The sequence below is a fragment of the Argentina anserina genome, chromosome 1 (assembly GCF_933775445.1).
Source record: "Argentina anserina chromosome 1, drPotAnse1.1, whole genome shotgun sequence".
Taxonomy (NCBI): Eukaryota; Viridiplantae; Streptophyta; class Magnoliopsida; order Rosales; family Rosaceae; genus Argentina; species Argentina anserina.
Window position 1 is genome coordinate 11893616 of NC_065872.1, and position 62930 is coordinate 11956545.

A 62930-nucleotide genomic window follows, 5' to 3' on the forward strand; every position below is an offset into this window, starting at 1 on the left:
CATTTTGACATATTGAAACCCCATTGACTGGGACTTTGCTAAATGGGTTTCCTCAGTGCGACTGTGCATGATAGGTAACAAAAATTAGGTGATTTCATATATGCAACGGCTTTCGGCGTTCACATCTTTATTATGGGTCCTCCCTTAGAGCATATTAGTGGTGTTTTCGGGTTACCGGAAATTCCAACGGTCAAACGAGGTCCAAATTGGATGAAATGTTTATAAGGTCACTAAATATATATACCGATCACATCGGCAAGTGTCGATCAATCCCGAGAAATTTTCTTCATATTGTCGCTTCATAATGCGATAGTTTTATTGTAAACCTAATATAAAGGTTATGATACATTAGTTGACACTTCGGCGATTGATAACTTCACTTCGAAATATGATCGATCAATATCAGCAGATGTGATAAATATATATATATTTAGGGAACTTGTAAAAATTCCGTCCCTTCTGGACATTGTTTGACCGTTCGTACCTACGGTCAACCAAAAACGAGGCGTTTTGACATATTAAAATCCCTATTAGCCGGGGCTTTGCCGAATGGATTTTCTTGTGTGACCTCACACAATCAGTGACAAACATTAGGTGATTTCAGATATACAAACGGTTTTTGGTGTTCGCATCTTGGTAATTGGTCTTCATTTATGGAATATTAGTGTTGCTTTCGGTTTATCAGAAATTTCGACGGTCAGACGAGATCTGAATTGGATGAAATTTTTACAGGGTCACTAAATATATATACCGATCATATTGGATAGTGTTGATCAATCTCGAGAATTTTTCTTCATATAGTTGCTTCATAATGCGATAGTTTTATTCTAAATTTAATAAAATATGTATGTATAATATTTTATTATTTAGCGGGCTTTTACGGGCCGGGTTTAACCTCTCTAATTTAAGTCCAACCATCTATCCACGAAAGCGGGCCGAATAAAAACCTATCAGGATTGCGGGCCTTCGCGGACTTTTCAGATCCGCGGGCTAAATGATGGATCATTCTCATACCTTTATAAGATCGAGCCTATGAGAAAGCAAGTGGAAATTAAATGAGGAAGAGAGGAGACGTGTCAAACTTGCTCTTATTATTACATAGTATGTGACCATGTGTTACTTTCCTAATGTTAGTGGAGCTGTTTGTTAGTTGTGGAAGCTAGTTCACAGTCCGACTGGCACTTCTTCACATATTTCCTACCTATTAAGGATGGGAGATGGGTTACTGTTTTATGTGAACAGTACCGTATTTTTTTACAAATTTGTCATTGGGTCGGGTATTTTTTTGGGCTTTTCGGGTTAGATTGTGTGGTTGCATGTCAATTTTTGTTGTGTCGTTGCCATATGTTCCTTTTGTATGGAGAGAAAGGGAGAACTGTTGTCGCCATTGTTTTCAGTTTCTTTCCCCCACTCTTCTCTTCTCTCGCTCTTCTTTTCCCAATTGGTTGTTCGATTACCTCTAAGGTCCTTATAGGGTGGTCTAAAAAAAATTTCTTCTTCATCTTCTAATGTAATAACCCGATTTTTCGAGTTCAATTTGTATGAAGTCTTAGAAATTTATAAACTTGGTAAATTTAATAAATTGCATTTCCTCGCTTCACGACGATGTCGAATCCCAAACGGAACCGTCTTCGGAAAGCTAAATTGGAAAATCGTTACGTTTCGTGACGCGGGAGTCAACATTTACTCTCTCGCTCGTTTTCGAAAACTTCCTTCACGAAAGTTGTAGAGCTCGTCGATACGATTTTTTTAACACGTCACGCGTTCTAATCGGATGTCATATGTGGAAGTTATTAGCGATGAAAGTTAGTTTCCGATTTTAGAAGAAGTATAAAAGGGAATTTTTAGAAACTAGGGTTTTCAAAAACTGAAACCCTATATTCTCTCTCTCCCCCCTGGCATCTGCTTCTCTCTCTCTCTCCCTTCCCCTCACCTTCGCCAGCGATCTCCACGACCTCCGTAGCTCTCACCGCCACATCCACGACTGCCGCAAGCTCGACCGCATCAAACCCCGACCTCCCTCGCTGCCGTGATGCTCGTGTGACAACCCGAGGCCCATGCGACTTCCTCTGCCTTCCAAGCTTGTCATCGGTGAGACCAGAGCACGGGGGAGAGCTTGTCACTCCGATTCTCACCCCTGCTGCCACCTGCAAAGAGATTAGAGCTCGAATCGCGCCGCTCCTCGATTTCGACCGCAGCCTAGGTTCTAACATCTCCGACGACTTTCCGGTGGTTCCAAGGTCCAATCTAGGTAAGGGTTTGTTTAAATGATTGTTGAGATTGTTTGTGGTTAAAAATTGTGGCGATTTGGAGGAATTTCATAGGAGGAGGAGGAGGAGGAGAGGGTCGTACCGCCGCCTAGGGCGGCGCGTGAGGGAATGTGAAGGGGGCAGGAGGTAGCCTTAGGCCGTGGGAGGGTAGAGGGAAAGAAAAAGAAGGTTTTGGGGTGCGGTGGGCGAGCTACGCGCCGGTTTTGGAATCGGCGCGTGGGCCCCACGCGCTGTCATTGTGGGCCGTGCGTGAGCGCCACGCGTAGCTCTTGGAGCTGACGTGTGCTACGCGTGAGCAGTAATTTTTTGTAAAAATGTGATTTCTGTACGGTAAATGTAAAAAGTAGTTCTGTACAGTAAACATATAAAAGTAATTTACGTACAGTAAATATAAAAGTAATTTACGTACAGTAATTGTAAAAGTAATTTACGTACAGTAAATATAAAAGTAATTTACGTACAGTAAATATAAAAGTAATTTACGTACAGTAATTGTAAAAGTATTTTCTGAAAGGTAAATCAGTGATTAGTTTTTTGGAACAGTAATACGTATACAATACGTACATGAAAAGTAATACGTAAACACCGCAAATTACTGATCAGTAACAGTAGAACTGATTCGGTATTTGAGGTTTTACATAACATTTCTAATCACTTCTTATCCAACCTAGGTGATCGACTAAATAAGTGAAAGAATTGCTTTCGGTATTGTGAAAATTACGCTCAGGAAATAAGGTGAGTAAATCTCACTATGACGAATCTACCCTTGGCGGTGATTCATAATTACGCTTTGTTTTAAAAGATCGAAATATGATATGTATATGATATAATGGGTTGTGTATGTGTATAAATGGTAAAATCGATACACATATATGAGTTACTATATTATATACTGTCATATTCCTATTCAAATGAGTTTATTTATAACCATGATATTTGTTTTATTTAAGCATGAATCGCTTGTCTGTTTGTGCAATAACATGTGAGAAATGTATTGCACGTGGTTTTAACTTGAGTTATGTTAAAATGTGTTTCTGTCTTCGGACGTGTTGGCATGTCGGAACCTCGCCTTCGCCAGGCGACAGTTACGATTCAGTTAGAGCTCTAGTCTGTCTACCGGTGTACTGGTATGAGGGATAACAGATGGGTTACCGGCTTATGAGTACCCATATTTTTGGATATTAGGTAACAGATGGGTTGCCCAATGTCTGGCGGCGTACTACATGAGGAGTAACATATGAGTACTTAGCGCTCATGAGTACCCGTATTATAAATGTAATTGGGTAAACAGATGGGTTGCCCGATTTCTCATGAGCATTTATATTTTCAGATATTATTGGACAACCAGATGGGTCATCCTGTGACTCATAAGTACATTTATGATTAAATGTTTTCAGTATTTTTTTTCTTTTGTATTTATATGCGAGTTATATTGTTGTTTACTCATACGAGCTGCAAAGTTTACCGGGTTTGTGTTTACAATCCCGGTGCACCTATTCGATGGTGTAGTGGATAGTTCTGTAGGTGTGGATTAGCAGAATTAGAGGGCTTTCGCTGAAGATTGTCGGAGATTTCTTTTTGCTGTTTGTGGTGAGGATTGAGAGGATTTTACATTTCCATTTGATATAATGCTTGAATTATATATTGGTTTTGGAATAATGAATTCGACTGAGATGTTTTATGAACTCAGTAACGATACGCTGTGACGATAAGATGATTTTGATTTATTGAGATTTTTTTTAGAGTTCTATGGCTTCGATTTCAAGATTCATACTTGAAATTTCGGGGCCGTGACATCTAATCTCTCTCCATTTCGTTTTCCATGCCAATAAGGAGTCTATATACCTATATAGAGAGAGAGAGAGAGAGAGAGAGAGAGAGAGAGAGAGAGAGAGAGAGGATTTCCATGAAACGAATTCTAGGTTGCTCATCTTGATCAAACTTTGAAGGTATGGTATTTTATTTCATCAAATCTTTGAGTTATCTTATTTTGATCAAATTATGAAGATATGGGCTTTACTTTTTCTGTGATCGATTGCTAGTCCAATTGTTCTCAGTTACAAACAAACAAACCATGTTTGTATATGATCAAATGGTCGGGCGATGACTTATTTTAGTATGTATGTCAATCGATTGTGGGTTCATTGTCTTTCGTATTATAGGTGTAGATTTCTTAGTGATAGTTTTAAAATTTACTGATCAAGTTAATCAGTTTTGTTAATCATTATCTTTCAGATTTCTACACAAGCTTGCTATTGGATTGATGTGAAGCCAAGCCAGGAGGGTAATGGGAACGAGCTCCGGGTAATTGGGTATATATTCATATGATTTTCTTTGCTTTTTCGTGGTTTTTATTTTGTGTTCTTTTATTCAGTTTATTTATTTATTTTTCCATGCTTTAGTTTAGTTGATGATAAAGAAATTTAATTTAGCCCTTGGGTAATCTTTTGAGTTGTTTCTGATCTCTCATTATGTATTATATATGCTTTCCTTTTACTAGATCAGACTATGATATACAAAGGTTGGCTTCAAAATTGGTTATGATATTTTTTGGGGAAGTTCTTCCATTACATTTATTTAATCAATTTGTGAGTATTCTAACTGTTTCTTCTATAATGCTATAAAAGCTTTTGAGGGTCTTCATCTTTGCATTAATCAGAGATCCTAATTTTCAGCCGCATGTTTATTTGTTTGACATGAAATGTGTTTCAATTTCTTACAGGTTTTGAAAGGTAGCTGATCGATATATGCTGAATTTGTTGCCAATATAAGCTTTACCACCAGTAATTCTTTCCATATTATGCGAGTGTCATAAATGACTGTTTTTTATCAAGCACATAAAAGCAGGGCGTACCAAGTAAACTGTTTTAATTGTGGATTTTTTTTGTGTTAGTAGGATCAGAATTTTCAGAGTTTTAACATGTTTGGTGATTGAGATTTTTGGTTTGATTAGGATTTAGATGAGGCATTCAAGTGAACATGTCCTAATCCACCTCTAAAATTTACTAGCTCCTCAAATTCTATCCAACTCCCTCTCTTTTCTCTGTCAAGGAGCTTATGGTATCTCCCTTGACGGCATGTTCATTTGCAGAACTGATCCTAAGCATGCGCAATTGTGAAGAATTCTTACCAAGTTTCCTGACAATGTAGGTGGACTACATTGGATGTTATTGTATCAACTGTAAAGGTACCAAATATACTTATCGAATCTTTCTTGAGGATTAAATGATAAGCTTACACGATTGCCTTTCAATATTAATCATTAACTACTCTTTTCCCGCCTGTAAAAGTTCAGTTTAATGACTACTTTATTGCAAAATATATGTCTACAAGATGAGAATCAACTTGAGCCATGTCTTACAGAGGTCAAAACAATGGTTAGTCTTCTAATAGCCCTTTTTTTTATTACTGACTAAATATCTATTTTCAACGTAATTTGATAGTTTGTTTATTATTATCTTTTTGTTTTTGCATAGTCTTGTTAAATTGTTTGTAATGAATTTAGTTTGATCATTCCAGTTGCTGTTTTAATTTGTATTTAACATATTCTTTGGTCTGACTGGTAAGTAGTATCATTTTCTTGCGCTGAAGGTAGTCACATCTTTTTTTTTCTATAATTTTTTTTAACTCATATAGAATTTTATGTTGTGCAGGTTCTGTGTCTTCTGTATTTTGGAATCTGAGTTGTTAATCACAAAAAATTAAAGGTACAATGCACTTATTAAATATGGGGCTATGTGTATATTTGATATATTTTCGCTTTCTGTTAATCTTGGATTAATAAGTTCATATTGATAGGTGTTTTTCCGATGCTTTACACAATTATTCTGGACTCACTACTATTTTCTATTTAAAATTAGAAGTGGATTAGGTTTATTTTCAGCAAGTTGAATTTTGGGGTATGTGTTTATATGAATACGAACTGATCCAGATAAAGGGGTTTAGAGCTATATGAAAGTTCCAATGTTTTAGGTACACTGCAGAACACAACATGATGACCGCAACTTTCAATATTTCTCCTATATACTACTGCCTGCACAATTTGTGCTACCAATGAAGCCTCTGTATCATTAAAACACAAGTCTTTTGAATGATTGATTGATTGATTCTGATGAGGTTTAGGTCATGGTTGCATTTAGAACCGTATAGAAAGGTAGGGGCTGGCTTATTTGGCGACAAATAGTTCATGTGCATGTCTTCGTTTTCTCCTAAATAGCACATACGTTGTACAAATTGAAGAGCGTTTTTGGGAGCTTAGTGATCAGTGAACCTTATGGTGTATATTATTAAGATGCACTTTAATGCAAATCAAATTAGTAGCAAGATTATCCAGATGCACTTTAATGCAAAAAAAAACTGATCGATGTATATTATTGTGCTATTTTATATAGTTAAGGGCTTAAGATTGTACCTAGGCATCTCATCTGAGATCATAACAATAAATTGGTGATGACTGTATAATAGAGTTATGCTCATAAAGTTTTTAAAATCAGGATGAGGATAACTAAATCAGGATTTTGTTTGGTATCAATTTTAATCTTGGGTTTTTTTTATGTTGCATTTCTTCATTGTTACAGAGTTAAGAGAGGGTAATAGATTTAGAGACACAAGAAATAACATAAATTTCATGAGGAAGGAAGTTCCCTAATCGGTGAGTCCTGAAGAATTTCTCTTTATTAAAGTATGTTGCCAGAGTCTGTTTCGTCTCAATTTTGATGTGTGTTATGGTATTCCTCTGTATGGCGATCACTACAGGATCAACGATTCACAACGTGGGTGGACAGGCGAAAGGACAGGCGAAAGTTTTTGTCTGGGTAAGTTTCCTAAATGTTGATTCACTTGACAAGGCAGGACAATAGGATCGAAATAAGATAGTTATCCTTATTTTTTGTTTTTGATTCTTATCAGTTTTATCTGGCTTTAGGTACATTGTTAGTCGAGGAATGAATCTTGTAGGCCTATGTTGTTCCTTTTTTTAATCACCCACCGTTCTTTGGCCTACTATTTTTGCAGACCTATGTCTATACTGTGTTTAGGATTGATTTTGCTAACTTCTTTGATGATGGAGATTTTGTATTTGATTAGTTCATCAATATTACTAATTTGGAAACCCAACACACAGTTCATTTATTCCTTTATTGGCAGCCTTAATTGTAGAATCAATGAAGCAAGCTCTTACTTTCGTCATTGTGCTTATGTTTTAAGTAGTGTTGTGTATTTGATGTCATGATGATTGATTTCATATAAATGATTATTGGTTTTCATTATTTTTAATGTTGTATGTTGATGATTACTGGGTTTTCTTTTCTAGATCGAAAAATTACTATAGGTAAATTAATTGTGCTTTTTTGAATGAACAGCTTTGTTTTGGATTTCTGTTTGTGGGTTTTTAAGAAAGCAGGGATGTAAAAGAAGCACTCTCCTCCCTCTCACTCTTAGCCAAAATGGGTTGGTTTTTCCTAGAGTCTAATAACTTTGTTTTTAGCGTTTCTGTAATCAAGACATTAAATTTCGATTAGTAGTAAGGTGGGACAAAGATTTCAGTAGTTTGAACTACGATTTAGAGGGTGTTAATGTCTTCACAGGCTGTGTGTGCAGGTTGTAGTTGTCAGGGTTAGTTGGGTCTGGTCAAAGAGTACATGTATGTAAGTGTACCTTTTCTTTCTTTGTACATGGTGCGGAGACAATAGAGGCTACATGAAAATCCCTAAATGAACAATGATTCCTAATTAACAAAAGAAGGAGCAAGAAGGAGAGTGAGAGGGAAAGAGAGGGAGAGGGAGAGGGAGACAAACAGGAGGAGGAAAAGGTCGAGGAAGAGGAAGAAATGGAAGAGGAAGGAGGAAGAAATAGAAGAGAAAGCAGGAGGAGACGGAAACGAAGAGGGGGACATGAGGGAAAGAGTTCGGATCATATCACGTTTGTATATTCATTTCTGTTTTTAGATATATATTTGATTTTTCGTTTTGGTGCTTAATGTTGTTTCCCCCAAGTGTTTATAGGTTTAGTTTGGCTGGACTTGGCCTGTTCTTCATTGTTTTGAAAAAATTGATTTAAATGTTGCTTATCTATGATATTGTGTCATTTAACCAGGAATAGATGCGAGTTGGACAAGCTAATAAGGGAGACTATAAGAGCTGGCAGTACAGAGGATATAAGGTAATGATACAAATCTACATTGATTGACAGTCTGATTTACATTAGAAGATTAAATACGTATTATTGTCCGATTCAATTTGATTAATCTTTTTTCTTTCGCTCAGGTTTGAAACAAAAGAAAATTCAGCAGTAATTGGAGATGTGAGAACTCCGTAGGGTTAAACTTCATATTAAGATGTAATCTGCCAATGGTATGGAGTAGGGCTGTAAACGGTTCCAAAACCGCCAAAAATAATTGAAACCGTAAACCGAACCGTGTTATTTAAACGGTTCGATTTTTGTATTTTTTAGAGTAAGAACCGTTAGGAACCGAACCAAACGGTTCTATTACGGTTCCAGTTCCAAAACGGTTCCAAACGGTTCCTGTAACTAAAACTTTGTATAAATAATTAAACATCAATGCTTCTTGATGATATTGGCAATATACAAACCATAGTACTAAACTCATCAATAGTCAAGAAAGCATAGCAAATTACAAAACAACAAAACAAAGTTGCAAAAGATAACATAAAAATTAAAAATAAGCTTGTAAATTGAAATCAAGTTATGTGGACCACTGTGACACTCTCCGGCCTCTATGAATACAAGTTATGCAGCCACCAAGTCAACTTCTTTACTGCATAGCAATTTAGCAACAAAGCATTATGTTTACAATTTTACTTATATAATCATTAATATGTAATACTGTAATCAAATATTGGAACACACCTCCCTGTAACCTTCTCGCAGCTTGTCTATTGATAATGCAACATCGTTCAGAAGAGGTACTGCATACCCTGCCTTACCTAAAAAAAAGTATGAGAACAAATGTTACTCCAACTAGCAGTTTTTGAAGTGTCTTATGAAGACTAGAGTTGATCACAGGAAACGGTTTGAAAACCAAATGATCAAAGATGCAGTTACTACACTTATGTTGCAGTTACTACAAATGATCAAACGGTTTGAAAATAATTAATACATCCATTAGGAAAAAAATGTTGCATATACCTATGAAATCCATGACAAGTACATGAAGTTTTATGTCATGTACAATAGGGCATCTGATTCTTGCATCGTTTATCCTGCAATTTATAAACCATCTCAAATTTAATCATTCATCTCAACTACAATGAAGCCCCTCTAAAGCTTCACTTGTGGATAGCCAATAATAACCCTATTAACTTGATCAAAATAGATATATACAAGATTTATTACAGTAAAAAAAATAACATAAGAAATAAACAAAAATAATTGTTTTTTTTTTTACCTCTTCAGATTCCTCATTTCTTTCTCAGCCAATGTCTTCATTAGTTTCCTGGCATTCTTCATGCTTAATACGCGTCTGAATCGAAAGTCCCCTTGTATGTATTTAGCTCTGTCCCTAAAGTTTATTGGACAAAAGAACAAGAGTTAGATCCAAACTTTAAAGTCTACCTATGTAACATATATAAGAAAATACAGGAGGAAAACATTGGGATCCTAGAAACCGTGAGCTTATGTATTATACTCACCATAATCAAAACCTGCTTCATAGCTAGAGTTCTAGACATTAAGAACCTTTGGATTTTGGAGCTAAAACCCAAAAAAATATCTCTCTGCAATAAGCCAATAACTACTCACACCTTCCCCTTGTGTTCTATTAGAAAACAGAAACAAACCTCTTTCTCTCTCACATGCCCAAAACCTCTAATTCATTTCTCATTCTCATTCTTGTTGTCTACACAATCAAGCCATGGAAGAGACAGAAGAGTCAAATGGTAACAAGAAATGCAACACCAAAACCATAAGAGGCATAACCAATAACTCATCCCAGAAACACCATCACCCGCATCACCACCATCAGCTTATACAATACTCGAATGAGTTTGTGTTTTTCAACCAGAACCAGCACTATCAGAGATACTACTACCCAACTCTACTTCCTCTCTAAATTGATTCGAACTCCAAATGTATTAAAAACTTAAATTGATTCATTTAGAAACCCCAAATTAATCGAATTAGTAAAGTAAATCATGTTGTTATAACCTCAAATTGATTCGAACCCCAAGTGAACTAGAAACTCAAATAGATTCATTCAAAACCCGGTAGCAATGAGTTTGAATTAGAAACAATAACAATTCCAGTTGTGCTTGAATTGGAAACAACACAAATAAATTCGAATTACAGTGAAGAAGCTTAACTCAATTGAATGGGTCTCATGATTATGGGGATGAATTGATTATGGGTTCCATCGATTATGGATGCTTGAATTGGGGGTCGAGGTCGAGGTCGACTTCCATCGATTATGGGTGCTTGCTTATGGAGACGAAAACAGATAATTATGGGTCTCGAACTCTCAATCGAGCTTGGGTCTCTTCATCATGGGAAGTTGGATTTGGGAACGGAGGAGATGAAGAGAAGACGAGGTCTGGAACTATCATACAACAATAATGCTATAAAGATGTTTCCCGTAGTAACCCTAAAACCTAGAAATCTAACGGTGAAGATAATAACTTATAGAGCCAACGGTTCCTGAAGATTTTCCACAAGCAGAACCGAACTGAACCGTTTAAATTTCAAACTGTTCGGTTCTAGTTATATATACATTTTTTTCTAACAAGAACCGGACTGAACCGGTCTGAATCGGTTCGGTTCTAACGGTTCCTTCAGGAACCGGGACCGATTAACAGTCCTAGTATGGAGATCAAGAGAGAGGATACCTAAGAAGCATGGACACGGTAAGATTATAACGTATCTAGTGTCGGACACGAACACGGATACGCTTGGGCACATCAAAATACATTCAGACACGCGTATTATATTTAGATGAGTATCGGACACGCCAGTATCCTAGACAGACACGCAAAGAAGTGAAATATGACACTCATACTCTTTGATTGGGTTGGCGTAACTCCAAAGATTGCATCGATCGGTTCTCTCTGTTATTCTTCTTCTCTGTTCTTCAATTGCAAATAGATCTGGGGGAGTAAGAGGTTGGGAAACATGGGTACTTAAATGGGTAAATTCCTCTTATGGTACATGTGTTTGGCTACTTGGACAATTTGGTACCTGATGTATGAAAGCGGACAATTTGGTACCTAAAGTTCTCAAATTTAAGCCATTTTAGTACCTCTATCAATTTTGACCATATTTTCAGGGTTATTTCCGTCATTCTAGTCATAAATTCATTAAATTCACATTTTTCTTCATTTCTTCCTATAATTGCCTCTCCAAAAGAGATAATTAAATTGATATATCTACTTCACTTAGCATCTACTTCGCATATATCGAAAATAAATTTTTTTCTTAATATACTTATTGTATCCTAATTATTTTCTACAAAGGAAATAAATTGCCTTTATGCAATTGTAATTTTTTTCAAAACTTTTTTAATTACTTATAATTAAAATTAATTTAGATTGATAGCTACATTATGAAAACTTATATACGTAAATCATCACAGATACTAAGTGGATGAGTTATCAAATTTTTAGTGATAACTTAGAGGCAATTTGGAGGTATTATAAAAAAAATGAAGTAAAGTTTAGATAAGATAACGGAAATAACCCTGAAAATATGGTCAAAATTGACATAAGTACCAAAATGGCCTAAATTTTAGAACTTTGGGTACCAAATTGTCCGTTTTCATACATCAGGTATCAAATTGTCCAAGTAGCCAAACATCAAGTACCATAGGAGGAATTTACCCGTGCTTAAATTGCAACTGATTAGAATTATCCAGAAACTTTGTATATCAAGTTCCAAGCGCAAAATGATAAGACAATAGCGAGGATTGTGGAGAGCCTCGACAAGGAAAGGGTCGACGATGGAGTCATCTTGGGGGCTCCTGAAATTGACCACATCACAGGAGGATTCTATCGAGAGCTTAGGTGATCCTCTTGTTTCTCCATTCTCCTAAATTTGGGTCAAAGAGAAATAAGAGGATTCCGAGTTTTATTGGTCTGAAAGCATTTGTAGAGAGATAAGAGAGGAGAGAAGAGAGGATTGTGGATAGATTTGGGGGAGTAGTTCACGGGTTTGAGGGATAAGTAAATTTCAAATACCAATAGTTTTGACTTTATCCGGATGTATCACTATGTATGTACTGTGTATTTTATCCTTTAGAAGAAAATTTCACTTATCTTAATTATTTACTTATATAGTAATGTACTTTTTAATTAAATGTATATATGTAAATATAATATATATATATATATATATTAAAATTAATAATTAATTAACGTGTCAATCATGTGTCCGTGTCCAGAATATTTTTCATCTCATGTGTTCACGTATCATACTTTGTCTAATACAGACACGAGTGTCCGTATATGTGCTTCTTAGGAGGAGTAGACTGAAAGAAAGCTAGGTAGTGAAACAATATTAGATGATATTATAGTTCGTCCTCATATTATTGAAGAAATACAGTTCATGTTCATATTGCATAGATCTAATTAGAGATGTTACTCCATTATTTACAAATTACAATACATACATTTCAAAATGGTGGTCTCATCTTTTACTTTTATCATATATTGCATTGATAGAACATCTAATTAGGAATGTATTTCATAAATTATCATTTACTCATCATGTATTAAAATCTGACGCATTTGATGAAAAGAACAAATGACATGAATTTTCCATACCAGTTGAAATGTTATTCACATAAGCAAAAGCCAGCGCATCGCACGGCCGCCCTATTAATTTATAATCTTATATTTACTGAGTTTGGGAATTCGTGCAATTACTGTTCATTAATGATAGGGCGATGTCAATTTTACCCTCAGTCCTGCATTGAGTAATGTCACATGTACCCCTGATTGCACCAGAAGAGGATGTGAGTATCTTTGATCCATTTACATTAAGCCAACTGAATTTTATTTAATACTTTTACTTTGTTTGGATACTGAAAAAATGGGTGGTACTTAGAGAATGATTAAAGCACATAATTCATTTGCTATGAGCTCGAGAACTAAGAATCAACAATGACACATCAATTTAAGTACTCTTTCCCATTTTAGGCATTGAAAGTTCTCTTCAAACAAATTAACAAAGAACGTATCATGTAAAAGTAAAAGACTAAATCCTTCATTTAACTGTTTTTCCAATGCTGTGTTAGAGAGCTAAAAGACTGTTTGTATATACAATATATACCTTTTGTTTTATTGTTTGTTGGCTTTGGTACATTTGGTATAAAATTGACCTATACATTTTCCTGTAAGCTTAGGATTAATATGTGTGTCTCATACCGAAAAGGTCAAGCCAATAATCCACTCTTTTTACTTACTTTTTCTTTTCCTAATGCAGTTTTACAGTTTTAAGAGCAACAATGACTTTGCTTCAGGATCTTGATCATTACATAGCAAGCTATTGATTTGTTAGTTCAGTTCGTCTACTGGATTTTAAGAACGAAATGTTCAATTCATAGATGGCACAAAGCTGAAAAGCACATCATGTAAATACTTTCTTTGAACTGCTTTGTCTTTGTTATAAATATATGATTAGAGTTACATTTACATTTTACAGTTGGACATGTATTTGTAGTAAGGTAACTAAGGTTGTTATGTAGTTTGTTGTAGTTTTTTTTTTCTGATTCGCATAGGTTTTTCATCCCATGTGTTTATTTGACGTTTTTATTTTCTCTGAATTGCGCATTGATACTTTCGTATACTCCTACATTCTATTGGTCTATTCTCTTTTTTTTATATATATAATTTTACTAACAAATTTAACGACAATTTTTAATTCTTTCCTTTTGCTCATAGTTAATCTGACAGTCAGCTAAGGCAGGTCAACAAAACTAGATATATCAGATATTTGGAATGAACAAATATATAGAATACATTAAACTTATTTCAAGAACATTATTATATGAAGTTGTGCACGAATGATTTCAACAATTCGTACATAAAATTAAACTTATTCCTGAAGGTGTTCCTATCATTTGCTGGCCCTTTTTAAGGTGATCATGGATAGGGGTCACTACGCATGCACTGATTGGGAAATCGGATTGGAGGTGAACGGTGATGTTAAGCGTGATGAGATTGAAATATTTGTTAAGGAAATGCTGGAAGGTGAAAAAAAGGCATGCGTCTGAGAAAAAAGGCAAAAGAGTGGAAGAAAATAGCAACAGAAGGTACTGATGTGGGAGGGGTATCATATAATAATTTCGATAGACTGATCAAGGACATGCTCAAATATGGTGGGTAGTAGACTACTACTAGAAGGAGGCACACGTTTGCCATATAACTAAATAGTGTTAAGTATGTGGGCGTTGTATCTTTCTTGTTATTGTGAGAAAGTCTTAGTTACTGTCTTCCTTTTTCATCTTGTATTTTCGTCTTTGTATTTTCATTTATATAATTTGATGATGCCGTTTGCTACTGTCTTTGGTCCTTTTGGTCTATTTTGGTATATATATGCTCAAGAACTTTCTTCATCTTCTTTCTTCCCCAATCAGACACATAATCCATAAGAAGGATGCCTATTATCCCACCTTTCCTATTCTCATTGGCCTGAAGATTGTTCCAGCAGTGGTTTTATCTCTCACACAAAAATAAAATATAAACAAGATAGAGACGTGATCACTAGGCTATCAGAAGAAAAATGATGAGATCACAAAGGAGAAAGCATACTCAGAAGTCAGAACAACAATGATTAGGCACTTATTCATTATAATTATTGAACCCAAGCTATGCCATACAGAATCCATAAAGCTTTCATAAGAACTAGGAGATAAACATTCCATTCCATCAGCTTTCTTCTTTTACGTCTTGGCTTGTTTCACTTCAGACATGAATGAAACTGAAACCAAAACACAACCTCATGTGGTTTGTATTCCATACCCCATCACAAGGCCATTTTAGTCCTATGATGCAACTAGCCAATCTCCTATACTCCAGAGGCTTCCACATAACCTTTGTCAACACTGAGTTTAACCACAGGCGCTTAGTCCAGAGGGCACACATCATCCCTCCTGCCGGATTTTCGTTCGGAACCATACCAGATGGATTGTCACCATGTGACAAAGATGCAACCCAAGATGTTCCAGCACTGAGTGATTCTGTCACAACCCAGAATTTCGAATGATAAAAATTCGAATTCGAAACCATGAAAACTCTAAAACAATCTCAAGTATATTGAAAATCATCTTATCATAACAGTGTATCGAAACTTTGTCCACATCATGACTCAGTCGACTTGAATAATACACAACCAATGAAAATGTATAATTCACTCAATCCTTACCACAAACAGCAGAAAGAAATCTCCGACAATCTTCAGCGAAAACCCTCTAATTCTGCTAATCCACACCTGCAGAACTATCACATACACCATCGAATAGGTGCACCGAGATTGTAAACACAAACCCGGTAAGTTTTGCAACTCGTATGAGTAACAACAATATAACTCGCATATAAATACAAAAGAAAATTACTAAAAATATTTAATTAAAAATTTACTCATGAGTCATTAGACGGCCCATCTGGTTGTCCAATAATATCTGAAAATATAAATGCTCATGAGAAATCGGGTAACTCATCTGTTTACCCAAATACATTTATAATACGGGTACTCATGAGCGCTAAGTACTCATCTGTTACCCCTCATGCAGTACGCCGCCAAACATTGGCAACCACTTGCTACCTAATATCCAAAAATATGGGTACTCATAAGCCGGTAACACATCTATTACCTCTCATGCCAGTACACCGGCAAACAGACTAGAGCTCTAACTATATCGTAACTGTCGCTCAGGCAAGGCTAGGTTCCGACATGCCAACACGTCCGAAGACTGGTCCGAAGACATAACACACGTCCGAAGAAAGAAAACGTTTTAACAAAACTCAATGTTAAAACCACGTACAATAACAATCCACTCATGTTATTGTACTATAACAAGTGACTCTTGCTCAAATAAAATAAATATAATTGGCACAATATAATTCATTTGGAAATAAGAACGTAACAGTATATAATATAACAACTCATATATATGTATCGTATTTACCATTTTATACACATACACCACCCACTATATTATATACATGTCATAGTTTGATCCTTTTAAGAAAACGTAAATATGAGTCACCACCAAGGGTAGACTCGTCATAGTGAGATTTACTCACATTCACCATAGTCCATAATCACAAAACTTTTTCAAAATCATTTATTAAAATAGCGTTTCACTTACTCATTAACCATAGACGATCAAGTTCATGTAATTTAAACCAAAATATATTTTTAAAATAATTTTTATAAACTAGTGATGCAACGACTATGGTGACAACTCAAACTAAATTCATAATTATAATACTACTTCGATCATGATGATTATTGTGAGGTTTACTCACCTTATTTCCTGCGTGCAACTTCCACGATACTGAAAATAATTTCCTCACTCGTTTCGTCGGTCACCTAATAGCATGATAAAATGCTTAGAAAATGATACGTAAAATATCAGGTGACGATTTCAGTACAGCTAAATGTTGTTCATAAAACATTGTTCATGTTTACTAAACATTGTTCCAATACTGTTTTACTATAAACACTGTTCATCAACACTGTTCATCAACACTGTTCATAAAACATTGTTCATGTTTACTAAACATTGTTCCAATACTGTTTTTACTAACATTGTTCATATTTACTGTTTTCCAGAACACTGTTTACATAGTAGTGTTCACGGTAACTGTTCATCAACACTGTTCACATTACTATGTATGCGTCGTCACTGTTCACCGACCGTCATCACTGACCGCCAAATTTCACCATCACAATCTAAATGACATTCCTAACAACTTCTTAGTTCAGCACAAAGTCTAATTCTGAGCATAAACACTTCAATTTAAAAAGAATCGAAAAACCCCAATTTAAAAACCTAGGATTTCTTTTCTTCGATTCTCCTAGCACACAATGATTGGGGTTAAATCTTTTGGAGGGTTTGTAGTATGGAATGAAACCTTCAAAATTGGACAAGAATCGTACAGATTGGTTGCCGAAGGAGGGAGATCTGACGAGTTGAAGTTCGGCGAAATATGCTTTTTCGGGAGAACTTCCGGGCTTCGCCGCTGCTAAACGGCAGCGAGATGGCGGGTGGCGCTGTCACCAATCGACAGGGGACGCAGCAACCTTTAAAACGTGTCTGGTGCGCTGCTCTATGGTGGCTAGACGGCGGAGATCCAGCGGCCCAAAGTCGGCTGCTCGGAGAGAAGAATTTTGGATTTTTTTCGGGTGAACAGTACCCGTGAACAGTACAGATCCGAATTTCTGATTTTTCTCCCCCTTTTTCTCTTTAATTCCCCTATTTATACTATTTTCCAAAAATGTCCAAATATCTTTTGATTTGTAACTTCTTCATACGAACTCCGATTTAGGCGTGTCACGTGTCCACGAATTCGTATTGACGAGCGCTACGACGTTCATGTAAGAAGTTTTCTATGAAACCCAATGATTCAAAAGTCAACTCTTAGACTCATCAAATTGAACGTTTCCAAATAATTAATATTTCGAACCCTTTCGTTTTCATCCTCGGCTTATAAAATTGGATAATGACCAACTTAATAATAACCGGGAACTCATTAGAAATTAGATATGAATTTTTCGGGGTATTACAAATTCCACTATAACAAACTGTCTTGGTCCATTCAAAGAGCTACTAATCAAGCTTAAGAACTTGTCCGATGTGCCCCAGGTTAGTGCGTAATCTCAGATGGGGTTATGGGTTTTGGGAGGGAAGCTGCTGTGGAATTGGTTATACCAGAGGTTCAGTTTTGGACTACCTCTGCTTGTGGCTTCGTGGGTTACTTGCAGTATTTTGAACTACTTAAAAGAGGCATGTCTCCATTCAAAGGTACCTATCTTGGACACCTTTACTTCTTCCTTTCTATCCTTATTATTCATTTGAAAATTTTCCCAGTCTAATGTGTACAATATTCTTCTATGGTAAGTGATCATCATTCATCAGGACTGGTGATCATGTGACTAGCTAGAACGTAACTTACAGATGCAGTATGTTATGTGTTATATACGCCAATGAATTACTCAATTTTTCTTTTATTTGATACAAATGTTACTCAAGTTTGTAGAGGTTCAAGCAGAGTTTAACTTATGATTTTACCTTCATCATCTTGATAGATTGTAAAGGGATCCACATAACTAAGCAGTAAAATGTACTAGGGTAGCATATTGAGTGTTATTTAATGAACTTTTAATGAATACTTATGTATGAAGCAATATATCCTCTCATCATGTAGTTGAAATTTTGCAGTAAGTACTCCCGGAGCTAACTATTGAATTTCCTAATCAATTTGTTTCAGAAGAAATTAATTGTGATAATCCAATACTTGATACTCCAATTGATTGGATCCCGGGCATGAAAAATGCCAGACTGAGGGACATTCCCTACCATACTAATGAGATAATGTTCGATTTTATGGGATCAGAAGCAGAGAACTGCTTGAAATCTTCTGCAATTATCTTCAACACCTTTGACGAATTCGAACATGAAGTACTAGAAGCAATTTCAAATAGTTTCCCCAACATTTACACAATAGGTCCACTTCCTTTGTTATGCAGACATATACCAAACGAAACCCCAATCAACTCACTCAACCCAAGCTTATGGAAAGAAGACTCAAAATTACTTGAATGGCTTGATAGATGGGAACCAAACTCAGTTCTGTATGTGAACTATGGCAGTGTGACTGTGATGACAGACCAACATTTACAAGAATTTGCATGGGGCTTAGCAAATAGCAAGCACCCATTTTTGTGGGTAGTTAGGCCTGATGTGGAAAAGAGTGAATCTGTAAATTTACCAGATGAATTTCTTGAGGAGGTCAAGGATAGGGGATACATAGCAAGCTGGGCACCACAAGAACAAGTGTTGGGTCATAATGCAGTTGGGGCTTTCTTGACTCACTATGGTTGGAATTCTATGTTGGAAAGTGTGAGTGAGGGTGTGCCTGTGATTTGCTGGCCTTTCTTTGCTGATCAACAAACCAATTGTGGATTTGCTTGTGGAAGTTGGGACATTGGATTGGAGGTGAAGCATGATGTCAAGAGATGTGATATTGAAGGGGTTGTTAGGGACATGATGGAAGGGGAGAAGGGGAAGGAGTTGAGACAGAGGGCATCGCTATGGAAGAAGAAGACAATTGAAGCAACTAATATTGGTGGATCATCTTATGGTAATTTTAAAAGGTTGATAGAGTATCTTAATGTATAAAACGTAACACTCTACGTATTTTAACTTGATGTTGATGGTTTTATTTAATAAGGGCTAATGCGGCTACCTTAAGTCTTGATTAATGAAACCATAGAATACAATAGGGGGATGTATAGCCTAAACCTCATTTTACAGAAAGTAACATATTCTAATATGCACCAGTTGGCAAATAGTGCAACATTTGGCTACTGTATTTGTTTTGACAAAGCGGTGATACAACGTGAAGATACTGTACTAAAAGTACTAAGAGATATTAACGACAAACATCATAACAAATATTAGTGCAACTTTCCTACTGCATTGCCACACAAAATCATATCTAGCAACTTTATGCTTCATCATGTTAGTGGGAAGGTCGCGACCATTTGACGAAGCAAAGAACTCGCCACCTAACTAGAACAGACCAAGTACTGAAGGTGCCAACACCGGGACAACGCACACATCTTCTTATTGAAAGCTATAAATAATTAAAATCTAGAAGAATAAGATACCTAGAAAATAAAAAAAACATAATTGGGCTAATTTCCCTAGCTCATGCCAAGCTCAAAAAAGAGCCCAAACCCAAGCCCAATGTAGAGGAACACCACAGCAAACCAAGCAAACCCAGCCCAATTCCATCATGGTCACCGCCGACGAATCCTCAACCTTGCACCTTCACCGGACCGCCAACACAACTTTGGGAATCACCATCGCACCAAGGAGAAACGCCTTCATAGGTTGGATGCAAGCCAAGGGGAGTCGTGATTTAGTCGTAGACATCAGGGACCTAAGATAGATTTTCGAGATCCAACCAAGATTGGCTCAGATCGGAGACCTGAGATCCAATCCGGATAAGCTTGAGTTTAGCAACTCCCAGCCACGCCGCCATGAACGGTCTCTTAACTAGCCGCTTCCCAACCCACCGTTGATACCTCCATTCAGAACATTGGGGAATGAACCAAAACCACCCGGCTGCCATGGTCTCCTCCTTCATCAGCTTACATTCAGCCACACCAGACTCACAAGGAGTCGACAAAATTATTGATTGTTATCTATTTATATTTGTATGACCAGAACATGACTTACTTCTTAAAAAAAACATGACTTACTAGTCAAAATGATTTTTTTTACCGAAATGATCCTTATATATTAAAATATTTTACACACTACTTTGTAACTTCCCTTCTACTAGTTATGTCTTTAAGCTGCTAGCAGTGATTAAGGCTGGCAAAAATGAGCCAAACAAAACCGAACCAACCATTACCAGCCGAACCAACTAAGTTGGTTAGCAAGTATGTCGGTAACTGATACTTCGGTACAATAGTACCGAACCAACTTCCATAAGTTGGTACGGTAACGGTAATGATTTTGGTGAAAATTGTAATACCGTACCAACCGAATTTTTTATATTTAATTATTTATTTTTTAATTTATTATTACATATATTGATCTTAGCCATTGATATATCCAAACACAATCTCAACCCTTGAACATTTCAGCCCTACTCCTAAGTCCCAAGTCCAAACTCGTATTCTTGTCTGCCGCATCTATCATTCTATCCTCATTTTGAAACTTCACCTCTCTTCTCTCCTGTTTCAGTGATTTCACACCTTCACAAATCTCTCTCACACAGACACAGTCACACTCACCCACCTTATCTTAATACCACATAGCCACACTTACCGACTTGCGTGCCTCATTCTCGTCGAAGACTCGAATACCCAGCTTCATGAAGACGTAAACTCTTGAACTAAATCAGAGAGACAAAGACTCATTCTCCATTTCTCCATATCAGGGCCTAGGTAAACTGAATCAATCTCTCATTCTCTTTCAATTTGTGAATCTGAAACTTGACCAACCTCTTCTCTTGATTCAAGCAAGTTTGATTGTGTATCTGTAGTTGCATCAATAATCCAATTATATTCATTGATTTCATTCAAGCAAGTTGTTTTGATTGCATTTATGTTTCTGTTGTTGCATCCATGATCCATTTATCTTCATTATAATCAATTTGAAATTCAATGAGTGGTATGATGCGTTGTGTGTATGAATATATGCATTTATCTTGCATCAATATCTTTGCAGGTCCTCCTGGCCAGGAGATCATAACCTTTTCGCCTTTCCCAAATCTATTGGTCAGTTGTTGTTGGCCGTATTCTTGTGCTTGTCAGAAGAGGAGGTTAATATGCTTGAAGCAAATTTTAGGTAACATTGCTAAACTGCAGCCAAATATATATACTCTGGTAGATTATATATGTTATAATTGTTATTGATCAATATCTGCAGTGAGTTGGTGTAACATTGGATTAATAAGTTATCATACTTTCTTCTACCAATAGTTTTATTTAGAGATTTAGATATGACCTTATTTAATGGGGCGATGACAATACAGTCCTACATACGAAATTTTAGCATACAAGAAAAGCTATAGAGAACTGATACTTAAATTTAGTAGAAGTTGGATCATTCACAGTGAGTAACCAGGGCACATCCTCCTCCCTGACCCAAATGTCAACAGCTCAAAGTCTTGGCCTTTGACATCAATATCCTTACCGATGAACCATTCAGGGCAAAACTCATTAGGATTGTCCCACAGTTGTAATAATATCTGATGCTTCTTTGTTAGATGTTTAAACTGGTGCGTTGGATGCACTATTTAGGCATTTAGGCATATATACAACATTGTTTGATGTTCTTATTTTTACAACTTAACAGGCAGAGACAGAGATATCCTTATTGAAACAAGAAAAATTACGATTGCAATCACAAGCAAGTTTTTTGTTTTTGTTTTAGGTGTTCTTTTTGTTCACTTTGCTCTACTGCATCACATATTTATTTATGGTGGACCATTGATATATGATCTAACAGCCAGTGATTGTAAATGTTAACGGATGGAGTTCTATTAGTGATTATCATGAGCACATAAGTTCTACAAGCATAGAGTAAATGTATTCACATTGCTGAAAATAAATAAGGATCCAAACCATATAACTTTAGCATTCCCTGGAATTATCAAAAATCGAGCAACACAATGATCAACATATCCCAATGGAGAAACCATCCTAAAATGGTTGCATTAACATAGAACTTTATATGTGCTAGCTCCCTTTTTATACATTTCTCTAGAGAAACTTATTATGTGCTTTAAAGGATGCCTCCCTTGAATACATATGTCGCTGGAGAAGCTTATTATGCTTTTTAAAGGATGCCTCACATAACATCAAGATTTGAATGGTTGAAACTAGAGGTAATTTGTTATCAAAGTTTGGTTCTTGTTCCAAAAATAAGAATATCAGAACTTTGATATCTCCGGGACTAATAGGGTACTCCTGTGGAAAATCGTAGCATAGTCTTTGCTTCTCTATAGGGTATTACTTTATTGAAAACACTTTGTACGACGTTCTTAACATATTTTTACCTCCAATTGTACTTTGCTTAGCTCTTATTGTTGTAGTATTGAGTCATTTAGTCGAGTTAGGAGTCTATAGTGGCGTTGGTTGCATTTTGGTGTTAAAACATATTGAAAACACAAAAATTATCAAAAGTTCTATTTAGAGTAGGATTCCTTATGTAACTAGGAAACCTAGTTAAATTATGAGCCTTTATTAATCGGCATTTCTATTACATTTGTGATATATTGAGAATCCTACTTGCATTATGAATCCTTTTAAGATCAAGAAACGTACCATTTGGGAAAATCCTACTTGAACTGAAACTCTTATTCCGTAACTTTAATACTCCGTAACTTACTTGTCTTTATTCTTGTCTTTTATGATTTTCAGATTTTAAAGATGAGATTATGTAGCTAAAATGAAGAAAAAATAGAGAAAAAGAAGCAAAGGAGGAAAATAAAGAAAGAAAGAGACACCTAAAAAGGAGAAAAATAATGAATTTATCAAAGGAGATTGCACCCACCAATCACAAAAATAAGTGAAAGAAAAAGAGAGAAAGAAAAAAGAAGATAAAAAGAGATAATGCAAGAGAAAAAGAATGAGACACCTAAAAAGGAGAAAAGTAAGGAATTTATCAAAGGAGATTGCACCCACCAATGACAAATATAAGTGAAAGAAATTGAGGAGAAAGAAAAAAGAAGAGAGAATAAAAAAAGATAATGCAAGAGAGAAAGAATGAAACATCTAAAAATGAGAAAAAAGAAGGAATTTATCAAATGAGATTGCACCCACCAATGACAAAAATAAGTGAAAAAAATTGAGGAGAAAAAGTCCAAGCTATAATATTCAAGAAGTCAAAAAAATCTTCTATTAATAGCACATCATTCATAAAGAAAAATCATCACTTCTCCTTAGCATTCAAGAGCCAAAACTCTACCAAAACACCACCATAAACTTCTCTCACAAATCAGCCAAGCCGTCTACCCCAAAACCATCATCATCTCCACCGAGTTTCCCCTATTGTAGTCGTACCTCTAAGGTTCCTACAACGTGTGGTTCTCGCAACTAATCTCCATGACTTCGTTCATTTGTGTAAATCTACAATTATTTGTCTATGAAGATTGTAAGTTGTTGTTTATGTGCAAATATTGGTTTTGTATTTGTTTCAGAATTTTCAGATTGTATTTAATATGTTTTTGAGACTATGCCGAATCTATGTTGTTATAATTATAAAGTTTGTATTTCTATTGTTGTGTTCTACTCTTCTTTTACTTGCTCTTGGATAATTTTCAGATATGTGCATACGAATTTAGTGCTTGAATGTAATCCCTAAGATTGTATTTGAGTGCTATCTTCATCATCTATATTGACACAAATAGAATCATGCCCTAAGTAGGTTTGGTTTGTGTTAATTAAAGTGGGAAATTCTAGAAATTTACATGTACCCCATGGTAAGTGACGTCACCGTGAAGCATGTCTCCAACAAAGATTTGGTGCTTAAATATAATCTTGTTTGATTTTTACCCTAAGTGTTGTTAAACTTGATTACATGCAATTTAGGTGAGGCCCTAAGTCAACCTAAACGTAAATAGAAATCTTGCATGATTAGATATTCCCCTAAGGCTCTAATTGTATTGGTGTCTAAAAGTATGTCATCAGATGAATTAGAATGCATGATAGAACCAAACTTGTAATTATGTGGTACATTGGTGAATTTGGTTTAGTTTGGTAAAGAGAAGTCAATCATGTAAATAGTAATTTGGGTTTTATTTTAGTAATTAATAATCAATCTTAAACCCACCATTATTTGTTAACACTAAAAGTTTAGAGTTCTCTTCAATTCCCTAAATTGAATGATCCCTGCTTATTCTATACTAACGATGACATTTTACAGGGTTTATTATAGACGTCTTAGAACGCTCTATCATTTATCCTATACATGTGACAAGGGTATTAGTTTCTGTTCATTGTGGTGAGTTGATGAATTGATTATTGTTACGAGGTTTTGAATGATATATCCAAATGTTTCAGGTACAAGGATATGGAGTGGTCACAGAGTGGTATTCAAGCAAGCAATTCGACCCCATCAAGTCGATCTGTTGCAAATGCAAAGACAATTGCACCCCTGTCAGGGCAGCATCTACCACCAGCTGCACATCCACCACCTCCAATTGATGCTCCATCAACTTCTACACAAGTCTGTGGCAAGAAAAAGAAGGAACCTGCCAACAAAAGCCCTCTTTGGAATCATTTTACGAGGTGCAAGCTCCTAGGAACAGAGACCTTGGATCCAAAATGGTGCATCTGTAACCATTGTAATGATAAAGTGTTGTGCGAGTTATCAAAAAATGGGACTAGCTCGATGTGGAACCATGCCAAGAAGTGCACTTCTCACCCGATGTATGAAAACATGGATCCGAAGCAATCAAAGTTGAATGGGAGTAATGTTAGTGGAGGCAGTGGATACCACAAGTATAATAAGAAGAGATTTGCATATCTAACATTATATACATGATCTGTTGAACTAAATACATTGTATATCTAGCATTATATAAGGTTATGAGGCATTCTTCTGGAGTTCTAGTGTCTTTACCTGTTGGTTGAATATTTTCACACGTTGGTTCTAATAATTTTGGTTCATGTCAGAAAATGCTTTCAATCAAGGTTATAAGGCAGGAAGGAATGCCACAAGCTCCAAACCAATGCCTATCACAAGAGGAGAGTGAAGTCATCGATGTTGCTATTCCGCATCAATCCTTGAATTTGTTAGCAAAATTCGATTTCCTTTTGTTGGATATGTAATCGTATTATTGTATGAATTATGAAGTTTGTTTAAATTTCTTTTGTCAGCAAAGAAATTAAGTTGGGCCTTAGACTTAATTGGGCCGATATTATATCTTAGTAAATGATCATTACTAACCGAACCAATCGAAAATATCGGTATACCGAAAACTTGGTACATAGGCTTAAATAGTCGGTAATTGTACAAATTTTCTCATTACTAATTACAATTAGTTGGTAGATGTTAATGAAAAAAATAAATTGGTAATGTGCCAAACCCAACCCTAGCAGTGATTCTCAATAAGCAATGATCAAAATTGTGTTAGCAAGACGGAAACGCAAGTATGCAACCTGGTATAATATTAAATTTTACATTTAACAAACAGGCATCCGACCTTAGCTCAGTTGGTAGAGCGGAGAACTGTAGTGGGTAACCGTCAGATATCCTTAGGTCGCTCGTTCGAATCCGGCAGGTCGGAATTTTGGTTTTTGTTTTTTGTCAAATTACTTTATTATAAATTTTCATACTTATTTGATTATAGAAGGTCACGTTGATTATATGATGCATGTCACTTCTTACCCCAAAATCCCCATAGATCAGCTTTTACGATAAGCTCATAAAACTCACACCACCAAAACAGAGAGAGAGAAAAAGCCAATGGAACCACAGCTACCAACATTTGCTCTCTCATTCCTCATCTTCAACCTCCTCCTCACCACCACTACCCAAAGCCCTTCCTGCCAACCCACCTGCGGCTCCCTTCACCTGAGCTACCCTTTCGGCTCCGGCCCCGGTTGCGGCTCCCCAACTTTCCAACCATACACAACCTGCACAACCACCGCCAACCAGCTCCTTCTGACCACCCACACCGGATCATACCCGATCACCTCCATCTCCTACTCCACCAACACCATAACCCTAACGCCACCCTCCATGTCCACCTGCACCTCCATGCAACCCACCTCCACCAACCTGGGCTTTGACTGGGCCAGCCCGTTCCAGCTCGGCCCATCAACTTTCATCCTCCTCTCCTGCCAACCTCCGACCTCCTCTCTCACCCTCAAAGATTCCTCCACCCCACTCTGCGACCCTTCCTACTCTCATCTCTGCGCTGCCATCTATACGTGTCCCTCCGTCACCGGAATCAACCTCCCTCTCTTCCCTCCCACGAACACTTGCTGCGTCTACTCCCCCGGAAACCTAGACGCCACGGGTGAGCTAGACCTCCGGGGGCTCAAGTGTAAGGGATACACCTCCGTCGTGTCGCTCGGGGATTATCCGACGGACCCGAGCAAGTGGGAGTATGGAGTGGCGCTGAATTACAACCACGGAGGCGGTTTGGATGGTGGCATTGTGGAGACGAAGTGCAAGAGTTGTGAAATGAGTGGTGGTGTTTGTGGTTATGCTACTTCTGATAATACGTTTCTTTGTGTTTGTAACGATGGCCGCTACAACACCACTTCGGATTGTTCTTACAATAATTACAGTGGTGTTCAACAAGGTGACATTTGGAGTTCGGAATCTGGCTCTGATTTACCAGCTTCTCCGGCTTGTAAGTTCTTCTTCTTCTTCCTCCTCTCCAATTATTAATTAATTAGTTTAAAAATAAATAAAATAGTAAAGCAAAAAAGCTATTGTTCTATACTTCTATAGGAACCCGATGCCTTAACTTTATTTCAGGGCAATCCAGTACTTTTGCAGAACTATTAGAACGTGGCTTAGAATTACATTCGATTTTCGTTTTTGGAGAATAAAGCCAACTTATATGACGTAGTTGTGAAAATGCACGTTACTTGAGCCTTACAGTCGAAGTTGCGAGACGAACGTACTCACTACCTTAGCTACTTTCATGCATGTGATGAATTCTTAAGTTTAAACATGGTAGTAAATTAAACACAAGTACTTATCACGTACGTTTCAGATTCTGCACCAAAAGGAGATCACCTATATGAGGTTAGTCTACGATTGCATATTAAGCTAGTCTTATGTGACCCACAAGATTAACCTAGTTTTGCCGAAACATTTTGAACTGGCATTAGTTTTTATGTACAAGTTTAGGACATTTTCCGTTGGTAAAGGCATTATTATTCTTGCAGAATAATTAAGAGCTACATTTTATTAGTATGCTAAAATATCAGTCTATTCAATTTTGTAGGGAAAATTTGGTTGGGGCTCATGGTGCTGGCTGAACTGGCCATTTTAACAGCTTGACGAAGATGGCTTTTGTTGAGAATCGGATAAGAATTGCGCTTGTTTTGACGTTTGTAAGCTGTACTGTAGTAGGACTTTGAAGGACTTCAAAGTAGTGAACTTGTTTTCGTAGGAAACAGCAGGGCAAGTGATGAGTAATGATAAAATAGTCAAATGGAAATATAGAGAAGAGGAATAAAGATGAGCAAGAGCACCAGCCACCAGCATTTTATGCACAAATAGATGTGACGGCCTCCACTTGAAGATTGCACCAAGTTGGGTGGTTTAAGTTCATTGAATTTGCTTTGTACCAAATTTTAGGAATCACCCCAATTCAATTTTAGCTTGGAATTTCCAGAGAGCAATATTGGTTTTTCACTGTTATCAGTTGCAACTGCTCAGTTGTGATGATCAATCGGATCAGAACTCAAATCTTCTGCGTTCTATACAGCAACTCGTCTTATAAATATACAAAACGACTACTGATTCAAAACCACTCAACTTGGCCATACATATATTGTACAAGGCAAACTCGCAAATCCACATGTCTCCGAGATAATACTATACGTAAGGTTTAAATGATCGAAAATCAACAACTCGTCTCTAATTTACCAACTTTTCCCACAATTTAATCCACCTTGTGGCCATTGCTCTGCTTTTCTTGTTTAGGCTGAGGGAGTGGATCAAGGAGAAACGACTTCATGTACTTCTGCATCTCTTTCGGTTTCTCTACATTTATAGCATGCCCTGCATTCTTAATGGTCACAAGCTCTGCACTCTCGCCTATTTGCCTGTACAAGATGATCAGGTCAAGAACAGTAAGATCGACAAGTCTATGAGCCGGAAATAGAATAACACATCAGTGATGTTATTGAACTAAATCCTTCTGGATACCTTTTCAATCGATGTGCCAATTCCATTGGGAATACCAGGTCATGCTCCCCCCAGATTATTAGTGTAGGCTGCAAAAACAAGAAACATTGCCTTTTAAGTCCTCCGAAAAAACCAGAAGCTTAAACAAAACGACTCTAAAATGCAGTTATGAGTTATGACAAGATAGACTAGAAAATTACATGAGTAATCTTCGGAAGATTAGACATTTTTCTGTCCTTATGTAATGCTTCAATAAGCTCCCTCCTCTCTTGAACGTGATCTGTGCACATTACCTGCCAATGAAACCAAACTCAACAATGAGACCAGCATAGAGCAACTTCCATCAAATTTTCAGAAAGTGAAATACTGAGCATAAACATAGAAGTGATAGAACTCATATGTCCAAACACGATCGCGAGGAGAACTGCATTACATGACTATAAAATAGCACTGCAGTTCACCTGCTACCTTCCACCCCTAGGTGAAATGGTAAACAAAAATAAATCAAAGATATTATCGTTCTGCATCCCCTAGCCCCTCAACAAATTTCATGGACAACTATGCATGATTGACATATACCCTTAATAACCGGGGGAAGATCTGTGTCGGAAATAATATATAGTCTGATGCCAAACAAACTATATTCTAACACAAATGGAAATTATAACAAAAGATGCTACTGGGGATGGTCATACAGCACTAGACAGATAATTACAAAAGATGAGAATGACTTCTGTGGAGGGATCAATCGAGATCTGTATCTATTATGCCGTTTCAACCTAGAAAATAGAAATTGGCTCAAGAAGACAAAAAGTAGAACCCTTTAAGCCCCATCAACAACTCATAATGCTTGTTTAATACGTAAAACAAAAAAGGTAGCATCTTTAATTTGACTCAGCATCCACCAACTACCCTGAAATTTTCTCAATGGTGTTCTAGGCGTTGTAGTACTTCACTTTCTCATGAATCATGATGGCATACTAGCTAAGCCTTCTTAGCCTGCCTAGTACAATTGCACTATTGTTTTAGTTCCAAACGCATAGTTGTGGCTTAATTTTATTTCTATAATCAGCCAGCATAGTGATCATACTAGAACAGATTTGGATTTGTGAAGATTTAAAGCGACCCTAATCCGTTTCGTTTCATTGTTCTTTTGACATCACATTTTCTTAATTTCTGCAACAAACAAAGAACACTACTTTGAAAAGTTCTCTTCGTGCCAAATTAACTTCTTTAAATATTCAAATCAGAAACATGGTGCATAACAAAAGTGCATTTTCTATTTGTTTTAGTCAAAACAAGAAACAATGTCACCAACAAACTAAATCAATCTGAAGGAAGGAGTTATGAATAGTACCTCAATAAAATCGTTGAGAAAACATGAGGGCACATTGGTCGCCGGCTTGTAAAACGAAATCTTCATCAACTGCCTCACCTGCGCAGCCCTCTGCGGCAGCAATATACTCACCGCCTCCTCCACACTCTTCACCTGAAACATCCCCTTCTCCATATCCTTCTCCTCCGCGCAAACTCCGGCGCAACATAACACCAGCCTCTCAATCCTCTCCCCATACTGCGCAGCCATGCTGTAAGCCACGAACCCGCCGTAACTGATTCCGGCTACGTGCAGTTTACCCCTGACGCCATGCGCCTCCATGAGGCCCATGACGCACTGGGCCTGGAACGTCTCGGAGCGCTCGCTGCGGGACGAGTATGAGTCCCCGAAGAAAACTAGGTCAGGGACGTAGAGGTTGAAGCGGGAAGTGAGAGGGGTGATGAACTCGTGCCACTGCCACATTGCGTTGGCTCCGATGCCGTGGATGAGGAGGAGAGTAGGTTTGGATGGGGAGGGGTGTTTTGGGACCCAGCTGTGGATGATGGTGCCTTCGCCGAGATCGGTGGTGGTGGACTTAAGGCCGGCGGAGGAGAAGGAGGAGCGGAAGCAGGAGTCCCGCGAGGCGATCAAGCTGAAGCACATCGGCATTTTGTTTAGGCTGAGGGAGAATGAGAGAACGGAGAAGGAAGAAGGAGAAAGGGAGTGAGTTTGAGGTTTGAGATTGGAGTCAGGAATAAGGAACTGGCGGAGCTGCCAATTACATAGCAACAAAGAAGGGTTTTTTATCCTTCAAAAAAAAAGGGTTTTTAAGTTTTTTATTTATGGTTGGTAAACGGCGCGATATTAAGAAATTGGAAGAATAAAAACAAAAACGGAATTTCTCACTCTTTGAATTTGAGTACATGAATTTCTCATTGTTTTGTCCTATAATAAAGTGAGAGCCATAATGATCTAATATTTAGACCAGCCTCCTCTCTGAGAATGGATGATATTTTTGCAGTGATTCTTAATTGTGCGTTGTTGAAGTTGGAACTAAGAGTTGGTTAAGGTGCGTATTAACGTATGTGTCTAGTATATATATGGTAAAATGTTCATGATCTACTAAAATGTGTCCAGCAACCCCAAAAAACTATCAATTGGCTCACCATCTTGAGTTTTCATAGGCCGGTGATGATGTTTTCACTCTATTTTTCTATATGAGAAATAGAAAAAAATCACCCAACTTCCTCATTCAGTTTGTCAAATTTAATGCGTAAGTTTTGCACGGCATCTATAATAAAAACAAAATCATGAGGAAACTTCAACAGTATATGATCCAGTTCGGTATCGACTGGCCGGCCATTTGAGAAAACTTGCCATTGGAATGACTGAAGCAACGGTCTCATATGGTCACAAACTCCCAATATATTGTATTTGTTCTTCAATTCTAGTCTGAATTTTGAATTGTCATAGCGTCACAGATCCTAATTGTTTATCAATGGCAGGCTACGATCAAGATGTGCTTTGAAATTGACCAAATACCTTTATGGACCACCAAACAACGTTCATTTTGATGTACATTTAAAAAAAATTAATTTATTAATTTAAACCTCTAGGGCAACTAAAATTTACAATATCAAATAATAACGCTCTAGAAGCTTCACGAGGAACTCTCTCAAACCAACAAGCCAGTGAGGAATGTCCTAGATCAACTAAAAAATCATCAACAAAGTTTGCCTACCTAAAAACATGTCGGAAGCTAATACAACTAAACTGAGATGCAAGGGCCTTAATATTCCTAAAAATCAAAAGTAATCTCCAAGGAGGTTGGGTTAAACCCCCTTAACTGCATCAATGGCAACTTTCAGACTATTCCTAAGCGCCAAAGCTTCAACAATAGGAACCAAAGTATGTCCAAACAGAAAAGCATAGATCGGCTGACCATCTTCACCTCTCAAGATGAAACCTCCAGTAGCGAAATCGTTCCTAATGGATCCATCAAAGTTAATCTTTGACCTTATCTCTAGGAGGATTCTGCCATCTAATTAATAATGGTAAAGGATGTTTGAGAATTAATCCCCCCTCCCCCGAGCTAGAGTTCTCAGTCAAACTTGTAGCTAAGAGATTTGCTGCACACAAGCTTACAACAGTAGCATTTGGCCTGGTTCTTCTAAAAACCAAATCATTTCTAGTTTTCCAAATGAACCAAGACATTGTTAAAACCTTTGCAAAAAGGTCCTGATCATAAATTTGGGCAGAAACAGGTTCTCAAAAACCTTGATTATTCCTTCGGACCAATAAATAGATTGGTTGAGGCCAACCATGTTCCAAATTTGTTGAGCAAAACTATATTCACCAAAGAGGTGGTCAGCATATTCATTATCCTCATTACAGATGGGGCAAGAATTATAATTGATTAGACCAAATTTAGAGTCTATCTCTAGTTTTAAGGCGTTCCCTAATCAAAGCTAGCTAGAAAGATTGATTTTCGGTTGAACATCAATCTTCCACATTTTATTTAGAAGCTTAATATTTTGATGTTTGTTAAGATTATCATGTTGAATCTAAGTAGCAAATTTAATGAAGTACTTACCATTAGCAGGAGGTCCCCAAATGATTCATCATTTTGCTCACTCAAGGGCAAAAAGATGCTCATAACACTTTTCACAAGATCACTCTCAAGAAACAAATCTAATTTATTTTGGGAGCTTCTATTCATACCTTTAAAAACAGTATTTAGACATCATTACTCAATAGACCTCTATTTTGTTTTTATAAATACCTAAAATACTATTTAGACCTCAAAAGTTTTCCTAAAATGTCCATTATCTAATTTGATATATCAAATAATACCACTATCTATTAATTTATTTTCTACTCAATTTCATATTCATTTATTATACACAATTCGAAAATACATAATAATCACACAAATTATCTTCTCGAATTAATTCGATAACTCTTCCACTCGTTTTCTAAATTCATAATAAATTGGTAAACTATATTTTTCATTCATTGATAGTAACATCAATGTATATGAAATATTTTAACCTCTAATTAACAAGTTTTGTTCATCAACGTATATGAAATATTCTAACCTCTAATGAACGAGTTTTATTTTTTTTGGCTCAAATCGAATTTATGAGAAATTCTATATAGTTATATAGTTTATACATTAAATCGTCCACATTCAATTTGATGTTTATCAACTACATAAATTTTTTATTAATGATATTTATAAAAAAAAAGGTAATCAATTAAATCATTTAATGCAATTTGATATCCCATTTTAGATTGTCTAACAATAAATATAAAGGATAATTATCTACATTTGTATTTTATAATAGATAAATAAAGAATTATTTCCCTTCTTGTATTTTTATTGTTATATGTTTTTTGGTAATTTCATATGCATTGATTAAGTCAAAACTATGTAGGAAAAAAAATAGAGGTCCAAGTGCCATTTTGGGAGGTATGAATAAAAGCTCCCTTTATTTTTGCACCACTTACTATTATCAATACTAGCACAATACACATCCTATGTGTGTGAAGGGAAATTACAAAGTGGTGGGTTAAGTTTTCAGATGACTACCACTTTTTTTATTATAGTAATTAAATTACTATTTTAGTCATGTTGATCAGAATTATTATAAATATTTTAATATATAAGGGTCATTTCGGTAAAAAAATGTATGTTTTGATTAGCAAATCCTCTTCTGATTATAAGAGAATAGATAGTTAGCAACTTTATTATCCAAATTTAGGTTTGTTCTCAGATGATGTGGAATAAAATTGATAAGAGGTGTATCAAAAACCTAGTTGAAGCTCGGATCCTTCTGTTCTACTCCAGATGTTATGCATACCAAATGAAGTCTTTAGATGACGATAGAGGTTTAATTGAATGCTCAGTCTATAATTCGTTGTTTAGTTTTTTTTATGTGCTTATTTTATAATGAAAGTACCGATCATATGTTGATACTTATACCGGGTGACTTTTCCACCTTTGAATCTAGATTCATGTCAGCTTACAAAGTAACGCGGCTTGATTAATGAAACCATTATTTCTCCAAAAACAAAACTAGTTGAAGTTTGAATTAATACTCTTACCATTGTCAACAATCCAACGCATATCTTTCATGATCAGTGGCCTAGTGTCAAGTTCGAATGCCATTCCAAGCAACAGTGTCATGATAAGTGGTACGTTTCCTCTTAGCGTGGAAAAAAAATATTTTCTCTTAACAATCATAGATCACCAGTTATCATTATCAGTAACGACTCTCCAGTCTAATTTGCCTAGAGCTGCATTATTAAAGAAAACAATCTTTCTAATACCAAGTCTCCCAGCAGCTTTGGGCATACAAACTTGATACCAAGCGACCGGTGAGTATTTGTCTTCAGAACCCCAAAAGAAATTCCGGGCTGATTTGTCAATTTCATTGGTCACTTTCTTTGGACATTTGAAACATGTCATGATATGATTTGGCATTAAATAGAGATTAGCCTTGACAAGGTTCCTTTCTTCCAACCTGCAAGCTTAGATTTTTAAAAGTAGTTCATTTGCATTAGTTTCATCCTTCCAAAATATAATGTTGTGAATACCAAGATATTTGCCAATCATTTTGATGTACATTGCTTTTGGTTGAACAGAGAAGTGAGAGAACAGTGATTTGGATTACAGAAACAGTACTTGGAGAATGGAGAATCGCGAAATTAAAAATTAAGCAAAAATAAAGCGTATCAAAGCACTTTCCAATACAACCTTTTTCCTCCGATGAGAGCTGAATAAAAATTATGGCCGATTGATCTATTTGCAAATGAGATTTTCAATGAAACTTCTAATAAAGCGCTTCTACACTAATTCTAATTCCCAATCAAATACGCTTCATGAAAAATATTTTAGCGTATCTGAGATAAGCATGCTTATATTTTACTCCAGGCCAAAGTGAAGAATATACAATATTAGTACATAGAATCAAATTTTAGTTTATCGATCTGTTTTTAACAAAATTCGGAAAAACGCCTAATAAGCACAAATATGCTTCAATTCGAGGGAGTACTTCTTATTAGTTTTAATTAAAAGACAAGTTGATTGTCTGCTCCATCATTAGCTTGATCTTCAGATATAATATTGAGTTAGAGACATGATTAGCAGCATTAAGAAATAACACATTAAACAAGACGAAGACCTATAAGCACATATCAAGACCTAGCCTATGACCGAAAACATGGTCAGAGTTAAACAGCTAATTAAACTTGCCAGGTAAGGTTACCGGTGAGTATGTGTGTCCCTATCCAAAGACGCACATATTCTTCATAGTCTACGTGTTTCGACTACAGGTTGGTAAGTTGGTTACCTGTTAATGATGATTAGTTTGTCAACCAAACTACGATTTATACAAAGGTCCATCACTTTCAGTTTCTGATGGTGCTAGTGAACCAAGTATCATCAACCATTCAAAATAATTCATTCAATTTGGTACTTAGCCGGCCCTAACATCGGAGATGACTCCGTTACAATAAAATCAAGCCAAAAAAAAGTCAAACAGATAAATAAATAAAAGAGAGAGGTTTCTCTCTTTCTAAACCTCCATGGACGACCAAAAAAAAACCCAGCAAATTAGTTTCTCTCTTCATCAGCCTCAACCACAGTCGAAGCCCGGAGCCCCACTGACTCCTACGACGACTCCGGCTCCCTACTCCCTTGGATACCTACATGCTCAGCTTCCTCATGAACAATATCAAGGTTGGATTGGATAATTGCAGACCCATCGAGCATGTCGAGGAGGAGGATCTCTTAATCGTCGGAGTCGTTTGGTATCTACTTGCAGACTCGTCAACCCGAAACCATGACCCGCTTCATCTCTTTGGAGATGGCGGCCAAACACCGTCAGTGACTTGATGACGACTGTGGCGGCGGATACCACGGATGGGACGACGTCACAATGAAAACCTCAGCCTTACCAGAACCTCGGCGGCTTTCTCGGGAGAGAAAGAAATTCTGGCGTCAGGCATGCCTCTGGTGACGCGAACATGAATGGGGAGAGACTATTTGGGAAGATGGAGAGAGGTGACCGATGGTTTTTACGTTTTCTCTGATTTTTACTGCAGTTGAATTATTTAATAACGAAAACTAATGTTAATAGATCTCTTTTAAGGCACGTGACTTGCACATGAGGTGGTGGAAGTGGACATGACTTGCATGTGCCTTGAATAAGCTCTCAGTTAAGTCACCTAATTAACCTGAGCTTGTTCCTGTATACCAGAGGGCTCTTCTGGCTACGATTGTCAACTTCTGCCACTTGTATTCTCAAATCTCAAGACTTCATTAAGTGAAATCAGGTGCATGGTCTGTGTTCTCGGTTAAATTTGAAGAAATATATACAAGTGTGTGATTGTTGAAACTTGAAAGTGTCCTAAATTTTTGAGGTACATGCTTTGCGAACAAAGGATGATAAACTTCTTCAGCTCCTGGTTTTCCCCAAGTAACTTATCGAGTCCATGGGTTAATCACCAAAGTTACACACTTACACCACTAGCTCCATGCATTTGTCTTTTCCACACCCTTCTCCGGCCGCCATCATTTTTTTTTTTGAGAAATGATTCATTAGTCGATAAAATTCTGCAATTGTTGTGCTGAAATTTAACGAACTAAGCAAGAGGGAACTGCAATTCATGAAAGAAAGTATCCACACATCAAAACGGACCAAGGATTTTCCAAAGACAAGTGAAGTGAAGTGAAGTGAAGTGAAGTGAGTGAATTACATAATGTATGTCCTTAATTAGACGTCAACTAAAATGAAGCAACAGTGCTCAACCCAATTAGAATTCCAAAATATTAACTAAGATTGGATGCGTAGTTTTTGTTGAGTTTCCTATTGATTACAATCAATAACTATTTTAATTTAGCTTGGTAATTCGGCATTAATTCCTATGATTAAAAAAATTAAAACGTGAAGGTAAGAAACCATCTAGCTATTAACTTCAACACTAAACCGTTACTTTATGTATGTAGATTCAATTTTATCATGAAGCACGACATGATGCCATTAATGATAGGAAGTGAAGCCGCACAAATTAGTAGAAAGACCAATCTCTTGTAACAACATAAGAACATCTCCAACAGTTTTGCTATAATTTCTTTATTATAGAGAAATAAATTACAAAATATTTTAAAAAAATCATTGTCAAACTTCAACAGTTTCTCTAATTTGCAGATTCACTATTTATTATTATAATATAAAATTAACATCTTAATCTATTATCATAATAAAATAATCTCAATTTAATAGAAATTTAATTGAAGAGAGAAAAAAATGGTAGGAGATCAATAATGTCTTCATATTTCAAACCGTTGAGATTGAGAGAAAAGTGGAGAGAGACATAGAGATTGATAAAACATTTATGATTGTCATTCTGCAAATGTTTTTAGAGAATTTGTAAATTTGGAGGAGGAAACACATTCTCTCATCACTTTCTTTATTTTGGAGAATGTGATGGAGAAACTGTTGGAGTGAAAAAATGTCAAAATTTTGCAAAATCCTCATTTTTCTGTAAAATGCAAAAGCTGTTGGAGATGCTCTAAGAACCAATAAGTTTCCTCCAAAATCTTAATTTAGATCACAAGTAAGAATATATTGTAAGTATCCTCCAAGCAGAAACACATATCGTTATCATATGTTAGTGTATTAGAAGTTTAGAACTTCTATACGTAGTCTTTGTTTAACTGGTTCATAATTAACATAATTATGCCTTTGCCCTTTGGCATGGTCAGTGAAAAAAGTGTGTTGATGGCTTGCTTTAAAACATAATAATGCCCTTGGTTATAGGCATGACACTGATGAAAATTCATAATTTCATTGGTACCGGACAGCGGCGGATGCAAGGCAAGAGTTGGGGGAGGGGGGACTTAGTTATATATAGTTTTTGGTACCACACTAAATAACTAATATTCTCACTTTCTATATTCTTTCCGATATAACTCTAAGTTCTTTCAGTCCCTCACTCTTTATCAACTGCTTGGTACTACACTAAATCAATAATACTCTCACTCATCTCTATCATTCTCGATATAACTCTCAATTTTCTCAATTATCTCAGTCTCACACTCTCTATCAACTGCTCATTTCAGTGCATTTTCTAAATCTCGTTCATTCCATCAAAGATTCAAAGTCTCACCTCCCTTTTAGTCTCTCCATCACTACTGTGCATTCAATTCTACACCTCACTCTCTCAGATTTCATCAACAATTTGTAAGCTTATATAAGATTATTTTCAATTGGGTTTTCTTATTTGACTTGATTATGTTTTAATTTGTTTCTAATCTTACTGGGTACTTGAGTTTTTACTTAGAGTCTCTGGAGGCTGGACAAAGGCAGGCATGGAGTGACAAATCAAACAATGGTGTATTGATTTCAAATACTAAATTGAGAATTTGATTATGCTTTTTTTTTTGTATGAACTCTAAGTTTTGTCAAATGATTATTGCTAAAATTTATACTTCTTATTGATTTACAGTAATTTAATTTTAGTTTTAGGTTATATTACTTATATTGCAAATTCACAATTAATATGGAGTTTTGTATTTGCCTTGCTACTGTGTTTGCCCTGCTGTTGTGTTTGCCTTGCTATTGTGTTTGTATGTTTGCTACATTTTGTCTAATATAAGCATTGTTTCTTAATCTGTAGGTAGTCTCTAATAAATTGTCTGATTCAATGCCGAAGTCAAAGCAATGTAAAAATCTTACTAGATGGTATCCAATAACTAATGCCTCATCTTCAAGTTCAAATCTAATTTCTACTCTTTCTGTAGCTTCTCCAAACTTTGATGATGCACCGTTGCCTTTAGATTCTATAGTCAATCCAATGGATGATTCTAAAAAAGAGTATGCTGATTTTGTTGATAATGAGATGGTGATCCATGACTTTGAAAATTTATCGAAATGTAGGATTAGATTTACTTAGTTTATTCTTATATTGTATTGATGAGTAAGGATCCCTCAAAGTGCACTTTTTTCTCACTTAATATAAGTCTCTCACACCGCCGAGATTTTTCATATTTTTTTTTTCATTTTATAAAAAACTCAAGCTCACCCGAACTCTAATTCCTGGATCCACCACTGGTACCAGATGTATTTAGTACCAAGTAAGCGCAACTGATATGTACATTGTCTCATACAAGCTAGTCAGTATCATTTCTTTCACAGCTAGCAGTATCAATATTTCTGGTATGATACTCCTCCTCCAATTATAGTGGAGTCTATGCACATAAGGAAATGCAAATGATAAGGCAAAAACTTCTAAGTTAATAAAGGGACGTCATTTTCATCTGGTCCCAACGAGAAGGATTTTATTTGCATGCCAAAATGAATTCATGACAAATGATATTGGATGACTTTTAATTAGGAGAATACATCAATGTGGTGAGTGTTGTCAAAGAATGAAGAAATGCATTTGTAGCTAACAAAGTACAATTGATTTCACGTAATTTAACCTTCATTGATTCATGGTCTTACATTTTGCTGATTTTGGATAATTATGTGAAAAAAAAAAGCACTTAATATAGGGGTTCGTCAACAGGCTGGGCCGGATCTTAATAAATTTAAATAAGTGACGGGCCGGGTATTTTCAAAAATACGAAGATCTAAGCCCGCCCACCTAAGGCGGGCTTTTATGGGCCGGGCCTTACGGGCTTGTATTAGAAAAACAATATAATACTCTAATTTAAGGGTTTGAAATAATAAAAGAATTATTAGAAAACATTCTAAAACAAAAGTCACAAATAAATTCTAGTTTCGAAATATTGTCGATCGACACCAATAGATGTGATCGATATATATATATATTTAGGGACCGTGTAAAAATTTCATCCAATTCGGACCTCGTTTAACCATCGGAATTTTCGGTCAACAAAAAAAGAAGCGTTTTCACATAATAAAACCTCATTGACCGGGGCTTTGCCAAATGATTTTCTCGTTGCGACCACGCACGATCGGTCACAATAATTAGGTGATTTCAAATATGTAAACAAATTTCCGCATTCACATCTTGGCAATTGGTCCCCCCTTATGGCATATTAGTGTTGTTTTTGATTTACTGGAAATTCCGACGGTTAAACAAGGTCCGAATTGGATGAAATTTTAAAATGATCATTAAATATACATATTGATCACATCGGATGGTGTCGATCGATTCCGAGAATTTTCCTTCATATAGTCGCTTCATAATATGATAGTTTTATTATAAACCTAATATAAATGTTATAATATATTAGTGGACATTTCGGCGATCGACAACTCTAATTCAAAATATGGTCGATCGACACCAGTAGATGTGATTGATATATATATTTAGGAAACCCGTAAAAATTTTGTCCGTTTTGGACATGATTTGACCGTTCATACCAACGGTCAACTAAAAAAGAAGCGTTTTCACCTAAGTTGCACGGATACGGACACGAGTGTCCGTATTGGACACAATTCGATACGTGGACACGCTAAATGAAATTTTTATTAGACACGGACACGTTTTGGACACGTTAATTAAATATTATTTTAAATATATATACCTAATAATAAAAAGTACCCACAAACATAGTTTCTTAAATTAGAACAAAATCAACACAAATGACAAATACAAATACAAGTCCAACAAAGTTTCAAACTTTTAATAAAATACATAATAAAATTCAAATACAAATAATTAATAACTTCATTCAACTCCAATGTCATCCTCCACAATGTTCTCCATTCCTATAGCATCATCATCATCAACATCATCAAATAAGTATCCCTCCAATTGTGGTTCATCAAGTGTAAGGTTAGCCATCTCAAGTGTTCCAACATTAATGTCTTCTAAGGATTCAAATTGATCACCTCCTACATCTCACATAAGAGTTGCACTACTATTGTAAATTGGGCTTTTCCTAGATAAGAGGCGAAGATTGGTATGCACAAATACCAAATCTTCCGCTCTTTGTGGAAGTAGTTTGTTCCTCTTTAAAGAATAAATGAAACTGTATGTGCTCCAATTTCTTTCACAACAAGATGAAGAACTAGGTTGACCTAGAAGCTTGAAGGCTATACCTTGAAGAGTGGGTGCCGAAGCTCCATGGATTGCCCACCATGTAATTGGCTCTAATAAGTATCTATCCTTCATAGCATCTCCACTTCCAAACTCTTGCATACACATAGAAAAATTGGCAAATTCTATGTTAACCTTTCTCTTCTCATCTTCATCGGCAAAGTACCGCATGAGACATGTTTTCCTTTCTCTTGTAATCTCTAAATCTTTGTGAGGAGCAACACGATGAGTAGCTTCACTAAGCCATTCCGAACTATAATACCTAAACATTGAAATATAAATATGTATACGTTTTTATAACTAATTAATATATTTTATAAAATTACCAAACAAGATTATAAAGTGTACTAATTAAGATAGATAACAATTAAGACTTACTTGGGATTCAAAGAATGAGCCAAGCAATGAAGTGGCGTGTTGCTCTTAGTCCAACGAGCCATCAACACTTTATGAACCGCATTCCAAAAGAGAGATTCTTCTTGAAGTTCTTTTCTTTCTTTCCTATAGATAACTTTCTTCACTTGAACAATCATATTATCCCACCATTCATACATCAAATGAAGACAAGGCTTGTCGGTATCCGCCTTCCTAATTATCTCATACATAGGCTCGGTAAAATCAAGAATGTAATCAATATCATCCCACATTAAATCATCCAACAACATCTCCTTTACCCTAGCCGCCTTAGGTTTATCATCTAATCTATAATCATCCCACTTTGTACTAATCACCATTTGTTGCAAACCATTCTTGATTTCCTTAAACCTCTTAAACATAATAACCGTAGATGCAAACCTTGTGGGAGCAACCGAAAGCAACTTCAAAGGGCACTGATCATTGAACATAACTAATCTCATTCCATGATTCATTATGAAGTTTTTAATATACATAACATGCTCTGCAATAGGTTGTATCCAAGAACATGGCTCATATACATCTAGATTGCTCAAGCAATTAGAAGGTGTGCAAATATTCTTCAAAGCAAGATTTAATGTGTGAACTACACATGGTGTCCAAAAAATAGTAGGATACTTACTTGCTATCATTGCACCGGCTTTTGAACAAATGGGAGCATTGTCGGTAATCACTTGCAGTACATTTTCATATCCAACTTCTTTGATTGATTCAATAATCAAGTTTGCAATTAAATCCGAGTCCTTGTATTCTCCTTGACAATTTATAGCTCTCAACATCGTCGGACCACTCTCAGAAATAGCAATCACATTAATCAATGGTCTTCTTTATGCATCGGACCAACCATCACTACATATACTCACACCCTTGTCCTTCCATGAAAGTTTAAGTGGTTGCAAATGCTTCTCAATATTCTTCTTTTCCTTTGCAAGAAGTGTGGTCCTGATGGCATTGTAACCTGGTAGAACATAGCCCGGAAGAGTTGAAGCACGAATATAAGAGTTTCGGTAATGTAGATTTATTGCCAAATTGAATGGTAGACCACCGGTGTAGAACATCCTTGCAACCTCCGCATCACATTCTTCCCTAACCGAGTTTTGAAAGGCTTTCTCAATGGAACTAGAACCAACGACTGTTTTCCTCTTCTTTCCTGTATCGACTATTGTTGATTCGTGTGCATATGCATGATAAGTGTTTAGCCCAACGCTACTAGTGGCAGCACTCCCTCCTTGATGTCTTGTTGATGGTAGAGGAACTTGTTTAGGAGCTGCATTCGTCAATCTCTCCTTGCATTCTTTCATCAACTTGAACAATTTAGATTTGACTTCGGGATTAACACTAACCTTAGGGCACCCAACAATTCCCCCTCCTTCGCTTAACAAATGTGCCCGAACTCTAGTATACGACCCATTGTAGTACATATTGCTTGCAGAAACTACATTGCCACCTCCAATTACCTCCACTTGGAGGCTTGCTAATCTTCTTGACAAATGCCCACAATGGAGTTTTATCATCTATTTTACGATCTTCTTGACCACCTCCATCTCCACTATTACCATCGGCATTAACTGATCCGGCACTAGAACTAATAGGAGTTGATCCTCCTGTACTCATACCTTCTGCAAAAAAAAAAACTGAGAATAAATCAAATCATAAATGAAAATATCAATTCTTTAACTTTCTGTACAATTCTTTAACTCTCAGTAAAAACTGTAAAGATCGTGCTAATTCACTTCATATCTATAATTTTAGTAGTTGCAGACTACTAAACTGAGTAAACTCTCATCATAACTGCCAAATTTTCTTTGAGCAAAAAAAATATATATACTAATCGCACCATACTTAGAAATGAAGATAAGAATATCACATTTTAGGAAAAGATTAATGAGTATTTCAACAAAGTAAATTGAGAAAATCCGCTTGTGATTTCCTAATACAAATAGTTTCTCAGTACTTTTGGTCTAGTAAGTTCATACTTTATATAAGAAGCACCATACTTGAATCAGTTGAATGATAGACATCTTCATGCTTATTATTGTAATACAACAGATGCAGTGTTAGATAGTGGTTCAGATTGGACTGAAACTCGACACAGAGAACCTGTGGACCAAAAAGAAAAAAGGTCCTCAAAAGAAAGGATGATACAGTTTATGTTCACCTAAAGAGTGCCCAAAACTGGTATCTTCTTCAGTAAGTCTCTAAACTCTCTATGAATATGGTAAAATATAGAAAAAAAAATTGAATGAGGGTATTCTACAACTGCTATATATGTAAGAACTATTCATGTACAATAATGCCATAGTTGTGAAGGATTCATGTCTGTTATAAAAGAGATTAGAGTTGTAAGCATGCGAGTCATAATGGTACAGCAAGCACCCTTTCTCAACATCCAATTGTCTAGGTTTAATGACTTTAATCACAATATTAAACACATTAGCTAAGGCCCTGGAATATTACTGCTATTTTGACTTGTTTCAACACATCTACTCCATTACCTCAAACTTTCAAACTTTTTTAGGGATGTATTTCTAATCAACTTCATGAGATTCATGCTGTTGAAGAAGTTTATTGATCTCATCGATCTGAAAACCTCCTCTCTTGCTTGGACTGCCATTTGCTCACCTAACAGTCTTAAACTAAAGGATTACTTGGTCTAAGGACCACAGATAGATTTGTATTGCAGAACTAGCTAAACTTGGTTGGAAACTCCTTACTTAACCTGATAATTAGTGGTTAGTTATAATTATAAGATGGATTATGGGTAGTGGAATTGACATGTGCTTCTGCCAGTTTAATTGGTTCTACTTCTGCCTGGTTCGTACTGATTACCAGAAGCCCTAGTGGTCTCTGATGAAGAAGAAAGAGGAGAGCCAAATGTGTTTACAACCAGAAATTGCTCCTCTAACTCTCCCTTAATTATATTGCTTTGTAATTGTGTTGAGGAGAGAGTTTGGACTTTGGACTTACCTCACTAAGGAGAACGTCGCTGCAGTGGTGGCGACAGAAGGAAGAGCCTCGGCAACGACGACAGCGGTGGGGCGAAGTGGTCGGGGTTGGGGTTGCGTTGCTTGTGTGAGAGCTTGAGAGGGATTGAGACTTGAGAGGGACTGAGAGGCAGGAGGCAGGAGGCAGAAGGCAGGAGGCTTAGGTTGAAAAATAATTTGAGGACAAAAATACCCTCCCGTGTCCTCTTTAATTGCGTGTCCAACTGGACACGCACGTGTCCTTTTCGTATTGAAACGTGTCTGAGCCGTGTCCAATTGTAGCTCGCGTGTCCGGCGCGTATTGAGGCGTGTCCGGCGTGTCCATTCGCGTGTCCGTGTCGAACACGCAATACGCCACCCCATTAGCGTGTCCGTGCAACCTAGGTTTTCACATATTTAAACCTCATTGACCGGGGTTTTTCCAAATAGATTTCTTCAGTTCGACCGCACATGAAATGTAAAAAAAATTATGTAATTTCATATATGCAAACGGCTTTCGGCATTCGCATATTTGTAATAGGTACTCTCTTATGACATATTAGTGGTGTTTTCGATTTACCGAAAATTCCGACGGTTAAACGAGGTACGAATTGCATGAAATTTTTACAGGGTCACTAAATATATATACAAATCACATCGGCTAGTGTTGATCGATTCCGATAAGTTTCCTTCATATAGTCACTTCATAATGTGATAGTTTTATTATAAACCTAATATAAAGGTTATAATACATTAGTGGACACTTCGGCGATCGACAACTACAATTCAAAATATGGTCGATCGATACCATTAGATGTGATCGGTATATATATTTAGGGAACCCGTAAAAATTTCGTCCATTTTGGACATGGTTTGACCGTTCGTACAAACGGTCAACTAAAAAAGATGCGTTTTGACATATTTAAACCCCATTGACCGGGGATTTACCAAATAGATTTATTCAGTTCAACCGCACACGATAGGTAACAAAAACTAGGTGATTTCATATATGCAAATGGCTTTCAGAATTCACATATTTGTAATAGGTCCTCCCTTAGGGCATATTAGTGGTGTTTTCGATTTACCAAAAATTCCGATGGTTAAACGATGTATGAATTGGATGAAATTTTTACATGGTCACTAAATATATATACCAATCACATCAACTGGTGTCGATCATTCCCGACAAAGTTTCTTTCATATAGTCGCTTCATAATGCGATAGTTTTAATATAAACATAATATAAAGGTTATGATACATTAGTAAACGCTTTGGCGATCAATAACTCTAGTTCGAAATATGGTCGATCGACACCAGTAGATGTGATTGGTATATATATTTAGGGAACTCATAAAAATTTCGTTCCTTTTGGATATTGTTTGACCATCCGTACCTACGGTCAACAAAGAAAAAGACATTTTGACATATTAAAATCCTCATTGACCGGGGCTTTGCCAAATGAGTTTTCTTGGTGCGATCGCACACAATCGGTGAAAAAAATTAGGTGATTTCAGATATGCAAACGACTTTTGGTGTTCGCATTTTGGTAACGGGTCTTCCCTTATGACATATAGTGTTGTTTTCAGTTTACCGGAAATTCCGACGGATAAACGAGTTCCGAATTGGATAAAAAATTTACAGGGTCACTAAATATATATACTGATCATATTGACTGGTGTCGATCGATCCCGAGAAGTTTCCTTAATATAGTTGTTTCATAATGCAATAGTTTTATTCTAAACCTAATAAAATATGTATGTATAATATTTTACTATTTGGCGGGCTTTTGGCGGGCCGGGCCGGGTTTCACACCTCTAATTTAAGCCCGGCCCTTTACCCACGGAAGCGAATTTTGGCGGATTTTCTCGCGGGCCGGGCCGGGTAAAAGCCCGTCGGGTTTGCGGGCCTCCGCGGACTTTTCGGGTCCGCGGGCTAAATGATGAGGCCTAACTGAATAAGTTCTACTGCAATTAGAAAATGGGAAAATTGCACAAGAAATTGTTATGATTCAAAATATTAAATTGTATAATGTAGGGCCGGCCCAAGTCAACACAAGACTTGAGCCACATAATTAATTGGAAGACATCTTCTCTCTACATCTCAAATATATATATATATATATATATATAGCCTCCTTCTAACGAGGGATTTTTTTTTAGTTTAAAAAAGGAATAACTCATTTACCAACTTTTAAATTACATTTTCACATCTCTACCGTTCAACTTTGAGAGTCTAATGTATAGATCATCTCTGTAAAATTTCAGCCAAAATAATGATTTTTAAGGTATCAAATTTGGTGAAAACAATGAACGCACCAAATCTCTCAAACATGAACCGTTCATGTTTATAAGTTTGATTTCTAGCTTTGAATGCCTTAAACACGTTCATTTTGGCTGAAAATTTTATAGATGTGATTTACACATTAGACTCTAAAAGTTGAACGGTGAAGATGTGAAAATGTAATCGAAAAGTTGGTGAATTAGCTATCCCTTTTTTAAACAAAAAAAAGAGATCTCTCACTAGAAGAGCCATGTATATATATATATATATATATTTATACATATATATACCTATATACATATACTTTAAAAAAATTAAGACACAAAAGAAAAGAATCATAAATAGACAAGAACAAAAAGTCATATTATAACCAGAATTTGAGAAATATGAGATTAGAAAGAAAAAGCCCCAATAGTTTTCTCAATTCTTCACCAATTTGAGAATGGAACGTTGCTCTACGCTCTCAATCCCAAACAATAGTATATTGATTCCAAATTCATATTCATACAAACTATTGAGGCATCGAGATTCAAATTTTATGGTTATTCTAATGTTCTCATGAATTGTTTTAACATGTTTTTTGTATCAAGATTCTTATATGTTATTAATGCTATTACTTAGTTTAGTTTATTCATTCTCTATGTAACATGTAATACATATTGCTTTGAAAAAAATGTGAAATTAAAAGAAGTCATTTTTCTTAGTAATTTTTGCTTTAAGCCTCATTTGGTCAAGGGACTGAAGTTGTCGTCTTGACTCGGAGCAAAGCTTGGTGGAAAGTGTCTTAAATGGGTTTTTATTTATTCATTGATCAACAATATATGAACTGAACGAAGATTGCAATGATCGTGGTGAAAGAAACAGTACAAAATCTGCCCACTTTGCAAGAGTTGTATTTGTCTTTTGAAGTCTCGACTCCAAACACAGCAAATATTGATTTTATTTTATATATTTGATATGAATTAAATTTAAAAACAAGAAAAATAAAAAGAAAAATTAAAAGAGAAAATAAAAAAGTCAGAAGAAAAGAAAAAAAATATCTGATTTGAATTAGGGGTATTCTATACATTTTAACGGTTTAACGGAATTTTTTGAAGGTCAATTAAATGAATGGACAAAACTGTTAAAAAATAAGAGTTGAATAATATACAGATTAAATTTTAAAATAAAAAGACAAAACTGTTTTTACACCTAAAATATAAAATATCACAAATATTTAATCATTTTCTTAATTTGCATCGAGTTTATACATCCCGATAAAACTTGTATCTCATGGATTTGAAAATGAGTGGGTGGTTGTAGTCTATACAGGCTGCAAATACATCCATGAAAGAATGGAACCATGTCGGTTGGCCGAAGGAGAAACAAAGATGAAAGCAGCTTTGTTGGTTGTCAGCAAATCTCAACCATTTGCTTCAGTCTTTAATAATTGTACTTCTAAATAGCTGACCAATAATTGTGAGGATATGCTAACTTTTGACCATTTACATGTTACATGTATAATTAAGTAGATTTGACACCAAATTTGATATAACTGGCTAGATTTATAGCTAATTGTGTTTGCTCTTATGCAACAAATTAGCCAAAGGGCCTTGATCCAATGAGAGTCTCAATTGAAAGATTGGGACCTTTAAATTTGGTGAAGTCGGAGAATGTGAGGTTCCTCGTGACAAGGCTAACTCCTTGAATTAGTGGCGATGGTGATGGTGATTTTTTTTTTGGTTGAAATAAGAGGTTGAAGGTTATTGGTTAGTGATTGATACACGATTGACCAGGGATATGGCACTACGAGCAGTAAGAGTTTTTGGTGGGTAGATGCAAATCTTGTATAAGACACTTTTATTTATAGACTACCACATAGTGTCGCATGTCTTTTGGTAATAGAATGTAGATGAAAGAGAAGTTATGGAATTTCTGATATAATGATCGTACAATTGATAGATGATAACTCTTTCTATATAGCAAAAGGAATGTATCACTATCCAACTTCATCAATAGAACTGAAATTTCCACGGAATAAAAGTTTCATGTAGAAATATTTCTTACTCTGAAAACAAAATAACTCTAAAAAAAAGAAATCGAGTCTATACTTTAATGTGTAACCTTCCATAATAATATATAATAAATCAAACTGGCACCAAGATCTTTTGTCGACACACTTAAAATCTATGATCATGTGGTATCATCTTTTTCCTCTCTGTCATGTTTCAATGACCTGTGGGGTTTCTACTTGAAAATTCCTTTGGCACGTTTAAGGCAAAGATTAGTTATAGTCTATGTAGCACGTACACGGACACGATTCGATACGTAGACACGGTATATAGAAATTTTTTTGGACACAGACACGTGGTGGACACGTCAATTAAAATTATTTTAATATATATATATATTTATTAAAAAATTAATTTAAAAATTTGAAATTATTTAGATGTATATATATTAAAGTGTGCATAAATATAACAAAAACTGAATCTGTTGGAATAGTTGAGGATTTGTTGGATCATTTGGATGACCAAGGTTCGAATCCCACCACAAGCATTTTTATTTTTATCATGAGTTTATCTCCTTATATATATTAAAGTGTGCATAAATATAACAAAAACTGAATCTGTTGGAATGGTTGAGGAGTTGTTGGGTGCCTTGGATGACCAAGGTTCGATTCTCACCATAAGCACTTTCAACTTTTATTATGAGTTGGTGCGTGTCCGCGTGCCCAATTTGGATACTCACGTGTCCGATTCCGACACTTGCGTGTCCGGGCCGTGTCCAAATTGAGTTCGCGTGTCCGAGCATGTCCGTGTCCGTGCTTCATAGGTTATAGTGGAGTACAAACTGCTGACTGCCAGAATATTGCACCTCTTTGATGAAAAGTGACGTTTCCATTTAAGGTTCATGTTATTGCATAATTTCACGGATCATTGATAAAAAAGAACCGAAAATATTACGAAGTTTGATGAGCTCTAGCTAATAAAAATGTGGTTTGGTAAGTCGCAAACATAAGAACATCTCGAATCTCTTAATGTTTAGCTGACTAACAACTAACGTCACAAATCTCACAGACCTTACATAATGTTAATTCTAACTTTTAAATAGTTTGCATGTCGGTTACGGTATTTCATTCAATCTGAAATAACGATTTAAAAATATAATAATTGACTTCAAATTAGTATTGAAAGAATAGACGAACATAAACTTACATGAAAATAACCGAAATTAAACTTGCATGAAAATTCATTAGATCATTCCAATGTTAATTACTATTATTATCAAAATGACTCTTTTCAACAACTTCAGAAAATAAGATCTACCTTATGATTTTATTATTATTGGCTAGTAAAAACTACATGGAAATGGTAAGATGCATGTTCAACAACAAATTTACAAAACGGTAAAGATCGTTTCATCACTAGTAACCCATAAAAACGACGGGTCTTCTTCACCGTCTCCTGCCAAATAGACTCATCAGTTTCTTCTTTCTTTGAGAACATTTGCTGAGGAAGACTCGGTGATTGGATTTTCTTCCCCCCATCTTCACGAGCTATCGAAACCAAAGGTCACAGAAAAAACCGAACAAAGTAGCCACAGAGTAATAAAATTGTGAGTTTCTTTTATCTTCTCTGTGCTAATTAAGATTAAACCTTGAAAAATGTCAATTAGTTGAAACACAGAGAAGCCAAAAAAAGACAGAAGAGAATCCTGTTTGACTCGTTGTGAAGTACTTGTAGATTTTGGAAGTGTATTCAGCCAACTTGGGGACTTGTGCATACAGCTCAGAACAAGCTTTGTAGCTTTAGTCAGTTTTCCCAACACCACTGCAATCTCATCCTGATTTATCTCCAAAGGTACTTGCTTTCTTCTTCTTCTTCTTCTTGTAAGAACCGTGTAGTTTGTGTGATTGGGTGTTCTAGTTTGGTTTGGTTTCTGGGGATAGAATTAGGAAGTTCTTGTGAAACTGAAAATTGAAGAATGGGGAGTTCTTTTTTTCTGTGTTGGTAGTAATGGGCTTCTTTTCTTTGTATTAAAGATTCAATCTTTTTGATGTATTGATTTGATTTGTTTTCTGGGTTGAAGTGATAATGGGTTTTCTTCGGTTTGATTGGTCTCTATTACAGAAAGAATATGGGTAGAGCTACTGGGCATCTAATGTTTATGTTCAGGAATCAATAGGGAAAGAAAGTTGAAACTTGACATGGTAAATGAAACAATTATATGCCAATTAAGATTTGTTGAGAAAAATTAACCTTCTCATTGTCATTTTGATTCAACCGTTAAGAAGCAGTCTGCCTTGTACCCTGAAAACATTGCAGTAAGGACCGAAGATTTAACTAGGCTGGAGCTTTGTTCCCTGCATTCGTTATAGCAGAACATGGTTGAATATTTTTCCTTTCTATTCTTCCCCAAAAAGGTTGTACAAATACTGATTTTTTATTAAATTGTCCCTTCCTAGATTTTCTTTTGCCGATTGACTACTTAGGCAGGATACCAATTAACATACCACATAAAAGATGTGATCTAGTTTAGATTTTTACGAATTATCTGAACATTTGAGTGATGGATTTAATATGCAGACATGAAATTGATACATGCTTTAACTGATCAAGCATTTCTTTGTGTGGATCAATGGTAATGCCATTGAAGATGGAGCTACTATTTGCAGTTTTGGCACTTGCTAGCTTGCATTCTTTCGTATTGCCAGATGCACAAGGTACAGTTGGCTGATTTTGTGCTATAGATTTTTAGACAGCATCTGGGGCTTTCCTATGCACTATTATAATGGGTTTTACTGTTTGTATATTTTGGTACTCATGATCATACATTGGACTAAAACTATTGAGCTTAGTATTGTACATTCTATTTGACAATAGTGTGATACCGAATGCAATTATAATATATTGGTCTCGCTCTCTCTGTTGTCAAATATAAAGAAATGAATCAGAGAGGCAGTGTAGTCTTTTGAGGGTTTAGTATGGTGGGTCACTAGTATATTTTTTTACTCTTTAATTATCTCTGCTTTCACTGCTTATGTAAACTAGTGATACAATTCCATTTTCACCTTGATAAAACATTGAGTATCGATCTTATCTGCTTCAGGAGATGCACTGTATTCATTGAGAAGTTCATTGATTAGTTCACCTGATCAGCTCAAGGACTGGAATCCCAACCAAGTCAATCCATGTACTTGGTCCAATGTGAATTGTGACAATAAATATAATGTCATTTCTGTGTAAGTGATTTTTCGAGTGTGATAATGCATCGTAGGCTTGTAGCCAACAAGTCACTTTGACGTAGTTTATGTAATGCAAGTTTATTCTTACTCAGTAAATGCCTTATTGTTGGTCTATGCTTACTTTTGTCATTTCCTGCAGAACATTGACAAATATTGGATTTTATGGAACCTTATCCCCTAAAGTAGGAAACCTGAAAACTCTTCAAACACTGTAAGTACAGAGACTTTGGGTGCTTTTTATGTCATCTTAGTTTCCAGTCGTACCCCATTTCTCTCAGTATTACCACTTACCGGAGACCGTCATAACTAAATTTCAGTAATTTGATGATTTCTGTTAAGAAGTTCAAACTTATATGTATGCTGCTTTTATCAATAAGTTAAATGAAACTTTGGAGCATGGAAAGCATTATGTTAATGCCTCAACGAAAACATATTATATCAGTGACTTTGTTTCTTTAATTGAGTTGTGGAAATGTTTATTTTCTTGGTTGTGCTTTCAAAATCAACTGTTTTACTTAAGTAATTTTTAACCGTGTACAGTTGGCCTTCGTTGTGAATATTAAGATTTTAATCATTTTAGATAATAATAGTTAAAAATCCCTGTTCAAGCTAATTTGGTTACTTGAGGCATACTTCCTTTGCCAACATTGATGATCATATGATTTGTTCATTTTGTACAAAGAATAAAACATACATTGATTACAGCCTCAAATTCTGTGGAATTGAGTCACTCTTTTGCATCATTGAAAGTTGGTCATGCAACATGTGTGTTGAGGTGTGTTTGTGAACAAGTATAGTTGACTTGCAAAGACCATATACAAGAGGGAACTAAATAAATCTACTAGGGGGTCTAACTTTTGTCACCCTCCCACTTTTCTTTTCAATTCCACTACTTTTCAATTTGGTTTTATTACTATCTCTCTTTTCCTTGTAATTAGTTAATGGTCAGCCAAACGGGGAAAATATAAGAGCATGAAGTTAATTTCCATATTTCTCTCTAGTTACTTAGAAGTTGATGAAAAATCAACTAAAATAGGGCTTACTGAATTCGAAGCCTGTGATGAGGTACTTAGGGAATTGGAAAGTAACTTCTGGGTTGCTTTGGTGTACAGGACATGACAGGGCAACAAAAAGTGATGACACAATTTGCCAAACCACATATACGATCCATTATTTTTATGCAGTATCAGTGTCATTAAAGTGAAAAAAAAAAATTCCATTAGGATGTCAGCGTATAGACCTGATGACTCAGAGTACCATAATGATTGTGTTTGTGTTTTGTACATATTGATAAAGTACTTATTTGCCAAGACAACTGTTGACATCATGAAAAACTATATATATTTCCTTTGATAGGTTAACTGAAATCTTTAAACTCTGAATGCCATACAATTAAGAGTATTGTGTACATTCTTATAAGCTCTCTTTGTCTTGCAGTGCATTGCAAGGAAATGGCATAACTGGTGAGATACCAAAAGAGTTAGGAAATTTAACTAGTTTAGCCACCTTGAATCTGGAAAATAATAACTTAAGTGGTGCAATACCATCGTCCCTTGGTAACCTGATAAAGCTTCAGTTCTTGTAAGTTCTTGTTACTCATATTTTTTTATTTTTAAAAGTTTTCAGTAAATCTACTCTTTGCATCTTCCTTCATTTGTAAAATTTACAGTGTAGTCATGGTTATACAAACAGGACTTTAAGTCACAACAATTTGAGCGGGAGCATCCCAGTATCACTTTCAAATCTTTCGAGTTTGATTAATGTGTATGTTATCTTATCTTGTCACACATGATACGAGAGTTTTGAGTTACTCATTTAAGATATACTGAGAGACTATGTGTTGTTTTCCAGTGAAGTTGTATTACTAGCATCATGCCTAATGTATTTGATGATGTACTGGTCACTGTCTTTGCAGTCAGCTCGCCTCCAATGCTCTCAGTGGTCAAATACCTGAACACTTATTTCAGATTCCAAAATACAAGTATGAAATACATTTTATCATTTCATTTCATGGCACCTCTGTCTCTACTCAGGTCCACCTATGTTCTGCATATGTTTCTCAGGATTCTTGATTTATTTTGTGCTGCTGGTTTCTGGTTGCAGTTTTACAGGAAACAACCTAACCTGTGGTGTAAATCTTCCTCACCGTTGTGCATCGGATAATGATAATTCTGGTAAAGGATCACATTGATGATTTAAGAAATTAAATTGTTCATTCTACTTTCAAGTAGCTACCTGCTTACAGTTTTCCACTCGTGACAGGATCTTCAAATAAGCCAAAGTTTGGAATTATAGTTGGAGTTGTTGGAGGGATCATCATTTTACTTTTTGGAGGATTACTTTACTTTATCTGCAAGCGTACACAAAAAGGCTACAAGCGTGAAATTTTTGTAGATGTTGCAGGTTTGTGTTTACTTCTAGTCATAAACTTGTTAAAACCTTAAAATGGAGGTTAATGCTCAATCTTTCCGTTTCCGGTAAAACCTGCATTACCTGGTAGGCGAAAGAACTAATTGACTAGAAAAAATTTACTCTGCATCTATCATCTTGTATCCTTCTTGTTCTGTTATCCATATCTCCCGGATATAAGCTCTCATAAGTTTTCTATGTGTAATGTTGATGTTTGGGGTTTTTAATTTTATTATATATATATATATATTTATTTATTATCATTGTTCTTTTATCTTGGAAACCTAAAACTGCTTTGCTCTAAATGATTATATCTTACTTCATGCGTTCATGGATTGCACTTTTATAAGCATAGCATACTCAAAATTTCTATCCTAATTTAGTTGACCTGATAATGTTACACTTTGTCAAACAAGTTATAGTGAAACCTAGAATTGCATAGTTGTAATTTTTTTTTATCTCATCTCCTGCATTTTTTTTTGGGAAGGGACCATCAGGTGCACTTTGATAAACATCAGCACACACATTGTTCATCTTATTTCAGTTGACTCAATAATGTTACTTTTTTATCAGACAAAGGTTATTGATCATAGTTGTAAGTTATATTTGAATATAAATTAAAAGTTCGGCTTGGGAGTGCTTTAAATATGATTTTATTGAACTAGTGATGCTCTTTTTTTCTAAAGAAACAATTTTTAACTTGGCACAGGTGAAGTTGACAGAAGGATTGCATTTGGTCAGTTGAAAAGATTTTCATGGAGGGAATTGCAGCTAGCTACCGACAACTTCAATGAGAAAAATGTTCTGGGACAGGGGGGTTTTGGAAAAGTTTATAAAGGAGTGTTATCTGATAATACAAAAATTGCTGTTAAACGGCTGACTGATTATGAAAGTCCTGGGGGTGATGCAGCTTTTCAGCGTGAAGTTGAAATGATAAGTGTAGCTGTTCACAGGAATCTATTACGACTCATTGGATTTTGTACAACACCAACAGAACGCCTCTTGGTGTATCCCTACATGCAAAATTTAAGTGTTGCCTATCGTTTACGAGGTACCGTTCTACATATTCTGACTCTAATGTGTTTCGTAATTAGGGTTTTTGCATGATTTTGAGATAGTGTCCACAGAATTCTTGCAATAATTGGACTTCATTATGTCTACTTGTCTTTGAACTGATAATTATCTGGGCTGAAAATTACAGAGATTAAACCAGGGGAACCTGTTTTGGATTGGCCTACAAGAAAGCGGGTGGCTGTAGGCACTGCCCGTGGCTTAGAGTACCTACATGAACATTGTAATCCTAAGATTATTCATCGAGATGTTAAGGCAGCAAATGTATTACTTGATGAAGATTTTGAAGCAGTTGTTGGTGATTTCGGCCTGGCAAAGTTGGTGGATGTTAGAAGGACTAACGTGACAACTCAAGTTCGTGGGACTATGGGCCACATAGCACCTGAATACTTGTCTACTGGGAAGTCATCAGAAAGGACTGATGTTTTCGGCTATGGCATTATGCTTTTGGAGCTTGTAACTGGACAGAGGGCGATTGATTTCTCACGCTTAGAAGAAGAAGATGATGTTTTGTTGCTCGATCATGTATGTTACTTCTCTCTTTATTTGTCACTCTGTCTCTCAGTTTCTGCCAGTGTGACCACATATGACTACAATGTTTAAGCTGAAGATATAAGTTGGATACACATACATTCATATGTCCAAATGGAACAATTAGTTGGAACACTTAAACCCGGTGGGGGCTCTCTGGACTCTGGTTGTGCTGCTAATTTTCAGTTATTCTTACCTTGATTATAGTTTCCAAAAATTTTGGTTTCAAATTTGAGTTTGAAAATGAAACTGAAGCTTTCTGGTGTTTCTTCTGATGGACTCCCAATGGTAATACTAATACATGATCATCTTGTTGTGAAAATATAGTACAAGTATAGAGAAGGTGTTGGTTGGTTACCTAATGACTTATGGTTGGCATGAATATATGTTTCAGATTTATTTTGAAAGGGGTATATAGGTTGATGAAATCATTTCTATTGTTTGGTATGGGAAATTATAACTTATACTGCTTCAACATGTGGTGACCTTTTCACTGAACAAATACATATGTTGCCAGAGCTTTTTATACTCCACTGTGGTAACTTTATTACTTCTCGGCTCCTGAAGGTCAAGAAGTTGGAAAGGGAAAAAAGATTGGATGCTATAGTAGATGGAAATCTGGATAGTAATTACAACATCGAAGAGGTTGAAATGATGATCCAAGTTGCGCTGCTTTGTACCCAAGGATCCCCTGAGGATCGTCCATTCATGTCGGAGGTTGTACGTATGCTGGAAGGAGAGGGTCTGGCTGAGCGGTGGGAAGAATGGCAGAGTGTTGAAGTCACTCGCAGGCAAGAATACGAGAGACTACAAAGGAGATTTGATTGGGGAGAAGACTCAGTTTATAACCAGGATGCTATTGAGTTGTCTGGTGGACGATGAGGTAATGAGTTTTCTTGATATCCTGTTCTCTTACACCACAAGCATGTAATACGTTTTGGTACGGTAGCTTGATAAACTCGGATTGCATCTTACATTACAGTGTGCAAAGATAGGTTGTAGGTACATAAATGGTATAAACGTAGTGTGTATATATAATTACAAAGTTGTGTTATTATACGATGTAAGACTGTACCATTTCTAGTTTTGCTTAAGAACTCTAATTACACCAGTTTCAGCTCCTGTCAGTATTTAAGCAGCTAGATGGTACTTATGGCTTGGAATTGAAAAATTAGAACTTTAGAAGCATAACACTTGGGCTCTGATGGCATCTGTACGTGTAACATGTTAATTTGAAACTGATATTCAATAAAACACACCAAGGAAAACGTGTAGCATATTAATGCTGTTGCTCAATCTCATTAAATTACTTCCCTGCAATCTTGTTTAACACCAGATATTTCAGGTGAAATGCAATTGAGGAACTCAGGCCCTGGCCAAGCTTCAACATTTGTCTTCTCTTGCAGATCTTCTACCACCAACATGTTATTCTCATTGTTTTCACTTCTGTAGTTGGAATTTTGCTCCGTCAGAAGATACTGGGGTGTATTTTCTCTGTCTCTTCCTTCCTTCTCTTCAAGGTTGATGTGGCACTTGTTATAGTCTGCGCCTGCCATTGCTAAAGCTTCAACCGACATTGCTGCACCTCTGTATGTTTTTGTAATGAACCTTTTGGCTCTGTTTGAATTTGAGAGAAATTATCAGTATCCTGAAGTGAAATTGGGATACATAAACAGCTGATATTTCTTCAATGTCTGTGGTCTGCTGTTCATATGTAGTAGTAGTGTGGTACCAACCCCTTTATGTAAAAACAGCTCACAGGTTTCATGTACAAAAGCTTCCATTTGTAATATCTGTGATCTCAACTACCCTGTCTGCCTTTTTTTCACTTACTGCAATTTGCTTAAGAAAGAAGAAAAGCTCTTTGCAATGATACCTCTTGGTAGACATATATGAGATGTTGGTAGCTCCATGGAAAGCTTTTTTGGGTTTTCTGACAGTGCTAACTGCTTGCGTGTTTGTAAGGTGAAAATTTGAACACACAAGAGATCTAACTGCCAAGTAGTTCATGTTCACTCATTCCCGTTCATTGTTCATATGCAATCATGAATCATCCCCTTCGGATAGTCGCTCCTACCTAGAGAGTGACCAGTTCAGCTCTCTTAGTAGAATCCAATACACAACATATCTTACAGAAATATCGGTAACATATCGGCCTAAGAGATGATCCACACCCCTGCCGTCGACCGGACATCATATACAACTTGGGAAATCCCAAAAATAGATTTCATACCTCCTGATCATCATCCTCAGCAGAAGTTCCACTAGTAAATTTTCTTGTTATGTAGAACCAGATACATGATAATAATCCACATTAAACCAATTATAATCAGATAAGTACGGAATGTTCTTTCTCAAAATGTTCCCAGTAAACATGAATTTGATTCATTTTTTCTACAGGACTACTTCCAAAAATATTTTCCTTGCAAATTACGGTTTTCTGTAGTTAAAACCAGTTTGTCCATCATTTGTATTTCAATCTTGTCAGGGTTATCCATCTGTTGTAGTCAATTAACAAGTGCATTAAAGGAAAAGTGAAGTTTACCTACATTCTGGGTTACTTCAATCATTCTGGCCTTTACATAAACTGAAGAAGGCCCTACATCTATGAACTAATTATAAATGACCTACTTTCATATTTCCATAAATAAGTTTTTGAGGTGCTACCCCCAGCCGACAACCTAAGTCTATTAGCAGAAAAGCCAAGTGTAGGAGCATCCGTTTAAGCTTGAGATGTTGGACAATCTCATATACAATCAGATTCGTATCCAGGTACAAAGACCAAACGAGCTTAGACCAAAGAACTGCATAACATATACAAGCATACAAATATACACATTTGACATTTTCAAGCCACCTAAGTTGGTCGAACTAACCAACTCGATCTAATTTCCAACTTCCATTAGATGTTGTCACACAAAGAAAGCTAGCTATGTCATAGCAGATACAATCAGGATTTCAACAAAGTCCAGAATTTCAGTTCTAGCTTTGAATTGCTTTTTTATATTTGGATTTTCAGAATGCTCAATGCTAAGTTGTGTGGTTTAACTTTAGCAATAGACTATATCTAGTCATAGAAGATAGATGATGGAAGAAAAGTCTTTGTATTGACCAACCTGTTGATAATGAAACGATGAGCATGTTATGTAAGAACCGTATGCAAAAAAAATACTACAAATGTTATGTATAATATTTAGTTTGGAATAATTTTTAAGACACAAACTCTAGGCAAGGATAAGGATCCAATTGTCCCATTACAATCCGATAACTTGTTCTCTTATGCTGTTATGCATGAAGTTTTTATGTGCATGTTAAAATGAACCTCACATGATCTAAATCAAAAAAATTAGGCGCTGCTAGCTAGTTATTTATAGGATCGTTAGCGACATATATTAATATGAAGATGATCGAATTCAGATCGCTTTATATATTAATATACAGTAAAAGATAATTCTATAAATATAAAGATGAATGTTTGACATCTGATTGATAATGGTTAGCAACATATAAATACATCCGACTTTTAACGTGAAAAAGTTATTTCATACATTAAGCTAGTTTCTTAGTTAGTATTTAGTAACATCTAACATTTATATCTTACAGATATGGACAATCAACATGCAGAAATCGGAATAAATAGAAAATTATATGACCTCACCCTTCTCATATATATCGATCACTTGAACTCACCGTCTCACCTTGCTTCTTACATCAAGGATATGAATCATATGATATAACTGGTTTATTTATATAATTATATATTGCGATCATCTGTTTTTTTTTTCTTTCCTTTTAATCTCGATCCACTTTAAGCTAGGGAAATTAGCACTAATGGGATTATACTCCCTGAGCTCATTTGTGGATCAAATCGTCCATATATGTGTGTGTGTATGATTAAATCTGTTGATTCCATTATCACTGAAGTGTTTCTTGTAGTCTCGTTACTCTTGTATATCTCTTTTGTACATTATAAAGAAAGGAATAACAATATACCTAATTGTACGTAATTCTTCGATGAAAAAAATGAATGTTTAAGTAATATACTGTACATTTCCACATATGCAAAAAGTGGAACAACATTACAATCTCAGACATTCAAACACAGCTTTAGCCCATGCACGAACCTTAACCTTCATGTAATAAAGATCATTCATCTCTCTCCCAGCATCAGTAGTACTACTCTTTTCTCTGAACTCAAAGAAGTAATGATCAGTATCATTATTTTGCGGATCACCACCATCATCAGCCAACATATACGACGGCGGTGGATCTTCGTCGCGCTCCCACTCTTGAAGATCAATTCCACATTCATTGTAGTTTGCACCTGCCATCGCCAAAGCTTCAATCGACATTGACCCCGAGCTCATTAAGTTAATCTCTCAACCAGTTACTATAGTACTTAAACTTCACAATTGCAAACGTTTGAATATATCGACCTGCTCGTATATCATAATGCGTCGGCGGTTGTTTCTTATATAAGGTTTTCTTCTCAGGGAAAGTGATTAACACGGGCAGATAGATGTGACATTGCTTCCATGCAATATGAACCATGAATAGATTGAAGCAATGTTGGTCAACCAAAACTCTTGACATTGACCAACGACCATCGTTTAAGGCAAATTTTGTTGTGTGAATGCATTAGAAAAACCACCGTGCGGGTAAGACACTTGGGAAATCAATTCAAAATTTGACGTGTGCAAATCGACTGTTTGCGACTATACGTACGTAGTGAACACACACACACACACACTCTCTCTCTCTCTAATAAACTGAAACTATGAACAAATTAAGGTTTAGGCATTTCTGCCTATTGGTTTGACTTGTCATGATCGATTTGCCAAATGCAGTATGCACAAACTAACGTTAGAAAAGTACTTAAAAAGGGAACACTCATTTGATAACCTGGTAATTGGCTGAATTCACTTGTGTCATGCACGACGTCTTGCTTAATCACTTCCTCTCTTCTCTTCCTCCCTCGCTCCCTATTATCCTTAAGATTAGTAAAAAAATATCAATTCTATCTAATAATTAAACAGCTAAGTCATTTTCCAGAAAAGCTAGTCCACCATTAACTTCAAAATTGTAACAATCTGATAAATGTATGTTAGATACCCAGCAGACCATTCATGAGTATCCTTTGGTTCAGAAGTTCCAGTAACTAAGAAGATTTGATCGCAGAATCCACAGTCGACTCTTTAATTATCACACTCATATAAGGATAATTATAAGAATCGAGTTGGCCGTAGAATGAATGTACGTTCGTAAAGTGGTGGATCAAACTAGAAATATAATTAACCTCTTCTATCTAAGAAGCGTAATTCGTAGCCTTTTGGAATTGAAATCGGAATCGAAGTCGACTTGAGTCACGGGATGCAGAAATATCTGATCCATTATCCTAGCGTGTAAATTATTATTCAAAGAATTCAAATAGGGAGATTTCCATGAGATATTTTTCTAAATCACAGGCAGTGTTCTCGTGAGTACTTATTTTTATGCGTTCACTTTGCTTGCTAATGTTCTTCAGTTTGAAGTCTTAAGTTGATATCATACACACTATAGAACTTCTTTTTTGGTGATCACGCATGTAATGCAAAGCCAGATGCAAGCCTTGTTACGTAGCTGATGACATTTCCAACTTAATTATTGAACTGCTATTTGTATAAGAATTTTAAAAAATTATTAATGATTAATTTTAAACACATGTATGGTTTAAAGTCAAGCAATACGAGAAAGATCGAAGGATGATTTGTTTTGGAGAACTTCTCTTGTGAACAGGCTGTCGACTGGCCTTTGCGAGCTTGTTACTGGAGTTGGCTGGATTACAGGTTGAAGAAAAACTTGCGCTTTATAATTTAAACGAGTTTTTACAATCCAAGAGGAAGGGGAAGTTGAAAAGTGATCAAGCCTGTCTTGAAGGCTTTGGACAAGCTTTTTCTTTCCAAGCTCAATCAGCGTTCTTAATCACACCTGAAACTTATAAACTCAAAAATTAAAAGTTCCTCAACAATCAAAGTTTATGTTAAAGGTATGATGATACGCACCACTTTTCAAGTGTAATTCCATCACAACACATGTATAATGGAAAATAATGGAGAGTTCGAAGTAGTCGTGACCACCAGGAATAGAGTTTTTTGCAGCACTTCAAGGTACTGAAGTTTCATAAGAATTGGATAACGGAAGATTGGAGGTTCTGTTTGGATAGTTTATAAACTTGAGATACTTAAGTGTCCAAACGGTTTCCTTAATTGAGGTACAGTTTTGATGTTTGTAAAACTATAAGGTACAGTGCGCATTAGCTTGAAGACTATTTTTGAAGACACATGCTACAATTGGGTGTAGGAGAACCTTATCACAAGTTGGTCTTGTTTGGCTGGTAGCCTGGAACTTGGTCAAATCCTACTAAGTTCCAAGTAGATACATCTCACCTAGGGTTTCGCTTTGAAACGAAATCCCCATCTCAATAATGCACATTGAGTTCTCTGCCATTGCCAACAGATTTGGCCAATTTCCTAAAGAAAAAACAAGCATCAGAGAGAATCTTCACCGATTATGATCTCTACAGTCCCCCAACATATATAGCCATCTGTATAAGCCGGCTAACAACTCCCTTATATCAGTTATATGTTACAGGCACTAACCGAGTATTTTTCAGTAAACAATGATCAAAACTGGCCGGAAAATGATGCTTTGTGCTCAAATGCTCAAAAGCAGCTTCTAATTTATTATTTGCTCCCCCTTTCTAAAAATGGAATTTACAGGTTCAATCAGACAAAAGGCACAAGCCACTTTTCCTAAATAAAAAGTG

At 36.0% G+C, this 62930-nt stretch overlaps 5 protein-coding genes, 1 long non-coding RNA gene, 1 other non-coding gene and 1 pseudogene across 14 annotated transcripts; 5 read left to right on the forward strand and 3 right to left on the reverse strand.

Moving 5' to 3' along the window:
- Positions 1 to 8815: 8815 nt before the first annotated feature.
- On the reverse strand, positions 8816 to 10857 carry LOC126782818 (uncharacterized). 2 transcript variants are annotated; one of them, XR_007670811.1, is made up of 5 exons: positions 9920 to 10857; positions 9676 to 9789; positions 9417 to 9490; positions 9138 to 9214; positions 8816 to 9045 (listed from the first exon to the last, which is right to left on the reverse strand). XR_007670811.1 is itself a non-coding variant. In XM_050508149.1 (5 exons), the coding sequence occupies exons 1-5, from the start codon at positions 10605 to 10607 to the stop codon at positions 9043 to 9045; spliced, it is 288 nt and encodes a 95-aa protein (XP_050364106.1). In that variant the 5' UTR covers positions 10608 to 10857; the 3' UTR covers positions 8816 to 9042. The 2 variants fall into 2 exon arrangements, 1 of the variants encoding a protein (XP_050364106.1); XM_050508149.1 differs by having other exon boundaries at positions 10588 to 10857.
- A 4312-nt stretch (positions 10858 to 15169) lies between these two features.
- LOC126801890 (linamarin synthase 2-like) lies at positions 15170 to 19620 on the forward strand (annotated as a pseudogene).
- A 6542-nt stretch (positions 19621 to 26162) lies between these two features.
- Positions 26163 to 26251, forward strand: TRNAY-GUA (transfer RNA tyrosine (anticodon GUA)). Its single transcript is given in 2 exon segments — positions 26163 to 26199; positions 26216 to 26251. It is a non-coding gene; the product is annotated as a tRNA-Tyr (tRNA).
- Positions 26252 to 26388: 137 nt separating this feature from the next.
- Positions 26389 to 28406, forward strand: LOC126782737 (wall-associated receptor kinase-like 20). The gene is made up of 2 exons (XM_050508048.1): positions 26389 to 27325; positions 27929 to 28406. Exons 1-2 carry the CDS (start codon positions 26431 to 26433, stop codon positions 27982 to 27984), a joined length of 951 nt encoding a protein of 316 aa, XP_050364005.1. The 5' UTR covers positions 26389 to 26430; the 3' UTR covers positions 27985 to 28406.
- A 136-nt stretch (positions 28407 to 28542) lies between these two features.
- Positions 28543 to 30950, reverse strand: LOC126782727 (uncharacterized). Its single transcript, XM_050508037.1, has 4 exons — positions 30194 to 30950; positions 29037 to 29129; positions 28858 to 28925; positions 28543 to 28754 (listed from the first exon to the last, which is right to left on the reverse strand). The coding sequence occupies exons 1-4, from the start codon at positions 30818 to 30820 to the stop codon at positions 28592 to 28594; spliced, it is 951 nt and encodes a 316-aa protein (XP_050363994.1). The 5' UTR covers positions 30821 to 30950; the 3' UTR covers positions 28543 to 28591.
- A 4765-nt stretch (positions 30951 to 35715) lies between these two features.
- LOC126795775 (uncharacterized) lies at positions 35716 to 36552 on the forward strand. Its single transcript, XR_007672268.1, has 2 exons — positions 35716 to 36218; positions 36295 to 36552. It is a non-coding gene; the product is annotated as an uncharacterized LOC126795775 (long non-coding RNA).
- A 4306-nt stretch (positions 36553 to 40858) lies between these two features.
- LOC126801900 (uncharacterized) lies at positions 40859 to 42423 on the reverse strand. The gene is made up of 3 exons (XM_050529386.1): positions 41609 to 42423; positions 41233 to 41492; positions 40859 to 41025 (listed from the first exon to the last, which is right to left on the reverse strand). Exons 1-3 carry the CDS (start codon positions 42421 to 42423, stop codon positions 40859 to 40861), a joined length of 1242 nt encoding a protein of 413 aa, XP_050385343.1.
- A 7903-nt stretch (positions 42424 to 50326) lies between these two features.
- LOC126782768 (probable LRR receptor-like serine/threonine-protein kinase At5g10290) lies at positions 50327 to 57936 on the forward strand. 7 transcript variants are annotated; one of them, XM_050508076.1, is made up of 14 exons: positions 50327 to 50484; positions 50613 to 50729; positions 51456 to 51592; positions 51979 to 52111; positions 52254 to 52325; positions 53552 to 53695; positions 53807 to 53878; positions 54030 to 54095; positions 54218 to 54288; positions 54377 to 54517; positions 55233 to 55574; positions 55725 to 56119; positions 56693 to 57008; positions 57471 to 57936. In XM_050508076.1, exons 3-13 carry the CDS (start codon positions 51508 to 51510, stop codon positions 57005 to 57007), a joined length of 1836 nt encoding a protein of 611 aa, XP_050364033.1. In that variant the 5' UTR covers positions 50327 to 50484; positions 50613 to 50729; positions 51456 to 51507; the 3' UTR covers position 57008; positions 57471 to 57936. The 7 variants fall into 7 exon arrangements, with proteins under 7 accessions (XP_050364033.1, XP_050364065.1, XP_050364073.1 ...); XM_050508108.1 differs by having other exon boundaries at positions 57578 to 57936; XM_050508116.1 differs by having other exon boundaries at positions 51526 to 51592.
- Positions 57937 to 62930: the final 4994 nt, after the last annotated feature.

What these genes read in the sequence shown, in the direction of transcription:
- LOC126782727 (XM_050508037.1), bottom strand. Translation starts at nt 30,820, where the DNA reads ATGCCGATGTGCTTCAGCTTGATCGCCTCGCGGGACTCCTGCTTCCGC. An exon ending in TTCTCAACGATTTTATTGAG is followed by an intron (nt 29,130 to 30,193) that starts GTACTATTCATA and finishes TTTCATTGGCAG; the next exon opens with GTAATGTGCACAGATCACGT. An exon ending in TTGGCACATCGATTGAAAAG is followed by an intron (nt 28,755 to 28,857) that starts GTATCCAGAAGG and finishes CATCTTGTACAG; the next exon opens with GCAAATAGGCGAGAGTGCAG.
- LOC126782818 (XM_050508149.1), bottom strand. Translation starts at nt 10,607, where the DNA reads ATGAGACCCATTCAATTGAG. An exon ending in GAAATGAGGAATCTGAAGAG is followed by an intron (nt 9,491 to 9,675) that starts GTAAAAAAAAAA and finishes TATAAATTGCAG; the next exon opens with GATAAACGATGCAAGAATCA. An exon ending in ACTTGTCATGGATTTCATAG is followed by an intron (nt 9,215 to 9,416) that starts GTATATGCAACA and finishes ACTTTTTTTTAG; the next exon opens with GTAAGGCAGGGTATGCAGTA.
- LOC126801900 (XM_050529386.1), bottom strand. Translation starts at nt 42,423, where the DNA reads ATGTTGAGAGCTATAAATTGTCAAGGAGAATACAAGGACTCGGATTTA. An exon ending in GCTCATTCTTTGAATCCCAA is followed by an intron (nt 41,493 to 41,608) that starts GTAAGTCTTAAT and finishes TTCAATGTTTAG; the next exon opens with GTATTATAGTTCGGAATGGC. An exon ending in TTCGGCACCCACTCTTCAAG is followed by an intron (nt 41,026 to 41,232) that starts GTATAGCCTTCA and finishes TGTGAGATGTAG; the next exon opens with GAGGTGATCAATTTGAATCC.
- LOC126782737 (XM_050508048.1), top strand. Translation starts at nt 26,431, where the DNA reads ATGGAACCACAGCTACCAACATTTGCTCTCTCATTCCTCATCTTCAAC. An exon ending in TTTACCAGCTTCTCCGGCTT is followed by an intron (nt 27,326 to 27,928) that starts GTAAGTTCTTCT and finishes TCAATTTTGTAG; the next exon opens with GGAAAATTTGGTTGGGGCTC.
- LOC126782768 (XM_050508076.1), top strand. Translation starts at nt 51,508, where the DNA reads ATGGTAATGCCATTGAAGATGGAGCTACTATTTGCAGTTTTGGCACTT. An exon ending in ATCGGATAATGATAATTCTG is followed by an intron (nt 54,289 to 54,376) that starts GTAAAGGATCAC and finishes CACTCGTGACAG; the next exon opens with GATCTTCAAATAAGCCAAAG. An exon ending in TGTTGCCTATCGTTTACGAG is followed by an intron (nt 55,575 to 55,724) that starts GTACCGTTCTAC and finishes TGAAAATTACAG; the next exon opens with AGATTAAACCAGGGGAACCT.